A 72,089-nucleotide genomic window follows, 5' to 3' on the forward strand; every position below is an offset into this window, starting at 1 on the left:
TGCCTCGGCAGCCGCTCGGGGTGAGGGGAACGATCGTGGTCCCCCCGGCTGCCGGGGCCGTCCCAAAATCTGCCGTGCTTCATGGGGGGTGATGGATAAGGTGCCGTCGGGGGCTCTCCCAGCACCGCGGCCGGGATGCGTGCTGTGGAGCTGCTGTCCAGGAGGCTGGGGAGCGAAGGGGGAGTCCGGGTCTTCCCGGGAGCAGTGCCAGGTGAATTCCCCCAAAAGCACGGTAGTTGTGGCGCTGCGACCCCCGCTACACACACACCTCCCCACCTGGCCAGCCGCTCCCTTCCCTCTCTCGCAGGGCAGCTTGGAGGGGCCAGCCCGGGGCGTGTTGCGGAGCGGGGCCGGGCGGCCAGCCCGCAGCAGCTCGGGGAGGCGCGGAGTCCTCCCCCAGGGGGAGAGGCACCTGGAAAGACACTTTCCCCTCGCTGGGTCCGCCCGGCCCGGGCTGGGTCACTTCCCCTCGATCCTGCAAGGGCGGCGGCTTCTCCACGCGGTCCCCGGGGCCCGCGACCCCGCCGCCCTCGGGAGTCCCCCGGGCCACGCAGGGAGCTGGCAGGGGAAGTCGTCCAGCACGTACTTACTGGCCACCTGGATCCCTCTAACAGTCTCGCCAAGTCTCCTAAAGCGAAGGGATGTTAGGGTGAGATTTAGTGGCGCTTGCACCGGAGGAAGGGTGGGAGTGATGTGTAGGGGAGATATATTCTCCCCCGGTAACCTCTCCCCCTCCGTCCCCAGCTCGCGCGGCCCCCTCCCCCCCGTGCCTGGCCTGGCTCGGTGCAGCGGAGCGGGCTGTGGGCAGCCCCTCGGCGGAGGTTGTGTGAATGGAGGATCGGCGTGGCTGACTCCTCCTCCCCGGCAGCCGCCTCTATTTGAGCTTTGCAAAGTTGAGGGCGAGCAGGCATCCGAGGTGAGGCGTGCGAGGCGGCTGTGCCCCCCCAGCCCCCCCCCCCCCCCCAAGCACGCGTACGCACGGACGGACGGGCAGACGGACGGACACACGGCCGGGCGGACACACAGCCACGCACGCACGCCGACCGCCCTGCGCTGCGAGCGGGCGCGACCCCGGAGGCGATCCTGGAGAACAACCTCGCCCTGTCGCTGCTGCCGGCTCCCGCAGGGCTGGACCCGGGGAGCTGCGTCGCGGAGCAAACCTCCCCCAAAGGGCTGAGCTCGCCCGCCTGGTGCCTGCAGCCGGAGCCGGCCTCCGGCTTGGCAGGCAGGGGCCAGGTGTCCTGGAACAAGTGCGGCCCGGCGGGAGACTGGCTGCCCGGCGGCAGGCAGAAGGTCTGCGAGCAGATGGGGTCCGACGTCCGAGACCTCAACGCGCTGCTGCCCTCCGTGCCCTCCCTGCCGGGCAACAGCAACTGCACCATGCCGGTGAGCAGCGCGGCGCAGTGGGCTCCCGTCCTGGACTTCCCCCCGGGGGCCTCCTACGGCTCGCTGGGGCCGCACTCCTTCATCAAGCAGGAGCCGAGCTGGAACGGGTCGGACCCGCACGAGGAGCAGTACCTGAGCGCTTTCACCGTCCACTTCTCCGGCCAGTTCACGGGCACGGCCGGGGCTTGCCGCTACGGGCCCTTCGGCGCCCCGCCGCCCAGCCAGCCGCCCTCCAGCCAGGCTAGGATGTTCCCCAACGGGCCCTACCTGCCCAACTGCTTGGAGAGCCAGCAAGCCATCCGCAACCAGGGTAAGGGCAGCGCTGCCGGGGGCCCCGGCCTCGGGGGCCGTCCCCGGGGGCACCCGCGTAGCCTCGCTGGATGCGAACAGCGGGCCCGGGCCGGGGTCGGCCGAACCGGCCCTGCCCGCTACCTCCCCGCCTGGCCCCGGGGAGCCGCGGGAGCCCCGAGCCGCTTCCCCGCACGCTCCCCAGGCTTCGCTGGGCCGAGGCCGGCGTATCCCGAAGTGGACACGGGTCCCCCGACAGATGCCGGCGGGAGGGCCGGGGGAGCCGTGCCCCGAGGCCGCGGCCCTCGGCCGTTCGTCTGCCTCTTGCCGGATTGACCTCGGGAGCGCCGAGTCCTCCCCAGGCCGGAGCTGCGCACGCAGGGGCGGCTTTTGGTTTCTTTTCAGCATCTCAGCAGTGCGGCGCCGCGCACCCCGCGCTGCCAAACTCGCGTGGGCTGCGGGGCCGGCTCGGGGCAGCTCCTCAGGAGGGACGGGGCTTATCGGCCACCTTTCCTTCCCCCCGCTGCTGGTGCTACCGCGCCGAGGGAGGCAGAGCCCGCAGATCTTCGGGCCGTGCTTCCCGCTGCTCCCGCCGGCCCCGGAGCTGCGCGTCGTGGAGCTCCGGCCCCGCACTGCCCGGCCCGGGGCCGTGGGGCCGGGCCGAGGGGGACGGCCCCGGCGGGAGCCGGTGTCTTCGGGCTGTCCCCTTACGCCCTGGCGGCCGGGGGGCGAGGGAGGAGGCCGAGGCCAGGCGGGAGCTCCGAGCGGCCCGGGGGGACGTTTACATCAAAGGGGAATCTCGGTGCCGCTGCCCCGGCCCTGCTGCCCCCGGCCCCTGCCCCTGCCGTCGCCGAGCTGCGGGGCTGCAGCGTCGGAGAAGGCGGAGCGGAGCGGAGCGGGGCGGCAGGGCCGCAGCCCGGCCGGCAGAGATGCGCAGCATCCCCGGGACCCGCAGGAGGCTCGGCCGCGCCGGGCGGGCGGCGAGTCCCGGGAGTGCCGTGCGGCGGTGCCAGCAGGGCTGGAAGTCGCGCGGAGCATCCTTTTGGTTTTGGTTTAGAGATCTGAAAGGATTTTAGAGGGCTTTTAAGCGCCGCGCAGAAGGAGCGACCAGGAGGGCGAGGGGATTAAAGCCGGCCCGTTTTTAAGCACCCCGAAGGGAAGCGGAGCGTCTAACACACAAGACCGAGCAGGGCCGAGTGCGTGCAGCCCCCGCAGCCCCCAGCCCGCAATCTCCCTGGGACAGCGGCAGCCTGCGGGCTGCGGTCGCGCCCCGGTACGCAGGTGCGTGTGCCCGCGGAGCCGTGCCGGCGGCGGTACCTGGCTGCAGGGAGCTGCTCGCACCTCCCGGCCCGGCTCCCGTGCTCCGGAGTCCTGCGGGAGCCCGGGGAAAGGCGCGTCCTGGGGAGCGGGCGCTGCGGAACGGCTGCCTCCCTCCGCTCGCCGCGGGGCAGCGCCGGGGCTCGGCCACCGCCACTGCAGCGACATGCGGCCGGCTCCTCAGCAAGAGGGAATTTGGCAAAGGGTGTATGCTTATTATTATTATTATTTTCCCTTGGTTGTTTTTATTTATTATTTTTTTTTCCGGGGATGGATGAAATGTTCTTGCTTTCGCTCTCCTCAAGGTTGAACTCTTGGTTTTCTAGCCGGTTCTTCCGACCGTGGGAAAGACGTTACCTTGGCTCTGCGATGACACTTCTGCCAAGTCTGGGGTGCGGTGTGGGGGTAGGGAGCCGAGGCTTTGAAAGCTCTGCCCAATTTTCCTCTTCTCGTTCGCCTGTCTCTTTCATCCAGCTGGGCTCCTCCAACAACTGGATTCCTCCAGCGGGCCCCGTTCTCCAACAGATGTACAACTTTCAATTATTTTCAGCACATTTTAATCAGGCCCGGCTCTGATAACGCCCTAATTAAAGAGACCTCGCTATCGGCAGCTCGGTTCAGAACTCAACTTTCTTATCACATTCCTGAAGCTTTGGGTCAGGCAACACCGGAAAATGCGGCCAAAACATCGGACTGCTCCGAGCTGAGTTTTGAAGGTCACCAAAAGTCTGCGCCGGGCCAAAAGTAGCGTAGAAAGTGTCAGTGTTTTCTGAAAGTTTTTTATTATTATTATTTTTTTTTAAAAAAAAAGGAAAAGGGGAAAAGGGAGTTGAAGGTTGAGTCTCTACCCTGAGGGCTAAGGGAGGAGATAAGGAGCGAGAAACAGCTGTGGGATGGGAGTCCGTGGGGTACCGGCCTGTCAACGCTGTTCGCATCGCCGCGAAAGTCGCTCTGCTCTGCTCCTAGGGCAGGGGCATGGGTGATAGCCTGGGCTAGGAGAGGGTGAGCCCGCTTCTGCCCCGGTCCCAGAGTGCTAGGGCCAGCTTAAGATCATCGCAAAGGTGAAGGTTACAAAGTCTTCAGGTTGTTTATTGTTGTTGTTTTGTTTGTTTTGTTTTCTTTTGTTTTTGTTTTTCCTCCCCATCGCTCCCTTCATTTCTCCTGCGCAATTCCGCAGGTTAATTAAACCCTGTAATGTCGCAGGATCTGTCTGCAGAGACAATAAAACGGAGAAGCCACAAGCGGCTGGCTCCCTTTGCTGCCTCCCCACTTCGGGGGCTCGGCAAAGCCCCTGTGGTTAGCGATCTGCGGCGGGCACGGCGCCGAGCACCCCCGTAGCAGCCAACGCAGCCATATCCCGGCCCCCCGCTGCTGCCAGGCGGGGCTGTAGAGGATGCCCGTGCTGCAAGGAGCCGGCTGCGAGCGAGGAGCTAGCGCTCGTGCTTTTTGGGTTGTTTGGGTTGTTTTCCCAGCCCGCGCTGGGCTTTTTTGTTTTGGTTTGTTTTTTTGGAAGAGCGGCTCTCGGAGGAGCTCGGTTCTCGGGGTAAATGCTGACGAGCCGAGAAGCCTCTGAGATAATATTACTTTGTAATTACTTTTTTAGCTGAAGTTGTTTAGCCAGCTCCAAGTCATTAATGAAAGTTGGTGTCCAAGCACCTGATTTACGATTTCGTGTCGGCCCGGGGTCAGCAGAGGTGGTCTCTTTCCATCTGAATCTGCTCGGCGTAGGAAACAAAATAGGCTGTTTATTATTTTGGAGAGCAATTTTCGCTGAAAGGAGGAGTTTTATTTTTGCATGTAACATTCCGCCTCTTTATTGCAGACTCTTCAGAAAGCTGCTCTTAAAAAAGAGAGAGAGAGAGATTAAAGGGTAACTTCTAAATTGGAAACGGCAGAGGAGTACACAGAGCAGATGGGAATCTTCCTCTTTAATATGAGCAACGATTAATGAAAACATCCTTTTTATTACCGAAGCCGATCTGTTCTCTTTAAACACGAACGAGACTTCCGACTGTCCGCCCCTCGGAGCGGGCTGCCCGGCCCGCCTCTCCCGCGGGGCCGCCCCGCGCCCCCTGGCTCCCCCCGGCTCCCCCCGCGCCCGCAGCCCCCCAAGTGCGGTCCCGGCGGGTAGCGGGGAGCGCAGAGGAAGGGCAAAACCCTCGCCACGGCTTTTCCCCCGCCGTGCCCAGCAGCACCGGGGCGTGGAGCTGGGGCAGCCCGCGGCGGCGCCTCATGCTCGACGCCCTGCGGGAGGGAGGCTGGCGGCGAGCTCCGGGCCGGGCAGCCCGTGACCCCCCTAACCCCGCTGTGCTCTCTCCGGCAGGTTACAGCACCGTGGCTTTCGATGGGACTCCGAGCTACGGCCACACGCCGTCTCACCACGCCGCACAGTTTACAAACCACTCTTTCAAACACGAGGACCCCATCAGCCAGCAGACCTCGCTAGGTAATTCCAGGCGCCGCTGCCGGAGCCCGGCTCAGAGCCTGGGCTGCCCCAGCGCAGGGCGCGGCGGGGGCTAACTCTCTCCCCCTTCTTCTGCAGGGGACCAGCAGTACTCGGTGCCTCCCCCGGTGTACGGCTGTCACACCCCCACGGACAGCTGCACGGGCAGTCAGGCCCTGCTCCTGCGGACCCCCTACAACAGGTACCGCCGCCGGCAGGGAGCTGTGCCCGCCTGCCCTCCCCTCGGTTCGCGCGGGGTGCTCGGGCGGGGTCTCTCCCTGGCGTGTCCTCCCAGCAGCTTTCTCCTTGCTGCGAGGAAACGAGTTCAGTTTTCCCTTTCTCTAAAAACAAAGCAAACAAACAAAAACACAAGAAGACACACGGTAAAAAAGAAAAGGAAAAAAGGAAAAAAAGAGGCTTTCCCTCCAGCCTGGCCCCGCCGAGCTTTCCGGGGCTGGGTCCCCGTTCCGGGGAGACGCTCTCTTGGCAGGTGCCAGCCACCCCAGCGCAGCGGGCACACACCTGGGGCAGGGCCCGCTGGCGCCCAGGATTTGGGATTTGCTCCGGTGCGCTCTTCTACCGCCCGGGCCGAGAGGAGAGGCACGGGGCAGCCCGGCGGAGCCCTGCCCGGCGCCTGCCGCTGAGCATCCCGCGCTGCCCGAGGCCTCTGCTGCGGTCCTCGGGGTGCAGCCTGAGCTCGGCGCGGCTCGGCCACGTTTGGGGAAAGGCGGCGGCGGCCTGCCCGGCGCCGGGAGCCCCCGCTCCCGCTCCCCCCTATTGCGGGGAGGGCGCGGGAGCGCTCACCGGTGGGCAGCAGAGGGGGTCGGGCGGGCAGCACGGGATGAGCGGCCGGAGGCTTCGGCACGCAGACCAGGAGCCCTCCCGATGGCTCCCAGGAGTGGAGGGGACCGGCCTGCAGAGAGGTTGTTTTCTGAAAACGGGGCAATACAGCTATGGGGTTTCCTTGCCGGGAGAAAGGTGTGTTGGAGCTTTGCTCTAAGCGCGAACTGGCCTTGCAAACAGAAGGGCCCGTTGCAAGAGCGGTTTCCCGTTTTCTTCCCTCTGCCGTGGGGGCTGGGCGCGCCTCTCGCAGTTTTACAACGTGTTTAGTGAGCAGAGAAGTTCCCCAAAATTTATTCTTCAACTTTTTGTGAACTTGGAGCCCGTCCCGTATCTTCGAGTTGCTAAGTAACTCTAGCACACAAAACAATATGCCTCCGTGAAGGAAGCCGCGAGCGGCTCCTCTTAGAGGCCGGTCATATCATCTCTGATTAATCAACACTGGACGCGGGACAACAAAATTCTGTCACTTCCAGAAGCCACTTCTCTAATGAACGTGAGTTGACGTCAAGGGAAGGAGGGAATGAGGTAATGAAGGAAGGAAAGAAGCCTATCCAGAGAGATTAGCCTGCAGAATAATTGGCGGGGAGAACTCCTGCGCCGAAGTGGCAGAGATTGCTCGCCTCGCAGGGAAATCTATAAATATGATTTGTGGGGAGGCGTCGGGAGGGCAGCTCCGAGCCGCCGCTCCGGGAGCGGGCCGGGCCCCGCCGGGCCCCGGGGCTCTGCCCCCGCTCCGCGCCTTGCTTTCCTCGCCTATCCCCCAGAGCGGGCATTTTCGCACGCAGGGGAGCGATCCCACTCTGCTCCCCGGCAGGTTTGCTGCTGGCCTCGGTAGGGTACGGATTAAGCTCTTAAACCTCCCTGGAGCCTGGAGCTCCCTGTGCGTGGGGCGTGTAAATCAGGGCAGAACTTGCTGCAGCTGGAGGGAGAGCCCCTGCAATACAAGGCCCGCTCCGGCAGCTCAGCCTGAACAGGTGGGGGAGCTCGGGGACCCTCGTCCCCACCTCCACGTGTTCTGGGGAGGGAAGCCGGGGGAAAAGCGGGTTTCCCACTGCACGAGTGCTCTTCCTAGGAAGTGTTGTCAAGGGCAAGGGACGGCCGGTTACACCGCGAGACATTAGCCTCAAGACCAGCCGCGCTCTTTCTGTCCAAAACCGCTTCAGCGCAATCTCCTACTTGCTCCTAAGGCCGCATTTATTCCCTTTGCGGAGCTCCGGTTTGCTTTCGCAGCCCGGGCGCGCTCTGCCCTCGCTCTACAGCCTCGAGGCCGGGCCGGCCGCTCCGCCTGGAGCCCTTTCCCTTGTCTCCCTCACCGAGGCAAAGCATCCAGGGAGGCGAGAGCTCGAAGCGCTAGCCGAGAGATCGTAATTCTCGGGCTGGAAGCGAAAGCATCTCAGCAATCCCTTGCTCGCCGCTTGCTGCGCGGCCCGCCCCACTGCCAGGGAGCGCTGCGGCCGGGGCCGGGCTGGGGCCGGGGCTGGGGCAGGAGCAGGGACCGGGGCCGGGGCCGGCTGCAGCCGTGCCCCGCTGGCCGCAGGGCCTCGGGTGGCCGCCGCTGTCCAGTTCGTCACGGCGAGGATGTGAACTTTTCTACCTCGCGCTGTTTAATGTAGTAAACATGCCCGATGCTGAAAATTTACTGTGAGTCACACTTACAAAGACTTTAAAAGCGGAGGAGTCTCGGTTCAGATTATAGCTCTTTCTGCGCAGAGGTCAAGAACTCGGTAATACCGCGATGCAGGCCAAAACAAACTCTATATGATCTACTACTGGTTTCCTTTTAAGTTCCCTTTTTGCTCAGCTTTGACTTCCTTTTATTCCACTCCAACTTACATTAATCCCCGTTGTAGAAACGTTCCCCCCCCCTTCCTCTCGTTTCTCTTTAAAAGCATCTCCGTAATGAAAATAAGTTATTTTTAGTGTCTTCTTTGCGGCCATTTGGAGGGCCGGCGGTTCAGATTGGAACCAACGCAGGCACATCCCCAGAGACCCCGCTTTCCGTCTCGTATCTCAAGGCTCATTCAAAGCCGAGCTGCTGAGCGGGGCCGTCGGGTCCGTGAGATCATCTTGTGGGGCTGTCAATACCAAAGGGCGCAGATGGAGCTGCCCGTGTCCTGCTCTCCGTCACGCGTCAGAAGCGAGACACCCGATCCTTCCCTCCGCGGTGCCCGGCGGCCCCCGGGCGACCCGCGGCCACCGCCGGGCTTCTGGGGGCGCGATCGCTGCGGGACGGCGGATCCGCGCCCCGCCCGGCCGCGCCCCAAACCCCGAGCCCTCTGCCCGCAGCCTGGGGCAGGGGCCACGTCCCGGGGCCGTGTCCTCGGGCTCCGCTCGCCCTCTGCCCGCCTGGTTCGCACACAGCCAGGGGCGGCTGCCTGCGGTGAGCCGGGCTGCTGGCGGAGGTGCAAGGCGAGGGGCGAAGCGCGGCTGTAGGGTGGCGAGGGCAGGAGGGGGCTTTGGGGGCGGAGGTGTGGGCAGCGGGCCGGGGCTTCGCCCCGCTCGGCAGCTTGTTCGGGGCGCTGTCACCCAGCCGCCGCATGCAGTACAGTGGCTGCGAGCTAGTGACAAGATGAATAAGTGTATTGCTTTATGAAAAAGCAAAGGAGGGGAAAAAGTGGATATTGTGGGGGAGGCTCTTATAAATGAACTGTCAAGAGAAAGAAAGTTAAAGGGAAATCTCCTGCTGTAAATGCATCGGGCGGGCACTTCTAATAAAAATCAGGGTCCTGGAGGAATTAATTACAGCAGCATTACAGGAAGAATTCGTGGAATTGCAAAACGTAGTTGGCACAGACCAGCACGAGCTGCTATTGCAAATGGGGAAACTGCAGGAGAGTTTAACAATTCCTGAGCTGATATGCAGGACATTGTAGTAGCATAATAGCAGTGCAGACACACTAATGAATAATAGTGTCCAGTGATACTGACAAATGATATTACACATACTTCGAGATTGAAGTCACTTAATTTGTTTTTATATGCAAAAGCTTCCCACTGGAATCTGACTTTTGTAGGTTGCTTCTACCTGCCATGCGGGGAAAAAATAAAAAGAATAAAAATAATAAAAAAAAAGAACGACTCCGCAGTCAGAGCGGTATCAGCTCACTTCCCAAGCCCCGCGGATTTGGGCGCGATCCATCACAGCAGACGCGCGTTTGTCGGGCATCCATCACGGCGCCCGTTTGCGGGCCGGGGGGTTGCTCCGCTCCGCTCCGCTCTGCTCCTTCCCGAGCCCCCGGCGCCCCGGGGCCGCGCTCCCTGCAGCACCCGCGTGTGCCGCGGCCCCGCGCCTTCCCAGCCCGCGGCCCCGAGCGCGGAGAAAGCCCGGCGCGCTCCCGTCGCGGGGTTAGTTTATCGCTCAGCCACTCCATTTTTCTTCGGCTTGTCAAGCCCCTCTATGTAGTCCCATCCATCAGGAGCCACGATAGCTGTTTCGCTCCATTAGCCACGTGATCCTTCCCACTCCCGGTTAAAGCAGTTAACAGATTTGCCTTTTTTAAACAAATAATCCGCTTTGTTAGCCCACAGGTCTGCCTCTCTTCGTTTCATTGATTTCAATGTGCCAATATCGGATGTGACTTTCCTGTAAGGAAAACTTTCCCGATCTTTACAAATTTGTAGTCTTGCAGATTAAAAGAGACTTTTCACGGGCTCTTCTCTTCTCTTCTCTTCTCTTCTCTTCTCTTCTCTTCTCTTCTCTTCTCTTCTCTTCTCTTCTCTTCTCTTCTCTTCTCTTCTCTTCTCTTCTCTTCTCTTCTCTTCTCTTCTCTTCTCTTCTCTTCTCTTCTCTTCTCTTCTCTTCTCTTCTCTTCTCGACATCGATAAAATGAATTCAGTAAGATAAATTAACTTCGTGCTGTTTTAACATTGAAAAACGTTGACAAAATGTTGCTATTTTGACGTATCGGTTTTCAATTGATCACAACGACGTGGTTCTAATTCTAGCTATTTTCGTAACAGCGACAATTTATACCAAATGACCTCACAGCTTGAATGCATGACATGGAATCAAATGAACTTGGGCTCCACGCTGAAGGGGTAAGGCTCTTTTCTTCTTCTCTGACCTGTTCCCGCTGTAGCTGCGTTTCCCGACGTGAATCCGGCCGCTAGCACGAAACGCTACGGGCCGGGCTGGCGGCGCAGCAGCCGCCCGTGCCCCCAAATAAAGGCTCGAAGCTGCCCCGGCCCTACACAGCCGGTCCCGGTCCCGGTCCCGGTCCCGGTCCCGGTCGCCCCTGCCCGAGCCGTCGCCCCTCGCTGCCAGCCCTCTTCCCTTTCCCGCCCGCCGCCGGGCCCTGCGTCCTGTGTCCCGGCCCGGCCGCCTCCCGGTTTCCTTCCTCCCGGCCATTGTCGCCCTCCCACCTGCCGGGAAGAGGCTCCGGCCCGCCTCCCCCGCGGGGTTTCCTGCCGCTGGGCGGGCAGGAAGGTCCCGAGGCGCCGCGGGGCCCCGCCGGGGTGGCGGCCACCGGGCGGGCAGCGAAGCACGAGGAGCGGGGCCGGCGCTGCGACGGGCGGCAGGGTTCAACAATTGCCCCCCGGCGGGCAGCAGGCGGGGTGCGAGCCGCTGGGGTGCTGCCGGGGTGCCCCTCGCCCCATCTCCGACTGGTGCCGCGAGCAGAAGAGCCGCCCTGCGATGCGAGCCAAGAGAAAGCCAAGGCTGGGCTGCTCTGCTCGGAGCAGATGGTTATGGAAACGCCCCTACCGAAGGTAGGTGTCACCAGCCCGCTTTGAGATGTTCTCGGTACCTAAGCATGTGCTGACACTCTCGAGTGAACAACAGGAGAAATCTAGAAAAGCCCACGCAGACCTACACTTTCACATAGCCATCCGTACCAGTGGAAACCTCGTTCAATACGGACGTTGCCCATATTGCTCAATGCTGTAGTGTGATGAAGGAAAAAAATTGGACCTGCTTCTAGCTCATTCACAAGTGGTGTTTGAAGGTCAGATGGTAGTATAGTAAACTATCTTGGAATGGCCCTACTATATTGAGTCCGAGGAGGTCTGTCAAGGAGATCCCTTGCGGTTAAGAAGATCCCCAAATCCCACAGTTGTGTACAGTTCTGTGTCTTTGCTGCTGATTCTTTCTTTTTAAAGGTTATTTCCTTTTTTTTTTTTTTTTTTTCTTTTTTTTCCATAAGTGTTTGTGATTTCCTCTTTAATCTGTACCCTTTAAAGATCAGTCATTGCAATATTAGACACTGTTTTGTCTCTTCTGAAGAAAATATCCTGCAAAATGGAGAAACACATCAACCTTGACTGAGGTCCAAGTTATTAAAGCAAGGAAGAGGTTATTCTTTGGGGAAGTCAGTGAAAAAAAAGACACAATAGAAATATTAAAGGAGTACTGAACAAAATAAATGGCTTTTTACTTGTCCAGGAGTCAGACTGTTAGCAGTGTAAAGTATGTGACCTAGGATGCTTGAAAGGGGAAAAAAAAAAAAGAGAGAGAGAAATCAAGATGAATGATCTATGGTAAAACAAAGCTGAAAGTTTTGGTATAGGCCAAGATTGTAGAATCTGTGGAAAATCAGTGCTAGACATAGCCTCATCTCTGGTAATATGAGCCAAAATAGTTATCTGTCTTTTCTGGCTGAGAGTTACAATACACAGTACCTCCAATCTCAGTTGCCATGAACATAAGGTATTCTTCCCAAGATTTACATCTTTAAAATATATGAACTGTTCATAAGCGATTCCCAGGCGTTTAGTATTTCAGATGCTTTTCTTGATCTTGTAATTTAAGAATTTTGGAATCGGTCTTTCTGTTGAAATGTGGAGCTTCCAGATTCTGTCCAATGCTGACAGTCCATATTTAGCTTCTTGCCTTGGGTTCTCCCCGGCACTTCTTCCTGGCTTAGCGTGCATTGTAATAAGGAAGAAAACATTACCGGTAAGTTCTGCAAGTAGCTGGACAACTCCATGATTGTCTGAAGCTTAGGGGTCGTACACTTTGTACTTGACAGTGAACCACCAGTTCAGTAGCTTGTTCTTGGGGTTCATGTTCAGCATCAGTTTGATATACTGAAGGGAAGCTATTGCCATCTATTTTAGGTAGGGTTAGTTAACAGCTTCTGTGCTAGAGCTGTCTAGCAGTTTTTCTGAAAGCATTCTGGGTTTAGCTGTTTACATTTTTGCCAATATCTGTTTGGTTAGCTGTAGAATTCTGATTAAAAGTTTGAAATTTGGCAACCAATACTTCAGGTGGTGAAAGCTGACAGCAACAATCATTCCTATTGAGCTGTGAGAAGGGCAAGAAGTTTCTTTGTTTCTGTGGGTTCTGGTCTTTGAGTGCCTTCAGTAGGTGTAAGCATTAGGGCACAGAAGAAGGCACGGCCTGGGCGTCCAGACAAGGTTGGCGTTAAAAGGTATGGAACAGAGTGCCTGGCTGGGCATCGCTGTCTGGTGGAGAGGGGAACATAAGGGGAGCAGAGGTGGTGTCTTCTGACGGAGCGTGGCAGTGTGAGAGACTGGCAGGTGCAGGGGAGAGAGGTGTGTATGGGGAAGCAGATAGAAAAGGCTGCGGCTAACCTAGTCCAGAACATGGAGTAGGTTCCTAAAAGTTGAGTTCTAGATGTTTCTACTTGCTGGCAAGCCAGAAGGAGGTCTCATAGTCCAAAATAAGCTGCTCTCTGCAAGGTGTTGTCAGTAGAGAAGATGACAACTCACTGCTGCTACCGCGTAGTCTGAATGTTTTGAATCCGTGTGGTAGTTTCACTTAGATTTGGAATGGCAAAGACTGAGTTGAGGTTGTGCTTATGACTTATGTGAAGTCAGGGCCTCGGACGAGGGAAGAACAGCCCGTGTTTGCTGCCTTGTGAGCTAGTGTTTTGGTTAGGTGTTGCCTGTTTGTCTGGAGACTTCTCAGTCCCATTCTGAGCTTTGGGTGGACAAGAGGGAGGGCTGTCTTGTTGGCTGCGGGAGCTGTCACATAAATGGGCAACTTCCGAAATCTGAAATGAAAATTTCATGGTTAAGGCAGTAAATGGCACTGTTTGCTGATGGCATTTTGTGGTATTTTGTTTGGAGAAGCTGAGACCTGATTTATACTGTTGAAGGAAAGCCATGGGTCCTTTGGTTATTATGCTGAAAACTTGGGTCCCAGACATCTCAAAATGGATGTCCAAAATTTGCAGACACCTTTTCCCTCAGCTTCTGTCCTTAATATCTTTGTGTTGCTTTCTTATTTGTACAAGGTGGAAAATGATGGCTTCCCTTATAGTATTTTTGTGGAGGTAGACCTCATGACTATACAATCCTCCTTGACAGTTTGATGAGGTCTATATAAAAGGGACATGGAAATAATTTATACCAAGCAGGAAATGATATGGCATGGTAGGCAAGAAGTAGAGCCACACATCCAACAGCAAGACTTAACAGAAATATTGCAGAGTTTTCTCTTCAGCTGCTCGAGTAAAAGTTATTTTTCTGACAGTCACCTGAAATCATATATATATCTATAACCAGACAATTTTGTTTTTTATTTTATTATTTTTATTTATTTTTTTACTCTTTTGGTTTTCCTTGCATTTTAAATGATCAGCATATTTCATGGACATTTGCTGTTTGCTGAGGTTCACTGGAAGGAAAATTATGTATAATCTTTGTAGAACACTATTAAAACTGCATTTAAAACAGATTTTGTTTACAAGTGAATTGTAAACGTTTTTCTGTTTACCAATAGCAATATTATTAGTAAAATTTGGAGGTGTAAAACTTTCTAGTTGGGATCAGTTCTATAATCAACATGAATTGGCAATGGGCAATGACCCATGGTCTCTGACACTCGTCCCTTTCCCACTGATAGCTGAGGATCTTGTTTTGGATCTCGTGTTGGGTGAAATCCTGATTCCACTGAGGTCAAAAATCCCCCAAACTATTGAAGTCGATGAGACTGGAGTCCCCTGAATCCGGTGCCTTCCTGTCATCAACCAGCTGGTTTTCTCATAGAAGATGGCAGAAGGGCTGTAATCTGTGAAATCACATTTTTAATGTTCCTTTGCCTTGGAAAGCACAGATAAAAATGCAGCTTTAAGCTCCACCCTCTGTGTAGTATTAGACAAAAAGCAGGCAGAAACATGATCTTCTATATAACTAATCAGAATCTCTTTGCTGTCTCCATACATATTTTTCCCAGGGTGCTAGGATGGTAAATATTTTAGCAGAGGGAATTAACTCTACTTCTCTTCCTTTATGTTCTGTTATCAACGGGACTAGCCCACACCCTCACTTTGCCTCATTTTTGGCTCTGTTTCTAAACCCTAAAATTCCTGTTCCTGCATTGAAACACAATTAAATTGAGGCTTAATGTGGTGCCTGTTTTATGTAATCTTGCTTTCTGGCTTTTTTTATTCTTCCAAGTCTGAATCTCATGAATCAATTTGTACTCACATTTCATCTGAAATTTTCTAGCTCTCTACAGTATGCCCTAAAGCTTCCCTTTTTTGGTTTATGAAATAATAATAAAAAGCTTAACTTTTCAGATTAAGTTGTAACTGGGTTATACATTAGACAGACAATTTCAGTTTAACAAAGTAGAAATGGTGTGAGAGAGAAATTGCAGCTTGATTATTTTTTAAAAATATTCAGATTAGAATGTCATCTTTTATGAGTTTTTTTTTATAACCACTTAGATTGATACAACTCTTTAAAGCTGCTCTGTTTTTCATCACACGTTCTCATCTGTAAAACCTTCATTTTTATTAATCTTTGTACAATCTGTACAACTTTGAGATTAATCATTTTAAAAGAGCTACTCTCCGAGTGTTAAGGATTTGCTGGACTAATGGTAAATGCAAGTGCTTCTAAATATTCTACAACACATAGCGCTTGCTTAGCATTTTATGTTGCACAAGGATCAGACTTTGTTTCCCAGTTATCTAGAGTTACATTTTATGGATTTGTTTCCAGGTCTGTTTCTGGCTGCCTAGAACCAGAGAACAAAATATACCGAGCTGTTTTTTCACCAACTAACTGGATGAATTATAAATATTTATAGTCCAGTTCTGCCCCTGTCCTGTTCCCATTGAAATTAAAGGGAATTGTATATTTACAAGCAAAGGCAGAAACAGGCTGGGAAGCCAAGTCCTTCAGTCCTTACTCGAACAAAAATTCCTGTTAGAAACTGACAGGCCGGTTTGTTTGTGTCTTGCCTTGCTTACTTTTTGAGTCCTTTTAGGACTTGTGAAGGGATTGGTCTGGTGTCTCTCCTATCTGTAACTCTGGGGACTCTAGTATTTCGACTCTTCGCCTCCTGCTTATCCCCCCAGCCTCAGCTGAGTGTCTCTGCGGCTGGGGGAGGCAGCGCAGGAGCCGTGGCTGAGCTGCCAGGCGTGCTGCGTGCGCTTCCCCGGGCTGCGGTGGTGGTGCTGGGCAGCCTGTCCCGCAGGAGGGAAGACGCGTGTCCGAGGAGCCTCCTTTCCTCACCTACCCTGAGTTAGCACTGCTCATCCGAGCGGCACAGTATATATCATTTGGTGGGTGTCATCTTTTTAACTGACAGTACAGTTGTCAGTGGATCTGGGATGTACGATGTAGCTGTTACAGTGCTTTGGTGGAGACCTAGGATATTACCTAGTCTGGGGAGCGTATCAGGACAATTTCTGTTCTGATTTTTATGATTTTGGTGGCCTCTGTGTATGAGGCATTGTCTGTTTGCCTAGTTAAACATAGAATGCCTGACTAGAAAAGATGGAAATTAGGAATTTCCTACCCTCTTAAGATTTCCAGTTACTTAAAGTACTGGAGGTATAAAATTCAATGGTTATTTGTACTGCTCATCTACATAGGACTGCATTGCACCATTATCTTATGTATGCAGTAAAGCAGGTGTTTGAGTTTCAGTAATGTATTTAGAAGATTTGTGTGTATGCAAATATATATATGTAGTTTTGCATCAGTTTTATTTTAGCATATAATTTGCAGTGTCACAAAGCCAGACAGCTGTATAAGCATGGTATACCTTTTGTGGCATATACCATGGATGCACTGAGTGAAGAGGCTGGAATTAAAAAAAAAATGTATTTCACAACCAGGTTACTATTGATGCAGAGTGAAGGTTGGATTGAATAGTGCAGCAATAGGGACTGGTGGTGAAAACTCCCCTTCAGCGTTCCAGTTTCTTCACTAAGCTGCAGGAGCAATCACCTGTTAATTTCTGTCTCCCTGGAGGCCAGATTATTCCATAGGGCTTTGTAGTGAATAAATATCATTTTAAACAAGGAATCTCCTGATGGATTTTACTGTCATCATCCAGGTGACCATGCTGAGTACCAGCCAGGGTTGATGAGAATGTTGCCCATGTAAAATGGGAGCTGTGATTACCGCTTATTAAAACGTCTCTCACAGGGAGCTGTGGCTATTCCCTTGTTCATATACCATGGGTGAAGAAGCTCTGAAAAGTTTTAATGTTCTAGGCTTTGCAGTTGTGTGTACAGTTATGGTGTAGTATAATTAGAAATAATGGGAGGAAATTTGAAGAAGGCTGAATGCTGAGGAAGCCTTCCCAAATAAGCAATAAAAATTGAGGTGGAGATCATCCAAAGGATAACTCCCATCCAGTGTCACTCCTGAGGGCACAGACAGGCTCTTTGTTCTATTTCTTATTCCTGGGAGGAATTATTTCAGAACTGACTGGTCTTTACAAAAATACTCATCACTGAAAGACGAAAACCATGGGAATTTGGAGGGAAAGTTAGGTTGGGTTTTGTGGCCTAACCTCTTACTGCGTGTTGTTGTTTCTCCTTCTAAAGTTTCTGTCCTGCAAATTCTTATCTGACTCAGTGTCTCTGTTGTAAGGTGTAAGGTTGCTAGCGCAGGCATGGATGAGAGGTTGCACAGTTACGTGGGGTAACTAATGCTGACGTTCATATTTGCCATACACTTGCTGATGTATTACAGATCAGCAACAGCTTCTACTACGGAAATCCCTCCTTATATATATCAGTTCTTATTTCTGTTTTGATTTGTGATTAACATGGGCATCACCATAGACTGGGTGCTTTTCAACTGCTTTTTTTTTGTTGTTGTTGTTGTTATTGTTGTTTTTTAACGTCTGTGGAGTTTCCTGCCTTTAAATAGAGAGGAAAATTCAATACTAGTGGGGAATGGGAGTTGTGCAAATGATAATTTGTTATTTGTATTAGGGCACTAAGAGCCACATTGGACCCTGAACAGAGAGGAGACCCTGTTCAGTTAGACATAGTATGTGTCTAGAGAGGTATTTAATCCATTTAAATCAGACAGTGGTATTTTACAGAATGTTACAGACCAGAGATACCTTATTACCACCACCCTACAAATTACTTCCTTATAATCACTCGGTTGCCAGTTAAAATTGAAACAAATGGAGCACGCTTGCCTAAAGGCATAGCCTTTCATTTGAATGGCCAGGTGGAGTCAGGGTTTGAATCTGGTATTTTACCAGCAAAGGACTTGGTCTAAAGGATCGCATCTGCCAGGTGGCAGCCTGCAAGCTGCTATGTGGACGAGTAAGGAGGAATGTGACCTGCATGCTGCAGTAAGAGCTGTTCACAAATACTGCTCCCCTCCTGCTCAGCGAAGTTCACGAATGGTTGAGACGTCTCCCGCATTCCAGTTCCACTGGCTGTTCTGCAAATCACTTAAGAGGTTTAAAACTTCCTTGTAATTCTACTCTGCACATGAACTTTGAGTGAAGAGAAAGGAAGGACCAGTGAAATGAGAGCCTGGGCCTCAGGGACCCCTTAAAATTGCTATTGCAAGCATTTGGCAAAGACTGGGATAACATCCTATGTATCCATCTTTGTCCCTAGCTGTGTGCCCTTGGGCTTTGTTCTGGGCTTTCTTATTTCTAGTGCAGTGTAAAATACGAACACGTACTGTTGCCAGTATATATTCATACATGTGGCAATGTCCACACTAATGTAACATTTACATTATTTTTATGTTAAGAAGGTTGCGGACAGGAAAAACAGCAATATCCCTGATGTTCTGGAAAGCAGAGCATAGGATTTTGCAGAATAAGTATAAGTAAATGAGCATATGATCGTGACACCCCAAAACCACAACAAAAGTTACAAAATTTTAAAATTGTCACAATGCTGTGTAAGGAATGTTGATAATTTATACCTTTTTATTTATTTATTTATTTTTATAAGGGGTTAATTTGTAGTGTATCCTGCAAGTTGATATGTGGGATAAATAGTTTGGACACTGATTTGTAATCTCTGTTTATGAGTACATGACTGCTATTCTTATAAATGTCATCACTTTCTTGGTAGTATCTGGTAATATCTGAGTCATGAGGTGCTGACAAAAATCCACTGCACTTAATGTGAAACTTGAGGCATTTTGCTCATTCCAAAAGATATTAGCAATAGCCAGCCCCACATTTAACTGATAAATAACGTGTACATGTGCACATGTGCACATGACACAGCTATGCTGCTATGTGGATTTTTCCCCTTACCTAAAATCTTTGTGGAAATGCATCAGAGTTCAGACCCATGGCTTTTTTTTTTTTTTTTTTTTTTTTTTTTTTCTGGACTGTCTTAATGGATACTAATAGATGTATGCATGGAGTCAGTGCATTGTGCTGGAAGGGAGGGGGTTCAGATGAAGGTGGAGCAGGTTTCCTTTAGTGAATTCCATTTGAGCTTGGATAACCTGGCTACAAAAGCAAACTCTACATATGTTATCACCGACTTAAGAAAAGAAACCTTTCAAATGGAGCTGAGTAGTGAAAAATATTTCATTTCTCCGTTATTCTCCTCTTTATTTACAGCCATACAGCAGGATATGAAAATGAGAACCACAGTGCTCCCATGTTATACAGCTGTGGGGCCCAATACAGAATACACACCCATGGAGTTTTTAGAGGCATACAAGTGAGTATAGAAGGCCATTCTTCATGGGGAAGTAAAACTGCTGCCTGCTTGTAATGGTCACTTACTACTTACTTCACTGGTTTTTATAAATCCATCCTTGATTTCAGTTTCCCTGTGGTATCAATGCTTGACATAAGTGTCATGACTTCCCTGAAACCACTGAAGTATAATACAAAGTTTCTTTCTGAAACAGTTGTTTAAAATTGTACATTTCTCCTTCTAAAATATATCTGTGAAGCAGTTATTCCTGACCAGCTTTTCCAGATGGTCCAAGATTCCGCTTCCAACTTCTAGCTCCAGCTACTTTGGCCACGTGAAGCTTCTGTGGCTACAATGGACCAAGTCTGATGACTGCGTAAAAAGTACTAGATGACATTTTGCTTTTAAGGATTTCTGAAGCTTTACTAATTCAAACACATTTCCTTAAAACAAAATATAATAAGTGATTGTTTCCTAATGACTAAAGAAATATTTGGAAGGAACTTATCATTCATGGGAGTTAATTTCCTCCCTTTCTGAACAGTTATATCATTGATAAATATCACTGTAAAAAATATACCTTCTTAAAACTGATGGCAAAGTCATCACATAGTGCTTGTCTCTTCTGTGTTTCTCTTTCTGTGTTGTCAACCTGCATGAATGTTTTTAGAATGTTTTATTCTTTTCTCTATGGTTTAGTAAGTCATTATTCAGTAGCAAGTTCTCAGAAATAGGCTCACGAGCCAGTTTTTTGTTGAGTGAATAGAGTAAGCATGGACATTGTTTATGGAAGTTAATTATCCCAGAAGGAGAAGATCACCTTTGATGGAACATTGTGACAGAGGCCAAAACTCATTAAAGCTGAACTATTCACCACTTCCACCTTTCTCTTGTTTTATGTTTTACCAATTTGTATTAACCCAATACATATTTTTTCCCATACCCTAACTTTGTATGAATATTTAAAATATTTAAAGTATTTGAATATTTAAAAGAAGGGAATGTTACTCTGGCTAATGCTCTTATCTATTACACTGGAATACACCTAAAACTATTTCATATGCCAAGCAGTGTTACTTTCATCATTGTGTGATTACACCTGAGGTTGGAATGTGGCCCATTTAATCCTGCATATAAATATCGGTGAGAGAATTTAGTGAGTAGAGTTTGCTGTGTTTTACCTTCAAATAATTTTAATAAGCTGGAAGTAACAGATTAAGGCATACTAAGGTTGTAGTTCATTAACACAGAATAAAATACAGTTGCCTGTTTGCAGTGTGGTATATTTAAGTATCTCTTTGTCATGGAGAAGTGCCCTTGAGTGCTTGCCTTTCAATGTGCTAAACAAAAGCTTGTGAACATACACGTCTGTCATTGTAGGATGTCCGACGGGTGCCGGGAGTAGCACCAACTATTGTCCGATCAGCAAGCGAGACAAATGAAAAACGTCCCTTCATGTGCGCGTACCCTGGCTGTAACAAGAGATACTTTAAGTTGTCCCATTTACAGATGCACAGCAGAAAGCACACTGGTAAGTGTCAGCGTTGATGGCTATAAATCAAGTTAGAGCACTGGACAGCAGAATGGCTAGGGCGATTCTGAAACAGTGTAAGGTGCACGAGATGAACTGCCAGGTCAGGGGCAGTGAGAACGTGCCAGTTGGGGTAGATGCGTGCTGTCACTGGGGCAATCCTCCTTTCGGATGAGAAGACTGTGAATCTAGCAAAATAAAACACAGAGCAGGCCTGACAGCAAGTAGATCACCTCTCTCCCTCTCAGACCGTTAGAGGACGTCATTCAGGGCCATGAATTTTCTTCTCCTTTCTATTTTTCTTTAATTTAGGAGCATCAAAGCTTGCTCCAAAATTTAACTGTTGTTAACCGCTAAGAAGTTCCCATCATCTTCTCCCCCTGTATAAGCCATGTCTGGTTGGGGTTGGAGGCAGGGACTGACAAAGGAGCTTGCTTGCTCTGGGATCTTTTCATGAAGAATTGAACTTGAAGCCACTAATTCGTATGGTAAGATCTGGGTTCTATCCAATTTTGGGCAATCCAGTTTATGTCTCAAAATGTGGAAATAACATGTCCTGCTGTATCTTGCAGGCTATTAAAAAGGACTATTTCCCCTATTGGAAGATTTATACTGTTGGAAGTGTGTAATTATTATGTATAATATCTTCAGATATGCATCTTACACATTTTTTATTGCCTATCATATTTTTATTTAGACAGCTCTTTCTGTGCTAATTGAGAAATCTGTGAATAAAATCTATAAAAATGGGTGTTCAGTTAACTGTGAATATAACAGAAGGTCAAAGGAATAAAACAGATAACAGGAAGGTAGTCCATACTGTTGTGACTTAGCAGATTGTCTAATGTTTCATTAAAAAACAGTTGCAAACTTTTCCTTTTGGATACTGTATGGTGACATGTACTTGCATAACGCCATGATAGGTAAGAAATGAACATTACAAAGCATTTTTCATTTCTGAACATGCAAGCTGCAAAATACTCAGATGACACCTTCGTTTTTGCTTAGATTACAGATGTGAGATAATTTGGATTGTAACAGTAATTTAGTCTTCCAAGCCAAAGGTCTACAGAAAAGCTATTATATATATTTTTTGTAAATAATTTGGGAACAGAAGAAAATTTGTAGATCTTTTGGGGCACATTAACAGCAGTATTTTTCTTGAGTATGCCTAAGCAGTTCTGAATTTTTCTCATAATCACTATTTCTTTCATTTCTAAATTGATTTACTCTGTACCTTAGCAATCATAATTTGTTTGTTTTGGTTCTGCATTTTATTCCATTTGGTTGCTTGGCTTTCACAATATTATTTTTGGATGCACCACAAGGACACATCTTACATTTTTTTTCCCCTTTAAATGGAGAAGATATCTAGCATTATACTACTTATAATCTAGGCATGTAGAGTCAGAAAATCCCCAGAAGACATAGGGGACAGGACTATGGAAGTCTAGCATCCCTAGAGAGACTTCTCCCCATATCTTTGAGGTTGTAAACACCCCTTCCTTCTCCTTTGGTTTATGCTACAGTTAAACAGGGTATAGGATTTTTTTTTTTTCTCCTCAAACACCTCTTCTGGTAAGGTGGACCCAGATCTTTCTAACATTATATTTTGATATGTTGACTATAAGACTTTTTTTTTTTTTTTAACTATTTTTTTTTTCTCTCAAACGTTTGCAAGATGCTTTCTCTAAGCGACCAGCTTGACTCCCAAAGTTTGTATTTGCTGATAAAAATGTTGCCATTGGTAAGACGACGCAAGTTTTCAAGGTTGGCTGCAGCTAAAGAGAGGAAGCTAGGGGATATGGCACTTCCAATATGAGAATTGCTTGGGTAATTGGTTAACTTGCCTGGCTGAGGCGTTCACATTTAGGATCAGAAGGGATTTCTCCCCTTAGTCAGACTGTCAGGAACAGCTAGGTTTTGTTCCTCAGCCTGTTGTATAGGTACTAGCTATTTGCTGTGATTATCATCTGGAAATTGTACTTACTAAACTCCCAGCTGCTATAAATACTTAGGACATGATGCCATTCATTTCTTGTCTGCTCCTGTAGCCTGTTGGTCCTAGCTTTTGGGAGTGCTTGGAGAACTATGCTGTATGGGAGCATCTGGAGCAGACAGTCTGTGAACGCTCTGAGTTACCATATTTTCTTGGCTGCTTGGCACAGCGGAGGGTCTGGACTTGGTGCCCATGTGGTCCTCCTCAGACCCATGCTCTTCAACACTCCTGGGCAGTTGAATTGACTGCTGTGGTGTAAAGCCATTTCCAGTCTGCTGGGTAACTTCACGTCTTTTCTGGCTATCTGTCCCTGAGCTGTGCCTCCTTGCGGAGAAGCTGGTCATCAGAAAGGTGTGTGGGACTGTTGCCAGGGGAGGTTCAGCCTAGACATGAGGGAAAATGTCTTTACTGCAAGGGTGGTGAAACACTGGGACAGGCTTCCTAGTGAGGTGGTTGATGCCTGCCAGTGTTCAAGAGGCACTTTGACAATGGCCTCAATAACAGGCTTGAACTTTTGGTTAGCCGTGACGTGGTCAGGCAGTTGGACTTGGTGATCTTTGTAAGGCCCTTCCAACTGAACCATTCTAAATCAAAAGCAAAATTTGCAAACCAGTTGTCTCCAAAGGCAGATCAATCATTGCGATGAAGAATTTGTGTGCTTTGTTGGTAATAGCTATGATAGCTACAGCTGACACTTGTCTTCATCTTTTCTCCACCTCTTCACTGTTAGGTGAGGGGATATCTTAACAGACCAGTATGACTAAGGTTGATGTTGCTGGTGCTTGTTGATAATCATGTAGCTGTCTCAGTCTCTCTGATCACCTTTCTGTCCGTAACTCAATGAACTATGTAACACCAATACTAAATACAGAAATTGGGCTTGATGGAGTTAGCAAACTCACTTAGATGGAAGGTAGTTGGTAAACATAACACCTAATGTCTTACTAAATGAAGGGCTGCATCTTTTCTTCTTCCACTCCAGCGTTTCGATGGGGAGGAATCCTGACGAGCCATTTTGAGGTTAGAACTGTCAGATATTAGCTCAAGTGGAGTATAATTTGTTTGTTTGCCATACCTCTCTACAGACAACGTATAATTTTACGCATCCTACTGTAAGATGGTTCTGTATTCACACATGGGTTTGAAGCTCTTCCACCTTCCTTAGTGTAAAGTTAGATCAATTTTTAAATTATGGACATGATTTGAAAATAAAGCGCAGCATATATCTCCTATTTAAACAGCAGATTGTATCCTTACAGAATAATGTTGACTCTTGCTTATCTTTTTCCTTTCTATCATAGATACTTACAGAGAACTTGGCTCATCAGGTCTTCCATTCACCAGTTGCAGTATTGCAAAATTAAAAAGGACCTAAAGCACAAAATTGGGTTCTGTAATCTGTTCTAACCAATGTTTCAACATAGCCTTAGTTGAAAATATGTTGACATTTTGTACCCTCCAAGACTGCTTATCCATTGTTAACAATGCCTTTATTGAAACATGTACAGCCAAAAAAGCTTTTTTCTTATCTTGGTGTATTTTGCTGCAGGAGATAGGCCCTGAAGGGAAATGCAAAAATACATATAACTTTTCAGCAGTTCAGCAATTAATGTGAGTTGTAGTCCTGTAGCCGACTTCAGAGATTTCTTTGTGGAAACAAGTTGATGTCTAGACCTTCATTAATTTAATGTATGGAGGAAACATCACCATTCTTGCTTCAGCCCCTTTGGGTGTAGCACCACACATTGGAAAAAATGTGGGTTTGCCCTGATGAAAAACGGAGCACTTTTGCAGATAAAATACTCTCTGCCTTTTTGTTAGGCATATTCTTCAGCCTTACAGTGCTCGACTGCAGGCATGAGTTTCTACAATAAAATCATGGAACCTGTAAATCAGGAAGGAATCTTTTATGTGGTAGGGGACTCAGCTCTTGGTGGTGAATTTCTGAGGCTCTAGGTGATGTAAGTAATGGTCTAATAACCATTTTTACACTACTCATCTAAGAATCACTTCCTTGCTTTGACTAAGCCAGTATCTTTTCACTATGGCGTGTTACCATGCTGCTAAATGCCTCACAGCCAGTGCAGTTCATCATTGCAACGCCTTTGAAAGACAGAGCTATATCCCCTGTATAAGCAATGATAAAGGGGTGTCATTGTGCTTGAGCTAGGAACTGCACAGGCACTCTTGCAAGAATCTAGTGTGGTAACATGTAGGTTAGCACTTTTTTGCCAGTTTTCCTTTGGAATACCTGTATCTTCAGTGGGCCATGGGAGACTGCTGGGCTGGATGGACCTTTGGCCTTACCCATTATGCACCACTTTTAGGCTTTCATTTCTGTTGGATGAAATAAAATCGCTTATGTATTTAAAATTTGTGATTAGTTTCACAGCAGTAATGATGTCTTCTCGCACCTGAATTGTGTCACAAAGGTGACAGAATAAGTTATCTATGAAGGCTCCCTATTAAACAGAGACAGAAGTTTTCTCTAAGTTTGCTGAAGCAAATGATGTTGAATAGAAACATGCTACACTAGTGCAGTAAAGCTGTGATGACAGCATCGTGCTCATTTGATTAGTTGGATATAGAAGCAAAGGGGTTTACGGTGGTGAAGTGAGTATAGACAAGCCTTCAGATTCTCATTCAGACTTGCCGTCTTTAGTTTCAAAATCAGCCTCCTCTCATGTTTTCTTGTTAGCAGCAGGCTTTTGCTTTTGTTGCATGCCTTAATTAAATGGAATGATTATGCATGTTTCTGCAACTGCTACAGCAGTGCTAACGTCTGCTTTCCTATGCATCTGTGCAAATTAATTTTCACAAGAGGAGGCGGGCATTCTTCCTCTAGTTTAAGTTAATCTGCTTTGAGCAAATAGGTATATTTTATTAAAAGTATTTATTGTGATAAATGCAAAGGCTGATTCAGAATTCTGTGATTGTTGAGCTTCTAATTTTCTAAATGTTTTTCTAAATATTGTTCTAGGAGAACTGCTATTCCACCTGTCCTCTCTCATTTTGACCATTTCATTATGCACCAAGTGTAGCCTTTTTGTTGCATGCTGTCTTTTAGTAATGAAATGCAAATAATTGCGGGAATCTCTGAGTCACAGGTGAACGGACTGGTGAAGCTTCATCTTCTTCTCCTGGTTTGTTTTGCAATTGTATAGGGCTACATAGGAAGGTGACAGTATTACAGGATATTTTTTGTGCATTGAGAGATTTCAGCTGCTTAATGGAGGGGCTCTAACAGTCCAAGAGTCCCTTTCTGTATAGTCATTTAATGAGGCACCAGCAGACTTTTTCTAATCTGGGACATTTCTGTCACCCTGTTCTAAAGAAATTTATGGAAGTTAACAGGTATGTGTCAGTTGGCTTTGGCAGGCATTTTCCTTGACACTAGCTGACATGGAAGATGTAGAAGGAAAGAGAAATTAGGATTTCTGTCCAAATATTATGCTGCCCCTTGTTTGTTTACCTTTCATCTTCTGCAGTGTCAGTATATCTCTGTGTAAGCATATTGGATCGATTCCTATGTGCATTGGTTAAATTTGTCCTCAGTTTAACCAAGCTTATATTTTAAAGTATAAAGAAATATTTTATTGTGCATGCCATCAGACCTCCTATACCGCTTTATTCAAATACTTCCTTAACTATCTTCTGCGTTTATATTGCAATTAGCAGACAATCATCCTGTCACTGCATTCTGCTCTGCTGACATTCCCCCTCTTAAATCTGCCAAAGGGCTGAATTCCTTGGAAGTAAGTGGTTTCTGAAAAGCAGGCACCCCCCTGGGAGTCCTTGTGGTCAAAGTGTACGGAACTATTTCAAACACCTGTGGCAACTTTAATCCCTTATGCTAATAAATTAAGCACAGCAGACATGGAAGTTATCCACACCTAGCTCTGAGAACCAGTAAACTCCACTGGGTGACTGTCACAGGAAGTTAACTTGTTCTTGCAGATTTAGTTGCTTTTGTGAAATTTTGATCTTAGCTACAGCAGTATGAATTTGGAATGCTGCTCTTAATATGCTACTTATGCTGTTACCTAGAGCAGAAGGCTCCTCCTTTACACGAAATAGTACTGGTATCTAAGACCACAGTTCTGTACAAATACAGGATAGCTCTGTCAATAAGCCTTTCAAATGACTCCTTAATTGTTCTTACCTGGTGTCTGATGACAGGCTGAAAAAAATTCTTCTCAAAGCAGAAACGTCTGTAGCCCTGTGATCCAATATGATGCCCACCTATCCTAATGATTTCAAACAAGTATTTCTATAAGACACAGCAGTTAATTTTCACAAGTGATGAACAAGACGAACATGTCATCACAGACATATTCCTTTGCAGTACCTAGTACCTTACATTTACAGATCCCATTCAAGATTGCAACTGGTGCTCAGAAAAACTTTTTCCTCGTCATAATATAATTAGAAATGCAGACACTTAGAGTGAAGATTCATGAGTGATACGTATTTAAAAATACACCTGGAGAAATTAAACCCACTCCACCCTCTATCTTCAGCTGCTTTTTGTTCTTTAGGTCCTTCATGCTTGATCTTTGTTTTGTATCTCAGCTTTCCACAGTAGATAAAGCAGGTCCCAGCTGGTCTAGTGTGTACCTTCCAGATAAAGCCCAGGATCTTCCAGCTTTGCCGTGAGAGGTGCTTCCTTAGCTCTTATGCTGAGACCTCTCTGTAGGGCTGAGGCACTGGAAACAGACTTTGTGTAGGTATAATTGTAATTACATCTCAGTCTCTTGCAGGATTGCAGTGTTGTGCAGAAGGGCCCTAGAGTAGATGAGAATCAGATCTAAGATGTCATACAGCTCCTCCTGTAACAGCACACAGATTAAGTCTTTTTATGCTGGCCAAATCTTCATCAACTCTGCAGTATGCTACAATCCAGCAGTGTTTCCCTCTTTCCTCAAGGTCCTTGATTTCTGCATTTCTTTTTGAATCCTTATGTGTTTGGTGAAGCCCTTTGCATAGAAAACCATATTCATCTGAGACACTAGCTTACAGGGATTTCAAAATCTTTATTTATTTATTTATTTTAAGTCAGAAGCTTGCTTTTGATCCTAGGGAGAACACATCCTGAAGAGCTCAGCTGAATTGGACAGTGTAGAGGAAGCGTTTATATTCACATGAGGCTTTGCAAAAATCTATGTGCTTGCCTGCGGGAGGTGTGCAGCTACATGTGAAATTCTGGTGCTTTACAGAAGAAAAGTAATTTGTGTTTTGCAGAAGAATGTGTGGTGGAATTTCTGTGGTGGAATTGTGCTCTTCATTTTCTTTTAATTCATTTAGTACAGTTAAAATTTGCACCTCATTTTTTTAGTTTTTACTTCAAAGCCAATTTAGAGCAAACTGCAAGTTGTTCCCTTGTACAAATGACGTATAACTGAAACAGCTGGAAAGAGCTTAATGTGGTTTTCACAGAAATATAAAACAAAATATTTCTGTTCTTTTCCAGAAGAAAACAATTTAAAAAATCATGTAACCTTAAAGTTTTTTTTTGCAGCTTTTGCCTAGTGGATCATTTTTCAGAATGAACAGATTTAAGATCAGTGACAAAGTGGTAAAATTGTGCCAGCCCTACCCTACTGATTCCAACACAGCTGTATGGTTTTGTAGCAAATGAGACTCTGGCCTTTCACTAGATTGCTTTAGAAATGAAGTCTGCGTTTCTTATTGTAACCCATTGAATCTTCAGAGTCTAGCTGACGTGTTCCCCAGTTTAGCCACATGTTCTGATAAGCTATTTGTATTTTGCAGGTGAAAAACCCTATCAGTGTGATTTTAAGGACTGTGAACGAAGATTTTCTCGTTCAGACCAACTCAAACGGCACCAAAGACGACACACAGGTTTGTTGGCACTGCACCTCTACTCTGTAGAGTTCACCTCTATATGTGAATTGTGATCCAAAAAGAGAACTTGAAATTTCTATTTTCCTGATGTTGTGTCTGCTCATGCACATTGCCAGCAGTGACAAATTCTCAAAGTTAGCTTTAGGAGGGGGGTGTGCCTATTTTTGTTGTTGGCATTACTGCTATGGTTGTATATGCAAGCTTTTTGTCCTGCCACCATTTTTTGAAGCAGCTTTCTAATTGAAACTCCTCGCTCTATACGGTATCCTCAGTATAGGAAACCCACTATTTTAAAAACAGTTCTGCAAGAAAGAATTTCCAATGAGTGGTCTGACAAATGCTACTGTCGATATTCTGGTATTTTTTTGGCAATGCTAATATGTGAATCCTGCATGTGCGTAACCTGAAAGGCTGGTGAAATTACTGTGCACTTGCATGTGGAAAGCAGAAGGGAGAAGGAAAAACCGCATCAGCTAAAAGTACCTAATTCAGCAAGACACTTAAGCTTGGATTTGAGCCTTTCTTGAATTCTGCCAACTAAAGAAGTATTCTAGGAGTATCAAGGAGAGAAATGTTGATAATCTGGCTGGCTGGATTGTGCTGGAGTGCAGCTGACCAAAAATAACCTGGAAAGTGTATAGCAGCTGTTAACATACTATGGAGAAGGCAATAGCAGTCATGAACAGGTCTGGGTCATAGTGAGACTTTGAGAGCCTTCATTGTCAATCATTTACCGGGTAGAATATTCTAAGACAGCCCAAACTATTTCTGAGTTTATTTGAAATTCAGCAATTTGATTTTTGCTCATACACTATTTTCTGGAATTATCAAGACAGCCTGCTTCAGCATTTCTGGAGTTCTTGGAGGCCCAGATTAACAGGGGAGACAGCTGTTCACAAAATCACAGAAAACAAGATAACAATGACTCTTGCCTCCTGTTTGAAAGTTGAACCATGAGGGCACCCTGCATGGGACATGAGGAGGGGTTTTAGAATACTCCTCTGATTGAGCTGCAGCAAGAAATTGTGTTTGGGTCTCCTATATCTCAGGGAACGGTCTCACAATTGGTTTACTCAAGTTCTGTGGAGAATTTCTGCCTGCTACGTTTACTAAAGATGTTCTGTCACACTGAAATGATATTTAGAGGGGGAGGAAGTATCTCTGAAAGCTGGTGGTAAAAATACTTCATTGGGATGATATGCTTTTAGCACCTGCATACTAGAACCTTTGTGTTCAGCAGTCCCAGAGACCTATGTGCAGCGTGTAAAGTAAGTAGCAGAAGTGTAAAGTTAAGCCTGCTGGGAGTATATAAAAATATACCTCTGTGCTGCTATTTTTCTCATGCCATGTGTGCTCATACATAATGGCAGGAGCGTCAAGCCACAGGATCAGAATTAATGGAAGTTTGCAGATGCTCCTTATTCCAACAATATAAGTGGGTGTTTATTTATGCTGGTGCTGTTTGGATGCTTCAGACCCAGACACTGGAAGAGGGGGTTACAAAGGGACTGTGTATGGCAGCCTGATTAATGACTTTCTGTAACGTGTAGCCATGAAGCTGGGAGGAGCTGTTAGAGTAACTAGTACAAAAAAATCCAGAATTTTGCAAATACAGAAATAGCTGATGTCATCCACCCTTCTAAAAGGTGTTGGAATATAAGAATAGTTTTTTTCTCTCTATTCAGGTGTGAAACCCTTCCAGTGTAAAACCTGTCAGAGAAAGTTCTCCAGATCTGATCATCTGAAGACTCATACCAGGACTCATACAGGTAAAACAAGTGCGTAAACCTTTATTCACATTTATATTTCATTATTTATTAATTTTTAAACAATGTTGTTGTAAATTACATGATTAGAAAGTCTCTTAACCAGGGATTAAATATTCAGAATATCAGAAATCATTTCAGAGCATGCTGATTAACCAGTGTGACAACATCCCCTAAATATCACAGTCACTTTTCACAGTGGGCTTTAGGTGATTTTTGAAACTATGCTTTCTTTTGTCATGTTTAAGGAAATTTCAGCTTGGTAAAATATATTTTGTCAGCTATAGTGAAACAAACATTATGGTCTCAGCCCACAAATGTCAACTTGATCTATTGCCTTCACTGAAAAAACCTACAAGACAGAAACTTTAATTCTAGCTTCAGCTGAAGGTCTGTAATCTAAAGTATTCATGCCTACTCATGCTTCTCCTAAGTGTCAGTTGAGCCTAATGCAGGATAGCACGGCAAAGCACTTGCTGTTGCTGCTTGTACTGTAATCTCTCCAGAAGATAAAAGGAGTGCCTTTTGCAAACTCACACTGACAGATGCTGAAGTAAAAGCTTACTCAAATATTCGAGGACCTTTTTGTAGAAACTATGATATTTCACATGAATACAGGGGAAAAAAATAGCAGGCATTTTAGTCTACTTTGTCCTCACATAAGTGTAAACACCATTAAGAGGCAACTTCAGCAGCCTCTATATTTTAGTTTTAAGGTTTAGAATTATTCTTATGAAGTGACATTTTATGTTCCCTTCCACTACATATGCCATATTTTTATGAAGTGATTGTTTACCAAGTGCTTTGTCATGTTACTAGATGTCACAGTGTTTTCTACACCAGGGCTAACCTTTTTAAATTCAGTCTCTCTACTGGTGGACAAGGAGCCAGAAAATCCTTTTTTTCTTCTGCTAAGGATTCTTTCTTCTTTTTTGGACCATAAAAATACCTATTAAAGACTTTCAAGTATAAAAAAGAAATTTTAATAAAGAGAATGATTCACCTAAGAATAACGGCATTTCCTGTGGCACTGGCCAGATAAATGCTTCAAGCAGTGACGATATCTGCACTGGCAATCTATAAATGGCAAAGGGCATGGCTGTGTTACTGGGTTATCCCTGGCATTTCACACTGAGCTGCAGGATCTGGTTCTGGTGCGTGCGTATGAAGCAAGATATTTTCATTATCACCAAGAGGTAACATTCTGGTAGAGACAAAATGGCAAGTGGTTGCCACATGTTAGCAAATTAGGAAAAACGATATTCTCCTTCACATTTCACTGCTAAGTGATCTGATAATTCATGGAAAGACTCCGTGATCTCCTGACTTCAGTAATTTTTTTACCCCAGATCAGCTAAATCAGTGAATAATTACTCTCTTTTTTCTAGTGAAACTAATCTCCCTGTTCTAGTTCTTCTTTGCCCCATGTGATCCAAGCCCACCCTGCCCTCGTTGCTGAAAGCAGCCTCACTTGAGTGCTGATTACCTCATAGCACAGACCTTTGCCTGGGCTCGCTGCCTGCCACTGGCTCAGGTTTTGCGGGGGCTCTCAGCTCAGCTGCCTGCTGCTGTTGACGATGCTCCTTTGACTGTTAAATATACATATCCTGAGAGGAATGAGCATGAGTGACAGTTGGGGATTTTTTGTGTCCATCCTGCCCTGTAGCTTCATTCCTTTCTATTTTGTCCCCTAAATTTTGCAAGAAAACACTTAGTTCAGTTTAACTTGTTCCATGTTAAGTCTTGGTGAAGGGAAGTGTAGGTAACTTTCATCTCTTGTGGCTTATTTGTAAAGCAACTGTTAAACTATTTGGTAGGCTACAAATTCAGGGCCTCTTGTCTACTTTTAGCAATTGAAATGTTATTTCTGATGCCTGTATAGTGAAGTTATGTAAGATAATCTGTGCCCAGCACTGAATTAATAGATCGCTGCCCCCTGTCATGAGTGGACAATTGAAATTGCTTGTGAAACAGCAAAACTCTGGTGCTTTTATTGTGGTAGTTCAGTGAAAGGTTTGCCAGTAATACATAGCTCGCATCAGTTCACAGGATGGTTCTGTTAATGCTGCTGAGATGTAAGATGACCACTTTATACAATCTGTGATTTTTATCAGTAGCTCTGACCAGACCAGCTTTGTCCCATACTGTTTTATGCACTCATGTGAGATGGTTGATGCTTTTGCCAGCATGTATGTTAACTGGATAAAGTAGATTTTAAGTTGATTTCCCTGCTTTATATAATCTGTTTATTGCATGGGATTTTGCAAACAGAAATACACAGCATTTATGCCAATGCCAGATTCGCTTTTGCCTGAATTTGGATGTTTGTGAAATGTGCAAAGTGTGAGGCAAAGAAGAAAAGAAGATGTTTGGGTGACCTCGTGTCTTGAGTTGGAGAGTACGAGGTACATAGACAGCATCGAAGAGTCCAGAGCTGAACCTACTGTAAAATACTGCATCTGTCTGGGGCAGTGGAGGGGAAGAAAATGCAAGTCTAAAAGAAACCCGAGTCAGTGGGCACTGCTTTGAGCTAATGAAAGCATTCCATCAGCATTCCTGCGGCATCAGACACACAGCCTGAAATTCCTCTTAAATATCATAGAAAATAGAGAGACCAGATTAAACTGTAAAGAGGTGATGGCATTTCTTGTTAAAATTGTATCTGCTTTGTTTGGGGTCATTTTTAGTGAATGGGCAGCCTGCTCTAAGGAACCTGCTTTGGCAGGGGGGGTTGGATCTGATGATCTTTTGAGGTCCCTTCCAATCCCTTCAATTCTGTGATTCTGTGAATTATTATTATACCTGTAAGAATGTTAGAAAAATACTGAATATTGGGGCCTTTAAAATCTCCCTTAGATGTGAATATGTGAATCTACTTTATTTAGACAGTACTGGGAAACTTTCAGTCAGGGTCAGCAAACTTCACATTGACTGCTGTTGCTTCTGCCATATTCCTTTACACTCACTGGTTTCAAAGAACTCTGGACAAAATTCATTGAACTTGCAGGAAAAACTCTCCTTGACTTGAGGTCGAGCTCTAAGTAGTCACTGACAATTCTCACAGTGAGTAACAGCACGTCTGCAGCACAGTCAGAGGTTCAACTGAAGCTTGTGTGAATGCCAGAGTTACTCTTAAACCAGTTTGTCCAAGAACTGAGAGTAGCATAAACATGGCAATGGGGTGTTCAGCAAAGTCCTGTCTTCAGGAATGATCCACTGCAAAATGCTCTACATCACGTGGAAAGGCTGTTGGTAAACATCAGCTGGGGGAGAAGTAAGCAAGCACTGAGTGCTGATGTGAGCAGTAAATGAGGGCACTCCCACACCCTCTCAGGATGTCCCAGGATGCTTCTCCTCCTGCCAGGAGATCTGCCTAGCTCCTCATAGCCCCGCAGAAAGAAAAGAAATAGCAGTGTCCCAGGCAAGCCGTATACCCAGTTAATAACAGGGTGTTTTGTTAACAGGTGAAAAGCCTTTCAGTTGCCGGTGGCCCAGCTGTCAAAAAAAATTTGCCAGGTCTGATGAATTAGTTCGTCATCACAACATGCACCAGAGGAACATGACTAAACTGCAGTTGGCCCTTTAGACAGTTCAAACAAGTGAATAAACCAGATGGGACACTATGAGCTACTGCAAACTTTATCAGCCATCTTCGATCACCTCTGTCAGAAAGCTGCAGCTGTCTTCGCATCCCATATGACACAAGTTAACTAAACCGTAGGATTCTGCTCAGCTTTGTCTTCCATTTGGACTTAGAAAATTTCTTATTCAAAAAGTTCGGAAGATTTCTATTTGTAATTTTGTTAAAAAGTGAGCAAGATTGCCGCAGTTTCAAGATTACTCTAACCTATGCTTACCTTCCATGGGTGTTTGCAGTTTTCTGTTTTTATTTTCGCTTGAACTTTTCTAGGTACATTTTATTCTACCTTTTTAAGTCCAGCAGCAGGTAGGGTGATTATTTCCTGTTGAAGGTAAGCTCTATGCTTACTACTTTTGTGCATATCCTGACGTTTCCAAGTGCTAGTACAGTTATCCTCACCAGATGAGACAGAACAATCACCTGAGATACTTTCGGTAAGCTTTGTACTCGTACTGCCAAAGGGCAAGCTTTTAAGGATGGAAGCAATGCTTCTGAATTTCACAAATCAACCCTTTTTTTTTAAAAAAAAGAAATTATTTCTAGAGCAGTTAAAGCTAGATGAACCAGAACCTCTGTTCAGAAAATAAGAATCTTACCATTAAGTTAACTTGTTTTTTAAATAATCACATAATTGATCCCTCCAAACTGTTTTGTTTGTCAAATAACTCTCTTTCCCTCCACGCCCCCCCCCCCCCCCCTTTTAATGTATTGGTTTAAATTTATTCCATCATGCGATGCATAGATCTCCTCTACACAAAAGTGATTCCAATCATTGTAGACATTTGGGATTTGTTTACAATGTAAAGCCACGCTGGTTATGTGGCTAGCAAGCTGTATAAACTTAAAACTGAACTTTTAATGGGGCTGGTCCAGGATCTCCATTAACAGATTACTCTTAAGATAAGTAACTTAAAAAGACTCTTTGTCAAGTATATGTGAAAAAGACATTATTAGTGTAAGGAAATATATTGTTTCAGGGTTTTGGGAGGAGGGGTTTATTATTTACTTTTAATTGCTTGAAATTGTGTGTATATATATATCTGATAATGTATTGCTCTTAGACATCTAAAATTAGAAAGTGTATAAATATTAGATGCATCACTGTTCTGATGTTGTTGCTGTTACAAACTATTGATAACACTAAGAATGTAACCTGCATTTTTCACTGAGCTTTCAATTAAAGCCCATTCAAAGAGAAACAAATGAGAGTCCAACAGATGTCTTGTTTCATGTCTGGTATTAAATTTCAAATGCCCTGTCCAATAGTATCCATTTTTTTTTTTGTATATAAAGGTACCACCAGCACTGATGACCACTAGTTAACCTGTCCAGGTCTTGACCACAATTTATCCATCTCACTTGGGAATCATACTGGCAGCAGAAAACAGTGTCGAGTTTCATATTGTGCTATAACACAGTTGCTTCAATCGTTCGTCTTCTTACAAAAATATTCCTTTTCTTTAGATCTATAAGATTTGTATAAAGACTTTATAGAACAGTACAATCCAGTTTATAAATAGAAGTATTGGCCTTCTGCAGAACTGTGCTGAAACCGTAAGCACAGATAACTTCTTAGATTACGATGTCATACGGGGACTTTTAAGTAAAAGTTAACTTAGAGTTGAGGTGGCTTAAATCAGTTCAGCAGGTTGAAAAAGACAGTCTTTCGTAGATGATGAAGTGTGAAAATGAAGATAAAAATAAATTATTGTTTCTTTGTCATACTGCCTGCTTTTCTTTGGAAGTAAGTACAGCCTGCCTGAGTGCCCTTCGACCTTGCAAAATATTTGTATCTCTTTAGCAAAAATCTTTAATGTATCTTGCCAAGCTTTTTTCTCTAATGTACACAATGGAGTTCTATGATGGGTTGAGCTTTCTCTCTTAAAGTGCAGCTGCATCGTCAAGAAAACTCAACAGTTAATTCTTCAAGTCCTCTTTTTCGCTTGGGTATTGCATCACTGTTAATTACTGTTGGGGTACTGTGACTCATTTGTATCAGTCAACTTTATCTTTTGCTGCCAAAAGACAGCATCTCTCTGGAGAAACTCATAACAAGTGTGGCAAACATCAAATATTTGGAGTGAATGGTGTGTATAAAACTGCTCAGAATTAAAAAGTAAAGCAACTCCTCCTGCTTTCTTGAGAGAAAAGTTCAGTCGTAAAAACAATGTCTTCTGATTTACCCAGCAATGTTCTGCAACTACAAAACAATGTTTTTCAGCCTGCACCCAAAATAGAGAGCTGTCAGAAATGTTTATACTAAAAGCCAAAAAAAGAAAAATCAACCTCCAGTTGCGCCTGCATTAGTCAAACATAAATAAAACTATCTTTTGTGAAATATAACCAAAACTCTGCTGCAGCACAGGCCAGACTTCCAATGATCTGTAAATAAGTACATCCATAGTTGTGCTGCTTGGTGAATAGCACGCCAAATAATAATGGTAGATGGCTACAAAAATGAAGTATGGGGTGATGAGTGACGGAGTATGTCCTCTGGTTTTTGCTGTCGCCCCTTTTTCAATGAAAGTACTTACTGCTACTCTATTGTTTGATGCTCATTATGTCTTCCAACACTCTGAGTACAGTGAAGACAAAGGTAAATGTTTACATGATTTTTTTTTATTGTTATTCCTAGTCATTTTGCAGTCTTTGTTGTGAGAGGCATTTTATGTCTCTCCCTCTCATTTCCCCGTTTCCAAGATTCTATCAGCAAGGTAAGCCACCTTTATTGAAGTGCTGCACTACATGAATTTCTCAGAAGCAGCCCCCAGATGCTGGTTCTTGCAGCATGCAATTCCTCATTTTGCAGCCAGCAGAAAGTGCTCGGCAGGCCGGGTTTCTGTGAGCTTGACCTCCGTATGAAAGACGAGGGGGCTGCACTTCATTATATCTTACAAGTATCCTTAACTCTCTGGAAAATTTTCAATTCCACAATTAATTGAAAAAATCTTTTTTATGCCTCTGGCCTGTGTTCGTAAACTGCAAATAGTGACTGATGCTCTTTTGGCTGATGGTTAATGTCTTGCTGTGACTGACATACTTTTCCTGTTCTGTAGCTTCCCTCACCCCCAGAATACAGAATGTTAGTGGCATTGGTAACACGTGTACTTTGCCTTGTCACTTCGTGATGTACAGTATGTGTTGGGTAGGAAAGGGAACGTTATCTCTCTTCTCTCTGATGTTGTCAGCTGAGATTCAAGGATTCCCTTGCACTGATTTTTTTCAAGGAAGGTGAGTCCAGCCAAGTGTCCCTTCTGCTTGATAAACACCTGAGACCTAACGTGCCTAGAGTGTAGCCACATGGCCACACTTCTGGTGCACGTCAGATTCTTTAGGGCACAGGCTGTGTTGGCCAAGCAGGAGGTGCAGAGTCGTTATCTGGCTGCAATTAGGCAGCCAACGTGAAGGCAGTCCTAGCCTCCTGACATTCCTGTGAGGGAAGTGGGGGACTAGCAGAGAAGTAGCTCTTTGTTTCTCTCTCCGTGATGGGTTAGGCAACTCATTCATTTTAGTTGCCACTCCAACCAGGCCTATCTGTTTCAGGATGTCAGTAGGATTCATTTCACTGCTCCAGCAACCAACCTTACAGCAACTGAGAACAGGTCCTGAAGATGAAGGTGGGTGCTTTAAACGAGTGTTTCTTCCTCCTCCCCCTTCTCCAAACAGGCACTGAGAAAACCCTATCACATGCAGCGTTTTCCAATCAGCAGTGTGACCTGACAGCAAATCCAGCACGGTAAGCACGCTGCCCCCTGCACCTTGTCCAAAAGCGCGACAAGCCTTTGGGGTGGACGGAGGGGCCCAGAGATGCCTGCAGCTCCACACCTCGGAGCTGGCAGCCTCTGGCATGAGGAGGGCACCTGAAGGCAACCACGTGGCAGAGGTGTGCTGCCAGAGGACATGCAAAGGTTGTGCTGTTCGTTCCTGCTCGAGCCCTGTTTGTACCTTCCCCTTGGGCTTTTGAGCTGGAGAATTCCTCCTCACTTCAGGAAAGTGCCCCCCTCCCCCAATTAACAAAAAGGTAATTAAAGGCAGTGTATGCAGTTCAGAATGGCAGTAGTGGATGAGAAAGGCCAGCTGCAATATTTGGGAAGATCCAATAAAAGCTTCATGAGGATCCTTTTAGCTATTGGAAGTCCTGATGACACGAAGGAGCCTAGTGAAAATGAAGACCTGGTCACAAGAGCAATGAGTTTAAAAAAAAAAAAAACAAAACACACAAAACCCAAGCCCAAATCCAACCCCACTGACACCATTCTAAAAATTAGACAATTAAGAGTAAAACCAGGAATGTAGCCAGAACTATTCCACCTCAAATAATAAACACAAGGATAAGTTGCCAAGTGAGGTCAAAGAAGCAAATGGTAAAGTGAGTTTAAGAGACAGCTAGACACTTTTATGGGGAGAGAGGGGATTGAAGGATACAGTGACAAAACCGGGGGTAGAGCTGAGATAAACTCGGAGGACAGGCACGGTGGGCCAATAGCCTCGGAGAGCTCTGAGCCCCCAGTGCTCAGTGGAGGAGCCGAGTGGCTATTGGCATTCTGGGGAGACTTTCCAGGGCTGTCAGCAGCGTCCTGTGCGGGACAAAGGGGAACTGTCAGAGCGGTCTGAAAGGAAGATGAGCCTGGCAGGTAGAAACGGGTGAGCTCTCAGGTGCACCAGTTCTGACTGCTGCCCTTGGTTTCACTGGTGAGATGCCCCAACAGACTTGCTAAAAAGCAGATTTTTGAAGAACTTCTACCCAAACAGCTTGTCTTCTAGCAAGTTACCAGCACAGAGCACACAGACATCAAAAAAAAAAACAAAAACAAAAACTTTTTTTTCCTCGTTTTTCATGAGAAACTATTTGTAGGAAATAAAATAGGAAAGAACAGGGTTGGTTAGAATATGATTTAAATGAGGCAAAGACAAATACACAGAGATGATGTTCTTCTGTGCTTGTACTATGCTTTGCATACTTTGATGTTGTCAGCACAGCCTGCGTTGATTCCCATAAAAAATACTGGCAGAACTTCTGCAGCTTCAAATAGCAGCATGATGAAACCTGGTTTTAAGTGCTCAGTTTGGCCATCGACTGGGTGATCTTTAGTCCCTTCCAACTCAAACTATCTCTGCACTGATGAGCACATTTGGCTCTACCAGCACAGTGGGGTTCTTAACTAATGGTGGTGAGGTGACCGAGAGCACCATGGCCACTGGAAGTAAGTCAGAGCATCCAGTAAATGAAGTCTGGTTTTCCATATAGAGTGAAATCCAACCAGCCATGCCAGCTTTGAGACCCCAAAGAGCCCTGACCATTGAGGATGGTCTGAAGGGTGGCATTCTTCTAGAAGCCACATGTAACATGGGCAGGTCTTGGGCCGGCAACTGTAGGGACACAGGAGGATGCTGCCCCAAAGAGGCTGCAAGCCATAGGTACGGTGTTAAAATTCAAGCGTTTAAAGGCACTGAAAATCTTGAATGAGAAAGTACAGTCCCAGGCAGGGCTTTTTTTTACTCCTGATGACTAAATGCATATCCCACAGGTGTAAATATAATTTACTAGCATCACTGTTTGTTTTTTTTTTACGTGAAATGGGGTACTTTTGTTCTGAGGAACTCTTGCATAGCCAAGATCTTAAGCTGCAAAAATAAGTTGAGCAGTAGTGGAAAGACCTGTCAGATCATCCTGGCTTGAATGGCTAGATAAATCTAACATAAAACTAGGTGCCTTTCCCCAGCATCAAAAATGCCCTTTTGGTGCAAGAGGATTTAAAAAAACACACAGAGCATACCTTAGTATAGTGGTGCAGGAGAGAAATATGAATGTATTTATTTTCAGGCTGTTTCTTTTTATGGCTCATTCACATCTGAGTCATGCCCCAGAACTCCCTTTTATTTGAATGTGATGTTGAAAAATATAACCGGAAAAAAAAAAAAAAAAAAAAAAAAAAAAGTAACTTCATTGCGCGGAAAAAATCCTGCCTGAGAGTTGTGTGTCCTTGTGCATGTACTCTACTAGTACAATAATCACATCTGCCTAATGTTCCCTCTTGGGAAGGTCTCTGACATTTTTAACCATGTAACTGAGGTTTTTATGTTAAATTATGGGCCTAGCGACACAGCAAAGGTACATTGTAAAGGCAAATAAAGAGGTTTTTATCTACTGTGTGCTAAGAAAGTCAGTTCAACAAAGAACTATAGACTAGAAAGCTTTTTCGCTTTCAGACACTAGGTGGCTTGTCCTCGAAGTTTTGTTTGCTTGTATGACAGCCGCATTTCTGGGAACAGTTTGGCCAAGCCACCCACTGCAGCTGAAGGAATTTCCTAATTTGCAACAGAAAGTTACCGTGCTTGCAAAGCAGCACTCAGAGCTGCAGAATATCATGTCACACAACTCAAAATGTATTGCAGCAGCCTGCAGAGGTTATCATTACAGCATGTATCCAACTGGACCTGGGTAGCTATTGAGAATCACTGAGTTTTAAGATCTGGTTGCTGTTTGTCCCTCGTATTGCCTGGTCTTCTTCAAAGGCCAAGATCCTAGCATCCTTGAGGTTGCCTAGAATGATGCTTCATGCCCTGAAGAGGTGTTCACTGTAAATCACTCACTGCTCATTACCTCGGAAGTGTGGAGATGTGTGTTTCTTTCTATTCTTGCAAAGAAGAATTAACAGAGAATCAAAGAAAGGAAAGACCACATGGCAGCAGGAGTTGAATTGCCTGCCACAGATATTGCCCTGCCGAAAGCCCACTGGACTGCTTGAAATATGGATCTCAAATTAGTGCTTGCGCTGCTGTGGAATGAATGAGACCTTCTAGTGACTGAGCTGCTTCCTCTGCCTGCTCGGAGCTGCAGGGCTTCAGCACGGCTTGCTGCAGGCTTCCTTTTATGAAGGCAGCCCAGGGAGGATGAACTGCAGTTTGCAATACTGAAGGTCATCACGCAGGACAAACAACCTAACGACAGTCCAATATTTCTTAGCTGTGTAAATTCCTGGTGTCTGCTTCAGGCAGAATCCAAACACTTGTGTCAATTCTGTACCATGCCCCAGACTGCCAAAAAACATTAATATAAGCATATTTATCTGGGCTGCAGTGTGTTACAAGAATTCATTAGGACAATATGTGATATGGTGCTGAAACAGAAGGCTGGGTTTCTCTGGCCAGAGATGAGGAAGTCTAGTCCCTGCTGAACTTTTACTACTGATAAAGACAATGTCTGCTGGCAGCATTCATTTTTTACTAGGCCATCTGCATCTAGTCAAGGATAACTTGACTTTCTGAAAAAGCCATTCATCAGAATCAACCCTGTACAACTTTCTCTTGATGAGTAAAGCAACACAAAGAAAGACCAAGATGGTTAATAAACTTCTTTGGGAGCAAAAGGTCAATGCTGGTGTAAACAAAGCAGTGTCATAGTACTATACAGAAGCATTGAAGTTTCCTGTGTGTTTATATGGCCGATGCCCCATTTCTTTTTTATCAGTATTTGTTATCATTTATTTTGCTCTGCTTTAGCTGATCTATAAATCTTTATAACAGTGTTCTTTATTTTCTTAATTTTGTCATCTCTCTTATCAGCTTTTATCACCTGTTTGTGTCCAGTATGTTTGCTACTCTCTGCCTCTTGATGACTGCTCACGATTGGTTTTATTAACCCTTGAGTTCTCACACAGGCCTGGCAGTTCAGCCTGTCAGAAGCTCACTTTTTTTCTGAAGCTGAATCAAATTCCAAAGACATTCCCATCGTACATTTTACAAATCACTATGTATGCTAGAGGCAAAAAATTAACCCATGCCCTGGAGAGGAAATATTCCTGGCCCCACATCGTAGAGCCCAACACAGAGACTAGGCAGTAGCTGTGCATTTTTTCACTTCAGGCCCTTACCACTGTACTTCAGATCCATATTGGAGGGTCCTGGACTTGCACCCTGTGGGAGCTAACGGGCAGCTTATCCTGCCCTCCTGCTCTTTGGCTTTCATGCTTAGTGCCTGCGCATGTGGAGACACTGGACTGAAGCCCCCAGGCTCCCGTCACGTAAATCTCTGATCATCCAACAAAACATTTTACTATGAGCCTAGGCTAAATTAAAGGTGGTCAGCTAGCAGGAGAATATTTCATAGCTACACTGACAAACATGAAGCACCTGATACCTTGATAATGTTATTTAGCTATTCAGTGATATTTGACTTAAAGCGGCAACTTTTAAAACCTCATATACAGGTAGGGTATATTTGCTTAGAGAACAAATATTTTCTTCAGCATTTCAGAGAGAGCTAACATTCCTCATGAAAGAATGTCAGCTAAAAAAGAGAAAGGGTTTTTTTCTTACTGAAGACTCTCTATAGTTCACCTATTTCCTTCGATTTGTTAGTGTTACTTTGTTTCAAGTTATTACATTGCAAAAAGCTTTGTACAGGCTAGATACCCAAAATCATATTAAAAACATTGGACTGACCAAACCCAATTTTGGGGGGACAGCCTCAGCAAAAAGTACACTGTTCTTTTTAAGTGTTTACATCTTGAAATGTTTTGTTTAATAGAGACTTATGCAATGCAATTTCTAATGGCAACAGAGTATTTTTTGGAACTGGGTTCTGTAGGGAAACAAAAACCACTAAAGATTGAATTTCTCAATTAACTATGAATTTTGAGACCAGCCAGTTAAAACATTAATCTCCCTTGTTAATAAACGCAGTATAATGCAATACTCTAGAATCAACCTCTGCTGAATTTGCAGTCTTAAATTCTTACTTAGAAAACAGGAGAAACTCTCATGTTCCTGAAGTTCATAGGAAAAGAACGTCTACCTGACTAAAAATTTCTGGATTATGTTCAGAAAACAATGGATATTCCAATTGTAGTATTTCAGTTATTTCAAAGGTATATGCAGAGGATGCTCTGGCACATTGATATCAAGACTTCAGTGAGGGCTACGTACTGGGATTGTGTTCTGTATAGCACATAGTTCAACTACATTCCAGAGTGTCTCCTGAGCCTGCTTTTTTGTTTGTTTGTTTGGGTTTTGTTTGTTTGTTTTTAAACTTCTACTCTCTGCCTGGAATTAGTATTTAATGTAAGAAGACAGGGCTGAGCTAATTATGAGACTTAACTGAAATAATGGCTCAAAATGTGAACTCATTTTAGGAGCAATGTAGTGAATAGTCATGAAATGTATTACATTTTTTTAGTCAGGGGAAATTTTGTCATTGTGTGTTGTTTAACTTGGCCATTTTCTGGAAATAGCTAAGTACATTCCTGGCTCTTTTTACAGAGATCAATCTTTAAAAGGCAGGGTTGTTGTATGTTTTAAATGTTTTTATTCAGACTTATACTAAACTTGGAAAAAAATCAAAAGTAATACAGCCAGAATTTTCAATTCAGAAATCTAAGATTGCTGTGATTCAATTTTTAAAATTTTCTCTTGGATACCAGTGCATTTAAAATTCTGACCTTTTTGTGAAAGCATCAGTAACTGTTGAGAACAATTTTGCCTTCTAGTGGAAATGCTGCATTTCTGTACACTGTGCAGATTGCTTGAGCTGATTGGCATGAAATTCAATTTGCGTTAATCAGCCACAGGCAAGGGCAAAATGAAAAGACTGTGACACACGAGGGTAGGATTTTAGGGTTATTTACAAAATTTTGCATCTGAGTAGTGTGGAAAACCAGCGGCTAATGTAGGGTATGTTCTGTCTGATTCATGAAGTGAATCACCCTAATCCAACCCGGTTGTCAGAAGAATTCAGGCTGCGTTCCTTGAGTGGGAGGCCCTTCAGCTGTGATTTGACAAAGAACATAGGGTGTGATAGTAAGGGAGAAATTGCCATGGTGAATAAAAATTAAAACATTCCAACCTGAGCAGGTGTACGTGGCTCAGCTCCCAACACCCAGCTAACTAACCACCAGTGGTGTCATTGCATGGAGTAAAGCCCCAACGAGTGCAGACCTGAGGGGCTCAGCTACCTCTGCACACTGTTGGCTATGGCACCTGTTACCTTTGACCAAGCAGCAACTAAAAGTTCCCCTCCCAAGTACTGCAGTCTGTTATTGGGTGGGAATTGAGCACTTTGGGGATTCTGAAAAAGGTGTCTTTGAGAGCATGGTTTTGACTTACATGAGGGAGCAATTGAAATCAGAGTTTGAAGCCTCCTTGTACAGGAAGGGCTGCAGAAATGTTATGTCTGTGAAAGACTGGGACTCCAGCCTTTCTGCTCCAAAAAACCCACAAACAAACAAACAAACAAACAAAAAAACATAGAAGATGGTTAATTTAGCCTTGAAGTTTTCCATCATGTCTCAGTGCTAAGTCCAGGCAGGTAGAGGTACTTGCCCAACTTCACTATCCTTTCTTCAGCCACACTTGGTTTCATTTCTCTGCTTTCCTTTACTTAGAATCTGTACCAGTCACAGAATTTGTAACAAGTGCTGGCTGAAAAGTGTTTTAAAGATACAGAATGTAATTAGGCACTGCCAAAATTATATATACCTTTATTTCCAGCTGAGCTCTGTGAACATTTAAAATAGCTAAACATTATGATGATTGTTTATTGCATATGATATTGCATTTGGTGCTGCTCAGTGTAACTGTACGAGGATAAATATTACTGCTATCTTACTACAAGGAGATACTCATTTCCTCTATAACATTAATTAATCTTAGCTTCTTGTGTGGAGTTAATGCTTTGTTATTATATTAACGTGGGTTTGAACTCTGAAACATTGCTCTATCAATCACATTGCTAAGTTAATTAAGGATGTGAATTGATTTTTCAGATGGGCAGCCAAACTTACATGCATGTCCCAAGTATTAATTTCATTGGGACAAATTTACTTTTTTCCTTTTTCTTCCTTCCTTCCTTCCTTCCTTCCTTCCTTCCTTCCTTCCTTCCTTCCTTCCTTCCTTTCTGTCTGTCTGAAAACTGCTCTGTTGAGTTGAACAAAATGTTTCTTTGAAACCTCATGCTGAATGTTTTGTTTCAGTATCTTGTGAGAAAAACAACGGGATTGAAAGGTACAGATCTGCTTAAAGAAGACATCTCGTACTAAGAGCTACGGGATGAAAGCATTCAGGCTGCAGAAGATGCAAATTCAATTTTCTCTTTTGTCTGGAGTAATTCCAGTGAACCATTTTCATAACAAGCAAGTAGAACATGAAGATTTCCATCAGGCAATCAAATCCCATCTTAATCTACAGATGTAGCAATGCTTCTGTTTTTTTCATTGCACTAGATAAATCAGAAAAAACTGATACTCGTGGCACTGGAAGAACTTGGTCAATTATTACCTACTACAGACCTGGCAGAAAAATTTGTTCGCTAAGTGCACGAGCACTGAATCTGTCAGGCAACGGGACTGCACACACTCATGGTATCAGTGAATTATAGCTTAAATCATTTCCTTTTAATTTACTAGTGGAAGTCTCAGTCAGAACAAAGATGAGCAGAAATTGCTGCTGTTAGTATTTCTGAAATGAGGCTTCTAGCCTCTGCTGAGTTCTTTACAGCTGCTTGTCAACACAATGGAAACCCTGTAACTGATGAACTATAGAAGTACCCAGAATTTAAACCCATTTGTATTTGTATGTAAGAAACTATGGCAGTGTTCAGAATATGAGAGGTGTAAAATTTACAGCCATGGAGTGGTAATGCTTCACATTTCAGACATCTACGATTTACTACAATAAACTATCAAAATGGATCATGGTAAAAGATGGAGACATGATACAATGGGAGAAATCTCTACTAAAGAAAACCGTGGGTAGGGGTCACTAACTTGAGGGAACTGCTTATCTCCTTTACTGTTTCCTTTATGTAACAGGCAGTGCAAAATGGCATTCTAATACCCCAGTGTGCCTTAATTTTTTCCAAAATAGGGCTCGGATAGATGGGTGTATCTGTCTTTTTTTTTTTTTTTTTTGCAGTTAACATATTATTTTTGTGTCAGAAATGTGTTGCTTAATATATATGAACATTTTAATAAAAACATAACTAGGTGATCTGAAAGGATGTTTTATTTTACAGACTCAAAAAAACATGGAAGCAAACAACTTTTGTAAATGAAACCTCTGCACTCTGCTCTGCTATTTATAAAGGCTCACAGTCATTATTGCAAAAGATTAATTCTGTTTAAATAGTCAGTTGAGCAGGACAAGGCCTTAGTGGGATAGTGTCACAATACACTAGGTAAAGGATTATGCCCCACTTAAGAATTAATAACATTTTAAACCTCTACATAAGCTTTTTTTTTTTCTTTTTTTTTTTTTTATCAATAAACATGTCTCTGACTGAGGGCCAGATGCACTCACAGGTCTTAATTGTTCAATCCAGTGACTAATCCCCACTTGATCAAGATTTTACAGACTTTGCAGCTGTCTAGAGAGTGACAAATTTATGATTCAATTGCAATTTCATCCTAAACTTGAAACTGCACGATCATTTGTGGGAATTAGCTACCTGATAAGATAACAAGGGGGGAAGGAGTGCACGTAATTCTGTGCAGCAGAATCAGAGTGTTGCAGAACTCTTTAGGATACATTGGAAAGACACAAATGGCCATTAAGGGATTAGCCCATCACTGATTGAGTGGCTGAACAGAGTTGAGGTTTACTAAATCACTGGAGTGGTAGGTCATTATCCTTGGATACAGGAGACAGTTGAATCTGTGTCCAAATGCATGAGCAGTAAATTGGAATGGAGTGTGCCAAAAATGAAAAATAAAAAATGCTGAACCCTTGTTCTTCAAGTATTCAAATTTCCAGGTCATACCCCAAGATTTTTTTTTCTTTCTTTCTTGGCATAAAAAATATTTTTTCAGTGCTTTTAGTATCAGCATATTCTTGACTGTAATCTACTTTGAGCGTATTGCTTCCCCTCAATGCTATCAAATTTGTGCTTAGTTAACAAATGCTGAAATTTAGATAACATGTTAGAAACTGATTAGAAAAGCAATGTTAGGAGTTTCCCTCTCCAGCGTTGATGGCTTGTGCCCAGTTGCTACTAAATATGCGGTTAAAATAGATGAGCCCTAAATATGTGGTTAAAATAGATGAGCCCTCCTCATTTGGGTTTTTTAATGATGACATTTTGGTAAATCTTTAATTTTTTTTATTTGCTATTGAACTGAATTGATACTTTTCTGCAAGGTTTTTTTTTTTTTTTTTTTTTTTTTAATTATGAAGAGTTATGAGACAGTACAAACTTTGTTAAAAATAAATACAAATCCAATATTTTTTTTCTTAAAAGAGAAATCAAAAAACGCTGCAGGAATAACACATTACCCCTGTCTTCCTTGACCATGTGTTGATGCAGCTGATGAGTAAAACTAACCTCTGAGCAATTCCACATCAAGGAGCTGTGACAATATGTCTAAAGACTATTTGGCAATTCAAATTAATAGCTTAAAAATGTCAAATTTGGGAATTTGCTGTGCTGGCTGTGGCCTTTGGCTAGCCTGAGCAAGCCTAAGATCCCTTGGGGCTATTTCTCTATGAGTTGAACTTAATGATCTTTTTTTCCCAAGGTATAGATGCATTTAATGCTGTTCAATTTATCTCAGTCTAGAGGGGCACATAACTTCAGAGGGTCTCGTTTCCTGAAACATAGTACATTTCACTGGAAATTTGTGAGATAGCAGATTAGAAAACAGTGCATTTCACTGGAAATTTGTGAGATAGCAGATTGGAAAATTCACCTACTGAGTAATCAGATTAAGTTTTGTCAAGCAATGAGCAATTTTCACTACCTAATACAACAATAAAATATGCAGTGCAAAACAGAGATGGAGGCCAAAGCATAATATTATAGTCACAGTAAGTACATCTTTTCAACATAATTATACTTAACTGAGATTAACAGAGAAAGAAAGGTAAATGTGTTCAGCAGTGAAGGTCTTAGGCCAGGTAAGCTTACGTAACCCCAAACAAATGTCTCATTTTGCCCATTACTCAGCAGGTGATGCCAGGAATGTTGATTTATTTCCTGGTACTTTTGCTGTTTGCCAATCCCAGTCAAAAAGATGAAAAACTGAGAACCACGGAGATGCCGGAGTCTTTGGGAGAATGATAATACCCAGAATAGAAAGTAGAAGAATTGGGCCAGCATGACTCTCAGTGACTTTAGTGGGAAAAGGAACAAGATAAAGCAGGGGCTAGCATAAGTTTGGGGAAAATAAAATATTTAAAAGAAATGTGAAAAAAAAAAAGAAAAAAAAAAAAAGAAAAAAAAAAGAAATTCCAGATGACTGTTTTCTAGATTTGGATGTAAGTATTCTGGCAAGCCTGAAGGTTTAAATTAACTGAAAGGCTTTATCTGTGTTTTAAATGTCGAAATCCTTGGCCAGCTCTACTTTCTTAGATTCAACTGATGTCCAGAAGATTTGGAAAAGTAGTGGTGAGTAGGACAGGGAGAACAAACAAAGAGGAAGGAAAGTGGAAGAAGAAAATCAATCTGCCAAATTAGACAGAGCAAAGGAACAGGAAGAAAAACAGGAAATAACCTAATAAAATATAGTAGAAAATAAATAACTTCCAGTGCCCCAACAATTTCCTCTCACAAAAAGTATTGGCAGTATAAAGTAAATTATAGACGAGTTTCTGTCTGCCTCTGGCAGTAAGCTGTTTAGGGACTACATAGGGCACTCTCCTCCCCGCCACCCCCACCAAAGTGCAGATAACTGTATCAGGAACGAGTAAGAAAGTTGCACAGGTGAAGATGAGAGCAAAGATATGACCCAAACAATGCAAATGAATAAAGAACAGACTGGCTAATGAAGGTGAACTCCTGAGGTGCAAATTTTCACCCGTTTTGATTAGTTCTGCCTCAGGAATTGGTGCCACTGGGAATTCAGAAAACCTGAAGGAATGTGGGTAACACCTCTATGCCACGGTATCCTAATTGTCTGGAGATCTGTATCCTACATGTCTGCACTACAGTACGAAAAGGATGTAAAACTTTTGGAAAGTGTCCAGAGGAGGGCGATGAAGATGGTGAAGAGCCTAGAGGGGAAGATGTATGAGGAGCAGCTGAGGGCACTGGGCCTGTTCAGCCTGGAGAAGAGGAGGCTGAGGGGGGACCTCGTTGCAGTCTACAACTTCTTCGCGAGGGGGAGTGGAGAGGCAGGTGACCTATTCTCCTTAATCACCAGTAATAGGACCGGGGGAATGGCATCAAGCTGAAGCAGGGGAGGTTTAGGCTGGACATCAGGAAAAGGCTCTTCACCAAGAGGGTGGTTGCACACTGGAACAAGCTCCCCAGTGAAGTAGTCACTGCACCAAGCCTGTCTCAATTTAAGAAGTGTTTGGACTGTGCCCTTAGTCACATGGTATAAACATTTGGGTAGACCTGTGCGGTGCCAGGAGTTGGACTCGATGATCCTTATGGGTCCCTTCCAACTCGGGATATTCCATGATTCTATGATCTCTGGGGCAGCTCTCAGGGACTGGAGCAGAGAAGGGGAAGTGTAAACTAGTTTTATGAACTCTGATCAGAGGTACTGATTGTTATCCTATTTGGTAGCAAAGATGACAAAGGGACTCACTCATTACCTCTCCTCCAGTAGATGAGCTCTCAAAGAGGGAATTTATTTAGGAATGATGCCACATTGCCAGCTGCTCAGTACCACCAAGATATTGTGTCTGTTTTCCCAGCAGTTACCTACAAAGGTACTTTACTGAGAGTAGCAAATCCTCCCCCACTTGCAGGAAGTTTGGCAAGTAAGTAATAAAATCTGTTTTCAAGTTGAATCCTCATTCTGCAGTGTTTACGGTTTTGTACACTAGAGTGTGATTTCAAAGAGGCTCAGAGCTTGCTTCAGCTTATTAAGTGCGAGTAAATATTGTAGCAGTAGTTATTTGCCAAAAACAACAGAAATACAATTATCTCGAGTGACTCCTTACTGAACAACCACATACATGATTTACTAATTTCACTATGTTTATATTTGATCTTCTATGGAAGCAGAAAGCATATTCAGTTCAGCTCAAATGGAACTTAAAGCGTGTATTTTACACAACCCAGTAATTCATATGAAGCATTCCACAGGTGAATGAAAAGACAGCATTGATGGTGCAATTTATTTACATATATTTCACCCTATGTATAGATACTGTGGAATAAAGAAGAAAACAAATTCATCACAATTAATGTGAATCCAGACTACTGAATGCCCTTTTTGTAATCTTTAAAAATACACATGTATTTGAAGTTTCAAATTTATCATTAAGTGGAATAAAATGAGTATCTTTCGCAAAAAGAGCTGCTTTTTTTGTTTACATCATTTCTAGTTTTAGAATGACAAAATGAACCAGGGCGTACCATGCTACGATTTCACCCGTTGACACAAATGAAAAGGATTGAACAGACATAATACATCTGGTTTACGACTTTTAATTGCCTTTGTGACCCAGTTCATACCAAATCCTCTCAAAGCAAAGTCTCTTTCTTTGTATGCATCATGGGGCTAAATCTCTATCTAAGATATGTTGCTTAAAAAAACACCACCATGTTAAAAAGTAACAATATTTCTTGCTCTCATAAATCTTTAGTACTTGCAGGTGACCTGAGAAAGTGAGAAGTGGAGAGTTCAGTTGTCTGGTGAATGAGCATGTTAAACTTTCCTAATAAAAGCTACTCCTAAAGCACCAGATTCTTTTAGCAATTAATCACTATACTGTTGTTTATTAAGAAGACGCCTGGAATTTTTTAGTAACTCAGGTAACCTTTCATGGTTTGATGGATACAAAAGATAATTGTGTCTACAGTGATTTAATGAGGGCTCTCTGATGTAATATAGTAGTCTGTGACTACTGACTTGGTGTCTCTGTCCTGGGAATAGGGAAGGGATATTAAAGGAGGGCATGTGTACAGAAACACACAGTTATAAAAACAACCTATTGCTAATCAGTTACGAGAAATACTTTTTATGTCATGTAGAAAGCCAGAACAGACTGCTGGGATAGTAACTCAACTTTACTAGTAGACTGGAAATCTTGTGGCAGTGTGTAGCAGCTTCAGCAAAGACAGATTTTATTGAATTAAATAAGAAATTAAAATTGTGGTCAGTACAATACGCCTTGGACACACAGCACTTTGACTTCTCTGAAATCTGAGTATCGGCGTTCTTTAATGGCAAGCATGGATTCTAAAATCCTTTGCTGTAACCGGTGGGTAAATCACTGCACATGCTGTGGAACTGACATCAGATGGTGGTGATGACGGTTATTTTTGTAAAAATATGCAGGCTTATGAAATGTAAACAGTCGTCTCCATGGGCCAGGAACTAGATCTCTCCCTCATACACAGCACAGATGGGGTTTAACTGTGCACTGTATCCAGCAGTGCCAGGATCCTATCAACAGTGTGACTCACGAGGGTGCAGGCTGTTAGAACATCAATGTAATTTAACATTGAGACAGAAATAGGTCTCTCTAAAATATACTCTCAACTCCCAGTTTCCTGCTTTGTAATGTCTGCATTCAGGTAGCTCCTCTTTTGTACTCAACTGTTCAAGTGCGGTCTGACTTTAAAAAATGGCAATGTAAAAATATTTCAAGAAACCTGTTCCTTTAGTTCCTTTAGTTGTATGTGGCACATTTGGCACATTTACTTACAAACAATGCATTCCCCCCCCCCCCCCTTTTTTTTTTAATGCCTAGAACAGTTAACCCTGAGAAAATTGAATACAATTCTTTTTCGTGCTGCATGATAATAAGTATTTAATAGGTTCCAGGTGTATGATCTATAAGAAAACATTCCCATTCAGAAAACATTTGAATATCTGTGTAGTCTACACACTGCTCAGAAATGATGGATTTGCTGAAGTGCATTCCTGAATTAGAACCTGAGAGACTGAAATGAAGGTGGTGAGCTCTCACAGATGTACCAGAGCAATTATTGTCTGCTATAATGTCAAAAGTATGAAAAGTTTATCTTGCAAATATTAAGACCCAAATAAGCTTGAAAAGCTGGCAGTAGAGAAAGACAAGAACTTTCTGACACAGAGCAAGAGGCAGTCAGCATATGAATCCACAGTGTTTTTTTGTATGTCCAAATTATCCACGGTAACTAGAAACTTTGAATACTTCCATTTTTAAGTAGCCTAGCAGGGGCAACTTGAAGATGAATTGTTTTCTGAAAGGCATATGTGTAATGTTTTCTGAAAGTACTTATCACTCCTATGAAAAAATGACAACATTTTCAAAGTATTTCATATTGAGAACCAAAATCAATGTTTCCAAATTCATAACCAGGAGCAGGAATTTTGGAGAAACCAAGTTTTACAGAGGAAATACATTTTAGATTATTCACAAGTGCTCTGAAATACCTTTACCTTAACAACATTTTAACAAGTAATTTCTTCAGAAAACTATGAATTTCTAAATATTTAGGATGTATACTAGGAACTTAATGGTCAGCATGGATCCTAAAATTGACAGTGCTTGTCAATCCAGGAAATGGGACACATATCAAAGTATTGGTATTCTAGAGACAGCAGAAGCATTAAACCCACTGGGGTTTATGAATTTTGCAGATTCCTTAGCTTCTCAGAGTTTGTAAAACATCTGTCCCCACTTGCAAAGGCATTATCTGCCAACACTTTCCCAGCTTTGTCATTTTAGAGTGTCCCCAAAGCCAAGAATACCAGTTCCAGATCTCAGTAGGTTAACAATGAGTCTAATATCTTTTGTAGAGAAAAAACATCTGTAAAAACATTATGGTCTGGGAGCAAGATTGACCAAAACACTGTCCCAAACCAAAAAGGAAAAAAAAACCTTAAATGCAGTATAACATGTGATCTATCCTACTGAACACATGATACGGTAACAACTGATGACCAGGTCATTTTCTGTGAAATAAAGGAGAATTTGATGTTAAGGATTTACAAGAAGTCCTGAAATGATTTTTGATGCTCCAGTTAGTATTATCAAATAAATAAATAAATAAATACATTTTAAAAAATCCTATCTTTTCCTTTACCTGTATCACCTAGATACTTCATACAGGCTTTCAACGTTAAAGTAAGATTTTGATTTTGATTTCAAACAAACATGAATTTTTACTGCAAGATGCTGGACACGACCCATTTCCATTCATCATTTCCCATAAGTGCTTGGGCCCTCTCAAGTTTTGCTGCTTTCGTGTGGGAATAGTCTTTGCATGCAAGAAACCTTAGGATCTGCTGTTACTGTCTTTTGTATGAGCAGCAATACATGCTGAAGAGGTACTTCTAAGAGAGGCTCTTTACTTTTTAGTTACCCTATACCAGGACTTATTCCAAAAACTTCTTTGCTTATGAGAAATCTTTACTCACATGCATAAAGGTGTCATGTCCCTGAAGACCTCACAGTGTGCATCCATGCGTGTGCTGATGTTAGTTCAGAGGGTGTACGCACAGGGGAAGGCTCAGCATGCTACAGATAATGAAAATGACAGTTACTCATGACCATACTCCTCCTGCAAGGTAAGCGTTATCTTTTCTGCTTTACGGAACCTAAACCAATAGTCTGAGCAAGTGAAACTTCTGTCTTTCCATGTGAACCATGTAAGTGTTACAGTAGTTGGGAACCTGGCAAGGATGGATGAACTATTTGTACACAGATCACCTTCCACATCTTCTCCAACTTTGCTATGTGACAAAATGGTTTATATCTTAATTTGTGAAATTTATTTTTTACTGTAAAACAAATGATAATGAGTAGCTCTTTAGGCTAATGTTTTATTTCCAGTGAGTCAAAGTTTTGGCATTAGTTTAAATGGAAAAAAACATTAATCCTCCCAATTGAAAAAGAGAGCTGTTGACTAGCTATGACCTGACAGAATTCATTTTCGAAATTGTTCACAGATTTTTCTCATCAAATTTTAAGTAATTAATTTCTCCTTATTGACGGCTAAGGACTAACAATTATGTTTTCTATTAAGGTTCAGATACTGTGTCATTTGAAACATTTACTTCCAGAACCAAGAAGAAAGGCATATTTAGTATCTACTACGATGTTTGTATATACATATATATAAGAAACTGTCATTTGTAATAGGAACAAACATTTGTTAGTTATATTTAACCTTTGGTTAACTAATAATATCATGAGTTGTAGTTCAGAGGAAGAAGAAATGTTTGTTCCCAGCTGTGTAATACAGACAAGCCTTGAGGGCTGTTGTGAAGCTCTTTGAATTATTTTTTTCTCCTCTGTCCTGCTGGGAAATGTACAGAAATTGATACAAGACCCCGCTATCATTCATGTGGCAGCAGACTAGGAATGACTGCTAGAATGTCCGGGACATGCTTTATGTTTAGCGCTGACAATCTAAGCAAGACAAATATGATTTATGGTACAATAGTTCAGATGGGGAATGAATGGAGATGTCGTGGTGAAAATATCAGCATAAGTAGGTTATGTGAAGGAAGTAGGTTTTAAGGAGGGATATGAAGGAAATTTGGCATGTGGCAGATGGGAAGTTATTCAAATATAAGAGACAACATGGAAAAAGAAGTGAAGTTGAGAGTGGGAGAAAAATATGAAAGGGACAGTAGGACAAGAGGGACAGTGGAAAATTCTGTTGTTCCTTTCCACATATAACTAACCAAAAACATGTTCATAGCCTGAAAAGGTGACTAATGAATTTCTGGTGAATTCTGGTTTATAAGAAACTTAATAAAGTTTCACCAATTTCTCCACAAAAAATTTACTTCAGCAGCTTTCTTTCCCTAGCTCATGTACAGCTTTACTTGTCCCTTCCCAACTAATACTGCTCCTTGTCTTTTTTTCCCTGCTTTGCTCTGCCAGTAATTGAAGATTTCTCAAATTATTTGTTTGCTTCTTCTCCGGTTAATTTTGCAGGTTATTCCATGATGATCAGAAACAGAGGAACCCTTTCCTTCAGCTGAGTGAGCCCTGTTATCCAGCCCCTCTCCGTTTGCAAGTTCTTTTTCTCCAACTTGTCAGCTAATGCTCATCCTTAGGCCAAGATGCACAGGGATAGAAATTATATATATGTAATGAAAAAAAAAAAAAGTTAAAATCAATTGTATGTAAGGGACTATTTACACAGTTACCACCCTTTTTGTGGTTATTTGCTTTTCTTGAGGGAGAGCTAACAACTGAATGACAGAGGTAAAGAACACAAAAGAATGACTTAATTTAACATCCACATAGATAAAATCAGAGATGGAAACATAAAAATACAAAAGCTGAATCTACCAGAACTCCAGAAGAATAAAGTCTAACAGAATCGCCAGAAGTGTAAGCTTACCAGGATTTACATCCCACAGCAGCACACTTTGCATACAGTAAGCGCTGAGACTTAGTTTACCCTATTACTTAAATAACTCATTAAGGAATCATCTGCTTTGGGGCTAGTGTAGCCATAAAATCTTTCTCTGCACTATTCTGAGAATGAACTTTAATCCATATCTTATCTTCTGCTTGAAAATGAACATCCTTTCTATTCTTATCATGTTTCTGCCTTTCTTTTTTTTTTTTTTTTTTTTGAATTTTTGAGCATTAGCCATATTCTTCTTGGCAGTTACATGAAGTTGTTCCTGCTCGGCTGTTTGTTGTGCTGAGTTACCTTTGAAATTCTTCCCTCTTTTTATGACTACACTCCAGAGGCCCTTTTAATAACCTGCCCAGTGCTAATACTTCCATGAAAGCCAGGCTTGCTCTGATACACTGCTTTCTCCTCAGCTTGTACAAATCTTTCACCATGATACAACACAGTTTATAGAGAAGAAATACTCAGATAATCATGTTCTACAGATCTGCTTCATGCTGTCAGCTAAACTGGCCTTGGATCAGGGGACAGCACAGAGACTATGATGTGCCTCCTTGCCATCCACAGTGGATAACACAAGTGTCATTTTTCCTTGTAGACTCATCTGGGATGTCAGCGCCATTTTACAAACCGGCTTCATCAAGTTGTCTCTGTTGTGGTTCGATGTAAAGTGGAGTGAAGTGTATCTGGAAACATTTTATTTTATTTACCTACCCGCCCATCACCTAGTTAGAATTTCGGCAGCCCTGAGGGCTGTGGCGGGCGTTGCCTTGCGGCTGCCAGGCCGCATGCGCGGGCAGTTGGGGGCAGGCGGTTTGCAGGCGCCTCACAGGGCGGTCCCCCACGTGTTTGCGTTGGGCAGCGAGCACGAGGAGTCCTCAGATAAGAAAATATATTTCAGTGGAATTGTAGGTGTCTTTTTTTTTATTATTTTTTTGTTTCTTAAAAAGAAAAAAAAAAAAAGTTGGATAGATTTCCTAGCTTACTGGTGGAAAGTGGAGTTCTTGGCAAGCTGGCCCCTGTCAAGGCTTTACTTGGAACTTCCAGCAGATACTTCGGTTAAAAACCCTTAAATCTTCCCTTCTCTTAACAGCATAGTGCAGTAAGTAAAAGGGAAGAGTGTGGGTTTAAATGAGATTTTTTATTATTTTTTTTTTCCCAGATGAAAATCTTCAAGTAACCTACGGAAGTAAAATAACACAGTCAGCGCTCACTTTTTATTCTGAGGGAAGAATGTAACTAATTGACCTATCTGTAATGCTTTTGGAGTGATGCCACTGAAAATACGTTCTTTTTAATTAAGCTAACCGGCTGATTTATTGGACCCGTAGCTCAGACTATGTTGTGCTGAAGGGATTTTCTTGTGTTTCCTTTAATGATGAGCGTGGTAGTCTCAGCTGGCCGAAGTAACCGCAGCGATTCTGTGGAGCCAAAAGTTGCATATAGGTGGTGTGGAGTGATTTAAAGATTGACTCTGGTGATCCTTTCAGTTTATGGAAAAAAAAAAAAAAAGTAAAAAAGTGTTTTTTTTTTTTTTTTGTTTTTGTTTTTTTTTTCTCGATTGTATCTCACTTGAGTGTGAAATTTTACTGTTTTGGTGATTTTAAAAATCCATCTGGGTGGATGGTGCTCTGCTGTGTGGTGAAGAGTAAAACGAACTCCATCAAGCTTTCAGCGGATCCCATGGAAGGATTTACGCTGGCTTCTGTGGAATTTGGGTGGGGCTTTGAGCATGTGAATTTCTTTTAGAAAGTTGTCTTAAAAATGGAGGACTGTACTTGTAAGAATAAGTGCTGGATGGAGAATTTTTCTCTCTGGCATTTTTGCTTTTTAGTAGTTAAAAACAAGACTTAGATACCTTAGTAGTGGAAATTATTTTGTGAAATATATCTGTCATGTTAAAAAACAATTATTGATTGAAGATCTGGTTTTCAAAAGAGCTCTTACACTGCTTCATGTCTGTTGGTCTGTGTGCTAATTGTTATTTTTTGATCAGGCTGTATTTGGCGCTTAAGTATGAAAGGCTATCTATTTTATCATGATAATTATTTCTGAAGTTTTTGTTTGAAAGCATTTAACTGTGGCAACAGTGATTCCTAGTCACATACAGAAGGTGTTTGTTTTTAACTGTGTTTAGTAAACATGAAACTAAAAGGATTCCCTGCCCTAAGAAGCATACTGTCTTGGGTCTTGGAGAAGGTGGTTTCCAGACAGCAGGACAGCTGTAATTGCACAGGAAGTGCTACAGCTGTATTAATCTGGAAGAACATCACAGTAAGCTGTGACAATGAACTTCAGCTGAAGATCTTTATCCAGATTTCTTCATAAAGACTGATTTTGTCAGTGAAACAGCAAAGTGCGTAAGGGTCAGTGATTTACAAATGCATTTCAGTGTATTTCAATGTATACTGCAACTTACTAGTTCCCTCGAGATGGAGGAAAAGTTGATATTTGGTATGGTTTTGTACAACGTTTGAAATGAGTTGATATGCAGGAGCACATAGGGACTTCAGTGATACTCTCTGATGACTTGTAATTCACTTAATTTGCAGTGCTTCTATGTTACCAAAATTTTAAAGAATGTATAGAAGTTCCCTCCACCCACAAATGCTTGAATTTTGCAGCTGTGGTTAAAATAGTGACAAGATAGTGAATGCAATTGCTCTTGTTTTTTAGAAAAAAAAAAAAAAGTTGCAAACGTTTCATGGGGCAGCACGGCTGCTTTCTGAAGCGTGCATGCATAGAAAGTGGTTTTAAGGAAGCCAGCTTTCATTTCGCAGTAGATGCTTGCCTGTGGGTATGTCAGTTCCTGAAGAGCAGCTGTCTGTCTGTGCAGTTGGCTAAGGCAGCCGGCGAGCAGGTTCTGTGAACTTGCATCTTAAACCTTCAGAGGTAGGGGTCGCAAGCCTCGGTAGCGTTACCCAACTGCTCCCCCTTGTGCTAGCTGCTGGGCGCTTCGTTCACACACCTTCCTGTTCCTAGGCTTGGTCTGGAGGTATCCCTTTGTACTTGTAAAGAAGTCTGTGTAGTTGATTCAAGCAATATACTTAACTGGTTTATTTTCAGCCTCGTTGCTTTCAGGAATTTCACACGGAGGGGATGCTTAAATGCAGCTAAATGACCACGTGCATTCCTACATACCACAAGTGTTCTTGGTGCACTTGTACATACTGAAAAAATGGTACTGAGATTACTCAGGTAAAAATGTCTGGAAAAAAAACATATTTTAAATTCATATTTAAAAGAATGTAAGGGAGGATGATCTGTTATGAAAAAAAAATGTGTAATTCAGTTAATTTTTCCCTAATTGTAGGCATTAGATGCATGCTCTCTCTTTTACAAATATTTGATTATAATGCCTTTTAGGAGATTGGATGCTTCTTAATCCTGCATAAAATACTTATCTGTATTTTACCACAGATTTTTGAGCTGCATGAGTTTTTTATAACATGTAACTCACAGAGCAAAATTGATTCAGACTTGGTCCTCCTGTATTTGATCTCACTAACGTTATGTTTGGATTAACATTTTTTGTGAATGTGTCAAACCATTCTAATGTGTCTGGGACTGTGTTGATCTTTTTAAAGATTAATGGTTTCTGTTATATTTAATTTGCATTATATAGTTACAAGTTCTCAATGATTGTGTTAAGTCTGCATTTGCTACTGTTAATGGGATACATGTGTATTACACTAAAACCTACGCTCTCAGTCCCTAAGTTGTTCTCTGAAAACTAGCATGTTTTTATGTAAAGCAGCAGCATTTTTGTTTATGTAAGCAGCTTTAAATATAAACATTTTCCAGCATAATTTATTATGCTCCTCTAATTCTTTGTCAATACATATTTTTTCATTAATGGTGTTCACAGAATTTGTACTTTCTGATTGAAAGTAATAAAATGTATTGCCAGTGTTTGTTTTTTTTCCTTACAGAAATAAGTGAAGTTTTGGGGAAATACATAAATTCATGAAATCAGATAGCATTGATAGCACTTTGCAGATAGTAGAGATGAGGAGAGATGCAAATGCAAAGGGAACAGAGCCAGTGATGCTATCAAGGGAAGGAGTATGTTTTTAGAAGTGTAGAAAAAGTATTCAAAATGATATGGCTTATCAAACATTTCTCAACTAATGATTAGTTAAAACCAAACAGAAATGGTTAACTAAATCAGCATTATATTCTCTGGATGTTCTTTATTTAAGACAGTGTGTTCATGCAGGCTACAGGCACGGCGTTGCTAAATGCTTTATGTCAGTTAACGCAAATAGTTGTACCCATTAAGCAGTAATGTTAAACAGGCAGCAGCCCAGAGGAGCACAGGTGTATCGGAACCTTTGTACAGTAGCCTTCCACAAACCAAAGCAGGTTTTCATTAATACAGTGTGGTCTGCTATCTGATGGTGTGCTGTTAAGTTTTGGGGCACGGTTTCTCACAGCTAAAGTAATTTAGTAAATGACAAGTAGAATTCTTAAATGCTTTCAATGGATTAATGCAATGGGCTTTTTTATTATTTTTTTTTTAAGATAAAGGGGATATTGCATCCATTTGGTGTCTTTACTGCTGGAAAAATAATGATGAGCAGAAGTTTTTTGTGTTACCTTGGTAAGAGATCCTCTGGAAGTCAAACACTATTAACTTTAACGAAGTAGCTTTGATGGCAGGGAAGAGACAGCTGATACTACACTTCCCTAACAATAAACCACTCTGACAGATAAAAACAAACACGTGTGCAATAGCATATAGCGTTTCAGAGAACGGAGCCAGAAACTAATGTAGACTGATGTGATCTTTGCATTCTTTTATGGCTTGTTACTACTTTTGAGATGGTTACTTCTGAAAAGAAGAAAAAAATAATTCTGCTTTTATGACAAATTTATATCATCTTGCTAATGTAGGCAAAAGCGAATAGCTGGAGGTCCCTGATATATTTTTGAGCTGTAATCCTTGGAAATCAGTTCTGATCTTTTGCGATCATTTTGCTTAAAATTCTACACTGCTGTGCTACTGCTGCTAACTTAGTCAGAAGGAAAATATTATTTTGTTGTGGTGATGTGCTTATTTCCTCCTATCTATATTCTGCTTTCTTTCCATGAGCTTGTTTTCTTCTTGCACTCAACTCTGGACATGCTAGAACTGGTTTTCATTATTTTCACCCAAGATACAGGAACATTTTATTTTTCACTTAAATCTCTATACTGAGGACAAACAGACATGGCACACTTGCTGAAAGTAAATAATCCAAAAAAAGGAGGAGGGAAATACTTTTTTTTTTTTTTAACAATAGCTTGCCGAGTGTAAGTTATCTCAGTTACAGCAAAATGTGTGTTAGTCAGATCCCAGGAGCAAAAATGCCAATTAAAGTTTGTCTTCCCAGTACAACAATTTGATACAAAACTTTTCTAAAGGCCTCAGTAAATACACATCAGTAGTAATTGCTGTTTATTTTCCCAGCTGAAGGGTTGACTTTTTTTTTTGTTTTTAAGTTTTTGTGGATCAATGGAACTAGAAAAAGACAAGCGCTTTATCAACACGGACACAGCCTTGGCTGTAGATAATGACCCCAGACATTCATGTCATGCACTGCATGGATGCTTTCTTTCATTCATGCTGCATATAAAAAGACTCGTTTCCTTTTCACCCTTGAGTTCATGGTAATTGCTCTTCTTTTATCCTGCTCTAAAAGAAGGCCAGGTAGAAGGTGCACATAAGCCAGGAATCCACTCCTGCTGTTTTGGTGAGTGGCCCTTGTGTGTGCTGGGCAGCCTGGTGTTAGGGCACTTCCATGGAAGGTGAAAGGTGGTTTGAACTTCTTCCCCTGAGGAGGTTGTACTCACAAGCTTCTTGCATTTTTGCCACTTCGATCACTTAGAAAAAGAGTGCTTACTTGTTTTTACTGGGCTTGCTTTCAAAGAAAAGTGAGCTGGTCATCTACGTCTAACCAGATGACATGGGCATCTGAGGGGCAGCACAGGGTTTTGGGGTGTGATGCCAAGAGTGGAATTTCAGGCATGTCAGAGCCCCTACAGCCAAGCATCTTGATGCTGAACGCTGCTGTGTTTAAGTTCTGTTGTGATCTGAGCCATGCTGCCTGATGCGTCACTGATGGTAGTGACATGACGGGAATGTCTGCCCAGTCCAGTTGCTGCTTTTAAAATTTAATAGCAAAAGCAAAGTATTTATTCAGGACAAGCAGGGTTCGAAGATCAAGGATTAATAAATAAAATAAATAAATTTAAAATCTTGTAGCCAAAGCTGTTTTTAGGACTTGATGTACCCTAGTAATTAAATCTATGCTGTAACCATGGCCGTGTACTCTAGTCCTCTTTAGAGCAGATTTCTGCTGCAGAGTTGGTGTCAGTCGCTATTTTCATTTGCATGTATCTCGTGAGCTGCTTTTCAGGTTACATCTTTCTCATCCAGGCATCAGAGTCAATTTCTGTAGGCTGTACCTTTCTCATGAAGACAGGCTCTTTTAAACCAAGAAGATGGAGCAATTTGCTCATATAAATTGTCAATATGCCTGAAAAGCAGAATTTGCTTGCTTTTACTGGTAACGTTACCACGTCTTGTGGAAGCACTGTTCTTTGGGCAGGTGAATTCATGGACTTGGCTTCCTCTGAAGGCAGGCGTGGTGCTGTAAGGCAACTGATTCAGCGAGAGGTGCACTGCCTAGCTCAGTAGAAGGGCACAGCCTGCCTGCCGAGCACTGCTGCTCAGCGGTCATGAGCAAGGTGTTTTGCTGACAGAGGCGCAGGCTGTGGTGGTACTGCACGAGCAGGGCTCTGTTGGTCTGGGCTAGGAGATGCTTGACTGAAAGATCTTCCATGCCTTGTGTGCACAGTGGTCCTGTGCAGCCAGAGGCAGGGCTTTTCAGCAGTGCAGTGGTGGGAAGATGGCCCAACACCAAATGCTTTCAGCCTGCCTACTTCTGCACTGGGAGAAAGGCTTTGTGAAAGGTTCTGGAGCTGCGGGTGGAGGCTGCCACAGCAGTGTTAAAACCAAACTGTATTTTGGTGCCACCCCCTGCCTTCTGCTGAGCTTTTTGGTGCTTGTATGTGCCTTCTGAATATGTGGGTTGCTTGCATGCAACTACACAGGTTTGTTTTGTTTTGTTTTTCATTTGGTTTATTTATTTAACTTAGCAAGGGCTACTTTTGTTATTGAGAATTACCTATTTTTGTAACTAATTTTTTTTTATAAAATGTTTTGGATAATTGTAGAACACATAGTAATAGATTTAAGTGGAATACCCGATTTATAGTTGTAAAGCACAGAAACTAGGAAGTCTTCCTAACTCTGACATTTTTCAGTGTTAAAAATAGACTGATAAGCTTGGCCTCAAAGATTTGATGCAGGGAAGACTCCTATATTCTCGCTTTGTTCCCTCCACTTATCAGGATGATCCTTTTCCTGAGTCGCTCTGTACTTCCTTTTCCAGGATGCTTTATATACAGGAGGTCCAGATGTTAGTTAAGTCGGTATCTGATTTCCTGAAATAGATAATTTAATGTCTATACACTACATGTTTCTTTTCAAGGCTCAGAATTACCTTTATCACATGGTAATCTTGTGTTATTTCACTTACAGTATTTTAGTTTTCACGTAGTAGCTGAAGTTACATGCACTCAAGACTTTTGATCTATTGCTTTGCCTTATTTTGACTGCAAACTTTCTGGAGGGGTACGGTTTATAAGAGGGACAAACTGATTTTAGTTTGGCACATGGAGAATGCAAATACAGTTGGAGATTGCACAAGAGCTGTGCCCTCTTGTGTTCACTTAGAAAAGCAACTAGGGTAAGAAAAAGCAAGCCTGAAATGAAGTTGGTAGGAGCTGTTATAACACATCTTCAGTCTGATCATACAACAGGTCTCAATCTACAGAAGTACGTGCATTCTACATTTCCAAAATGTGATGACTTCTCCTCTTCTCTGCCTCGGGCAGTACATGTTAGATCATTTTAATTTAATTTCAAAATAAAAGAAGCCAGAGTGTAAAAACACAAAATAATTGACTGCAATAATATGTAAAAAGAGTAAATATTTGCAAAATCATAATTGGGTCAATTTCACTCCTCAGAAAGGTATCGTACAATATGTATGATGATATGACAGTAGTAGAAGGTTTACAGATTAAACCGTACTGATAACATTGTGTCAGTTTTTTTAGAAAGTGATTTGTTATGCTTCGTGCTTGGCCAGTGAAATTGTTTGATGATAGGAAAGCATTCTGTTAATTAAATCCACATTGTGTTGTGAGTTAACAAATACAAGCACAAAACAAAGTTGCAGTGAATTATGAGCTTGGCTTGTTTCTGGTGGGGCTCTAGGTAGTTGTAACTTGTCTCCAATAAGCTAAAATCATCAGCAAAATCTGTGATTAGGTTGTTTTCATGTTTGTCAAAATATATTCAAATTCCAGTGTAGTTTATTCACAGATGTATTGGAATACACTAATGCATGGTTTATTTGTTGTTTTTTTTTTTTTTTTTTTTTTTTTAATTCATTTTAAAATACCAACTTTAAATCGATTTGTCTGCTGTGCACCTCCTGCCATAGGTTTTACTTTTTTCCTGAAGAGAACTGCGATATGTGTAAGTCAGGTCTTAAGCTTACCTCTTGTTTCATGAGGATAATATTTTGGTTTGTGTGAAGTACCATTATTTTTAAAACAGTACTGTTATTGTTGAGTATGAAGCTCTTCACTTGTGTTTTTTTTTTTTTTTTTTTTTTTGGTGAGAATTACCATTACAGTGGATTTTTTTTTTGGTTTTGTTTTGTTTACATTCTGACATTGCTGAATATCTATGTATCAGTGCCATGTTATTTGTAATACTTAAAACTTCTCAGTAAGGATTCATTTAATGTAGATCAGACCCTTGCTTTAATGGTTATTGGTGCTGTGGGAGGGAATCAGTCTGGAAAATAAATAGTTTGCTTTCTTGGGATTATGATATGTAAAACTGGAGCGGCTCAAATGTGATTTTGGGTGTCATTAGAAATCAGAAACAGCCAATTTGGCTAGGTCTCTGTGAACCTTTTGCCAAGTCTAATCTGAGTTTCTTGTCAGTCTGACTAATTTCAGAGGTTTTCTTTTGCAGGAAATTGTATTGTTTAGTCGCCGTGTGGGGACTTCGACCCAGATAGAGCATGTGCGTATGAAATGAGATCATTTGCTGGCTTGGAATGAATATTGTTTAATAGCTTGGGTTGGTACTCTGGTTTAAAAACAACAGCAACAAAAAACTGAGATGTAGGTTATGTAAAGGACAGATAAATCTTGAAGTCTGAATGAACTGTCAGATACTATGGCTTTTTAGTTTGAGTGGCAATGATTGTGAAGAACTTTCACATGTTCTTACAAGAAGTAAAAGATATATACCTACTTGAGAGGCTTAAAAGTCATGTCCAGATTGATAGTGTATTTATTTGAGCAGTCTTATATGAAAGCATTTTCCTGTTTGGAGCATAACTGATGGATCAAGGTGTAAAAAAACATTTTCAGAAGAATAGAAACCCAGATGGCATAAATCTGATAACTCACTTTACTAAAGATACCTGAGATAAATGGAATGGCCGGACCAAGAAAAAAATAGTTTCTTAATAAGGTTACCCATATCCCTCATCTCTGTTGGTGCTGCATGCATGGCCAGGTCAAAACAAAGCTAACTCTTAGCTTGCTGTTTATTTTCTTTAATTGTAGGACAGCTCTGCTGTATTTCGTTAAGTGAGAGTCCAGCTCTGGGAAAATCACTGTGTCTACTAGAATACTGCTCAGACTGAATCCTTACAGATGATACTTGTAGATCACATGTGCTGTAGCAAAAACAAAAACCGAAAACTTGATGTTATTGGCGGAAACATTCACCATAGTTTAGTGCTAAGGATATGCCAAGTATAAATCATTTTTGATCTTTGCTTTTGTAATAGAAAGCAAAAGCTACTTTTCGGCATTTGTTTCCTACCAGAACCTAGCAGCAATGAGGTTTGGGCCTCATGGTATAAATGTAAGGCTTGTTATACTTTGTGTGTAACCAATGGAGTTAAATTAATCACCATTCTGAGCGCTGGTCTGGGCTTTCTGTTTATATCATGGTTTGTATTATTGTTTTGTGGCCAGTTGCCTTGGAGACTCATGTGATTAGAGGCTCCAGCTTACAATTGCACTTATTTACGTACAACCTCTCTGTAAACTGTATCTCCTCAGAGAGTTCAAGGCATCCCCACTAGCTCACACTGTGGGAAGCCACATACCTCCTACAACCATCTGGGACAAGATTTCTTGGGGAGGAAGCCTGGTTCACATAGATCTGAGTATTTATGTCCTCTCCTTCCAAAGCTTAGTATTTTCTGTGGAAGCCTGGCTTACCTGTAAGGCAAGGATTTGCAGTCCATTTCAGTGTTACTGGTTTTTTAGCTTTGGGAGTATTGGACCTTAATTGTCCTACTGTGCTGGATCCACTGTAGCCACCTCCTGGGGAAATTATGGCCACCTGGCCTACTTTTGACTATACTCCTCTTCTGGGCTGCTGTTTTGAGCTGTTCAAGGCCTGCAGCTGAACAGAAGGCTATGGTACCTGCCAGAGTGAATGGTGAGTTTTTCATCTGTGCTGCCAAGATGTTTCTGTCTGAGATGCTTTCTATAAGGAAAGACAATAAATTGCTGTAAACATGAATTCAGAAAAAGGTGGGATAGGAGTGCCACATCGTATGAGTACGGCATGAGTATGGAATTGGAGAACTTACAGAGAAAATGTAATTTTCTGTATAAATCTGCTTCTTTGGCTGTTTGAAAGCAGTTAGATTTGGATAAGCTATTTCTCTAGATATTCCACACAATCTCTTTCAGTTACCCACGTATAGTTAATCTGATCATATAACCCTTTGCTCTTATCCTCCTGATCCAGTAAAGTTAGAGTATTTGACATTGCTCTGTAGTTAGATGAGCATCTAAAACTTTTGGGCTTTCAAAGGACAAAAAATATTGCTGTTGAGTCCCCAAACTGTTGTTCAGTTCTAGTGCTTCTGATGAAGAACTGTTAGTCTGCAAAATGAAAGTCACTGACACTGTGGTAAGTTTAAAAAAAAAAAAAAAGTTTAAAAAATTATTTCAAAGCCACCTTGTGGGACTTGAAATGTGACAAAGTTGTAAGACCTTGAGAAAGGATACAGTGGGAATGGTAGATGCGGCAGCCCATTGTTTAGTGTAGATTTTCCTGAACAGAGAAGTTTGGAGTTTTTGTGAAATCCAGGAGTAATTGAAACGAGTTCCTTATTACCTGAAAAAAACATTGAAAAATCGGTATCAATCGCCTATGGAGTATAGCCACTCAGTTAATTAGAGTATAAACAACTATTTCTAAATTAAAGTGAAAAGAAATAGTCTTATTTCTGAAATATTACCAAAGGTATGGGAAAACACTTCGGTGTTTTGGTGTCTTGAGACTGGACTAGGTGATCTATGAGTCTGTATGATCTTTAAACAATATGCATGCTTTGTGTATATAGATCACTTCAGAACTGATACTCAACATTGTTAAGTGCTTTCAGTAGAAACCCCAAGGGTCCTTTTAATCTTTATCCTCTGAAACAACTTGTTCTGTGCTTTAGAATTTAGGGTTGGCTTGTTTGTTTATTGTTTTATAGAAAGAAAATTATATACTGCAACGTTTTCTTCATGTTTTGAGCTTTCTCAGTATTTTGTGATATTCTCAATCTGGTCAGACTTCTTGGTCCATTTAAGCATAATTATAGCAAGTAGAAAGAGCTACAGTAAAATAATATTGTACTATACTACAGTCATTTTCAAATCAGCATTAACTATGATAGGCTTTCTTTGGTGACACAGACATGATCACTTGGAGTAAATAGAAAAAAATGCATAAAAAGAATGTTAGATGTGATCAGATGCATATCCTTGTTGCCTTCAAGTGTTTAAATGCAGGGATATAGCTGAGTAGAATCCATGTTCTCAACAATATAACTGTGATCCTGAAATGTGGTATCTGCTGCTTTGAGTTCAGCTCTGTCCAGACTGCATACTCCATTTGATTTTGGAGCTTTGTAGATACTAGAATTGTGTACTTCTGCATGCTCCCCCCAAAAAACAAACAAACAAACAAAAAAACAAAAACAAACAAACAAAAAACCAAAACCAAAACAAACAAACAAACAAAAAAACCCTGCCCCCGACTTTTTTAGTCAGGGGCGTGTTTAGGGCAAACCAGATGCAAGAGCTTTAGGTGGAGGGTCTGACAGGCTTGCTCAGGGAGCTCCTGGTCAGTGGTTGGAGGATCAGGCTCCCCACAGCATATAGGAGTTACTACTACTGTCCTTTGAAATGTGCCAGAGGAAAAGGAAAACGACAACTGTTTATCTCAGTCTGACTAGCTGGAACCAATGTCATAAAAGTGGGAGACCTTGCTTCAGTTCCCTCTGCAGCTTGGCAGGAGTGTGAGGTTTTACCCCCTGCTTTTGGGGCCAAGTGTTCTCAAGGTCAGTGCTTTAGTACGTAGCTTTTACGCCTATCTTTTATAGGACATAATTGCAATTCTGCTCCCACTGTGCTGTGTTCGTACTCTTCTTTCATATGTAGGTCTGTAAGAAATCAAAACATGTACATTGGTGTTAGAAGCAGCTTTCCTTTTGCCTACATACCCAGATTTGATTTATAATCTGGATGTTGTCAGCATCTGACTCTAATTAACTGGATAAATGAAGTTGAGAAGATCTTGACTGAATTAGCAGTTGAAGAATGCATCTTACCAGAAGCAGATGGAGAGAAAAACCAGTGTGTTTAGTTTATGGCCATTCCCCTGGTTTATGGCCATTTCCTATTTTAAGGGAAAAAGTTCTGCCAAATCAATTCTTGTCAAATGCTAATTAAATTATAGTGATGATTAATCCTGATATAAATACATTATTTCAATGTTTAGGAGAGTTATAAATAGTTTGAAGACTTAAGAGCAGTTGTGAATACATACTTAATCTGGTGTGCATTTGGGAGAGAGAAAATGCCCATTAGATAATTCAGTGACAGTTTATATAGTTTAATTTATCCTTGGTAAATAATGTTTGTTGTTCTTAGCCTCTGTTGTAGATAGAACTCAGCTAAATCTTTTTGTTGCTGAAAAATTCCTCATAGTGACGTTTATACTGTTCTCTTTAACATGTTACTTTGCTTTCTGGAGATCTTAGAGTTGTATAAAAAACCGGCAAGCGTTGCCATTTCCAGGCTGTGTAAAAAGAAAGTGAAGCAGGAAGGTACTCCTGAGGGTCACTAAACAGGCTCAGAATAAATTTGGTGTCTGCTAGCTAGCTCCTCCATCCAGTGCCTTAAATGCTGGGAAAGGAGTATCCTTTCATGGCATTTTCTGCTATTAATACTGCATATGCTAGAAAAGCCAGCAAGTGACCCAAGTGGCTGTACTACCCAGCATATAGTCTTATTCTTACCTTTGATTAGTACATGAACAATGTGGGGGGGAAAACACTACTGTGCATTGATTTAAAAAATAAAATCCCCAACCTTACTTTCAGAATGTTTTACCCACTGCAGGGAGGGCTTAGATCCTTACTCATTACTAGTGAAAAGACTTCCTCAAAGAGGTAGCGTGCCTTGCTTAAGAGCTGTTAACACTGTTACTATGCTGCACAACTTGTTTTTTCCAGCCAGCCGCTCTGGTCACCAGTCAGTGCTCCTCAGGAATGTGTTTGGAGGCAACCTTTAGGGAAAGCTCCATTCGGGTTCCAGATTGATGAGGTAAAGCAACAGACCTTAGCATTTCCTTAGTCCATCACAATGGCGCCTGCAACACCTCAGTTCACCACTGTGCTGGCAGATATAGAAAACAAAGTTTAAGGTTAATTTATTGATAGTGGAGAAGAGAGATCTCTGCTCGTTCATCTGCAGCATTCTATGAATTATATGCTTATGTAAGATGAAACGTTGAATTTTTGTATGCACTGTAATTTATTATGCATTTATTGCTAATAGATGAGAAAGGTTTGCCACTTTCTAGTGGTACACACTATATGTGCAATCTGGAAATAAATATTTTTGGCTTTGTAAAACAATTTTATACATTGCCAGTATCTGTAATCTTTAAAAAAAAAAAAAAAAATCTTTATTGACAGCATAAATAAATAGTTTAACGTTAAAAGTAGAGATGTTTTCAATAAACAAAAAAACCTTGTGGTAGACTATTGCATCTGCCATAGTATGGAGACAAATAGTATGTGTGTGAAAGTGACAGCTAGTGAAAAGAACATAACAGTATCCTGTTACACATTTGCATCAATTATACGGGGCAAAACACTGTGTCACTGAGGGAGCGTTCTGTGGTGGCCACCAGTGTTTTCCTAGGTGAAAGGGTAATTATTTTGCTGTTAGTTCTTAATTTATTAATAGTCAGCACCAAATGTTAGGGTAAAGGATTATTCCAAACACAGTGACAGATCAACTGTGTGGAAGATGTAGTGATTTTGCTGCTGATAAGAAAAGCTATTAGTGTAAAGATAAAGGTCAGTTTGGAATCTGAATGCCATTGACTGGCATTTAAGAGAAAATGAAGAGTGAAATGAAACTCTGTACTGGTATAACCTGGTACAAGTATATAGAGGTAAGTGAAGCTGAAGTAGCCATTTCTGCTAGCTATTTTGGTTGTACTAGTAGTATACAAGAAACACTCGAGATCCCAGTTCAACTTGCATTTAAATTAAAGACTGAGTTTTTCAAGACACACATGTACCCAGACTATAGCAGATGTTACTAAAGAAATTATGTTCAATATGTACTGAATGTTTTTAGTAACCTTTTTTTTTTTTTTTTTTAATGTTGAGTTTTGAATGTGAAATGATTTTAAAACAAAAAAAAAATAAGCCTGGTATTTTTGTGATAAGTCTGGTATTTTTGTGTTTTGAATTCTTTGCACTGATAGTGATGTGCTGTAGATCTATGTTTCTGTAAGTAACACTCATGTATGTCCATCAGATTTTCCAAACCGCAAACTAATCAGTGGTGCTTGAGGGGAGATGGAAAGACTTAAAATACAAGTTTGTTTTTTGATGATATGTCTGAAAAACCAAATGAACTTCTGATGACTTCTTCAGCTCATATACCTCAAAATTACTAGGAAACCAAATGCTCTTAATCTTCTACTAAACTTAAACATGTCTGTGTAAAGCACACAAGTGTGTTGAGACTTGTCCAGAAGGAACACAGATTCATTGTGTTGTTGCAGGGGTGACATTTAAAAAGCGAGATTGCCCCTGAAGAACACTTAACCACTAGCTTGTTCTCATTTGAACCAAGAGTGCTCCAATGATGCAGCCTTTTCTACTGGAGTAAGTCCTTGTTATATGAACTGTTTTTGACTTTACAGATAAAGAAACCTGAAAAATTTGTTTCACATTTAGCCAAATGTCTGCAGCAATAGTTGTAGATGACTGGCATGCTGTCTAGCTGTATGCAATACGGCATTCACAGCTCATACGTACACAGTACGCAGCTCTTTAAACGCTTTGGTGCATGTAGAAACAGAAAGACATCCAAGAGCTTTCTTGGATGTTTTTGAACTGTAACATCTATAAAATTAACTGGGTGAAGCACAAGGAGAATTGCTTGCCTGTTTCACAAAAGCAAACTTCAGTTTTTCTTGAATGTTTGCCTTTATTACGTTGGGTGAGTTTAAGAATCTCTCCTTCATATACTATGTTTTTTGCTCAGTGACAGATTTATTATTAAGGAGAGAAGCTATATGGGAGATAGTGGGAGAGGAGTGAAAGATATATAGAAATACATTATTTGATTTTTGAAACCGTGGAATTACTTCCTTGTCTAATGAAGAATGTAATGAAATGCATTAAGAAACCATTGCCTCTCCCTGTCTCCTCAAGGCCTGTGGAAGAGAGTGAAGGGGTTTTGCCTTCTTGTAAACACTCAGAGACGATCACCAGGGCAGGGGGGGTCGTTCCGCACAGGCACCACCGAATAATGGAGGAATGGGATGGGTCAGAGGGGATGGGATTAGCTGTCTGGGAGGAGGGCAGCACAGAACCAGGAATCCTGTAGGCTATGACTAAGTTTAAACACAGTTCAGTAGGTGCAACTCAAGTACACCAAAAGTCATTTCTGTTCTTTCACTGCTTTAGTGGCTTCGTTCTTCACAATTGCTCTGCAAAATAGGCAACCTTGGGAAACCTGGGTTAGATTTTAAGCATAATTTCTAGAATTTTTACATTTCTTAATTTTGAATAGTTCTTAAATACCCAAATACTGTGTAGTAGGACAGGAAAAAGCATGGTTTTCTGGCTAAGTTGCATTCTGCAGAATTTGAATTGACTGAAAAAGGTGAGTTATTGGTGAGATGCTACCTTTCTTGCTATGGACTGATCTTTCTTTTGGGATCTTCTTTTGCATAAAATTGACACAGTGTTAGGTTGTTCATGGTTCTTATTTTAGTTTACTTTTATTTCAAGATGTCTGATAAGTGCTCAGCATGTTTCTGTGCTCGAGGTTTGATCATGCTTAGCCATTTGCTAGCTCTGCCAATGAGAAAACCACAGGGGGTTGGCAAAGCTATTGACAATGCCTTTTGCAGTGTCTGAGCACAGTAATAATAAACTGGGCATTGCCCTTCATTCTGTCTGGTTGGAAAAATCACCTGTGTATTTACATGAAACAACAAACCAGCTGCTGTGGAATTTGAGTCCAACCTACGACCTCGCTTACCTGAAATGCTTCTGATGCTCCTAAAACAGCTGGATAAATACAGTGTTGGTGACAGCTTGAGAGGTTAAAGGAAAGAGGGTATTTTGCATATGATGAGACAATCACATAACTTTTTGTTGCAGCTACTGAAACTGATTACATGGAAAAAAAGAGTATTTAACTCGTGTTTTGCTTCATTT

General features: G+C 42.6%; 1 protein-coding gene across 4 annotated transcripts; it reads left to right on the forward strand.

The window, feature by feature from the left end:
• Positions 1–1,305: 1,305 nt before the first annotated feature.
• WT1 (WT1 transcription factor) lies at positions 1,306–35,242 on the forward strand (the record flags this gene model as incomplete). 4 transcript variants are annotated; one of them, XM_084287120.1, is made up of 9 exons in its annotated part: positions 1,306–1,696; positions 5,315–5,437; positions 5,534–5,636; positions 10,238–10,315; positions 19,041–19,143; positions 20,503–20,653; positions 28,425–28,514; positions 30,203–30,295; positions 35,217–35,242. In XM_084287120.1, 9 exons carry the CDS (start codon positions 1,306–1,308, stop codon positions 35,240–35,242), a joined length of 1,158 nt encoding a protein of 385 aa, XP_084143246.1. The 4 variants fall into 4 exon arrangements, with proteins under 4 accessions (XP_084143246.1, XP_084143243.1, XP_084143244.1 ...); XM_084287117.1 differs by lacking the exon at positions 35,217–35,242 and adding an exon at positions 33,748–33,869; XM_084287118.1 differs by lacking the exon at positions 35,217–35,242 and adding an exon at positions 33,748–33,869 and having other exon boundaries at positions 30,203–30,286.
• Positions 35,243–72,089: the final 36,847 nt, after the last annotated feature.

Source organism: Netta rufina (assembly GCF_964035555.1).
Source record: "Netta rufina genome assembly, chromosome: 5".
In the NCBI taxonomy this organism is placed as follows: domain Eukaryota; kingdom Metazoa; phylum Chordata; class Aves; order Anseriformes; family Anatidae; genus Netta; species Netta rufina.